We start from the raw sequence: 72,089 nt of genomic DNA, 5'->3' as shown, positions 1-72,089 counted from the left end.
TCCCTACTAAGGCCGATTATCAATATATGGCGCGATGGCGTAAGGAGAGGGTGAGGGCCCGACTGACTCACACACTTTTTGATTATCTTGTTCACTCATACACCATGAGCTTGGCAGACTACTTTGTTAGGGCGTTAGAGCTAAAATCACACTCGGATGGGATCATTGGGGGACTCAGCATTGTTCAGGAGGTTGAGCTTCAACGTCTTGTCCATTAGCTACAGTTGAGTGATGGAGCTCTTGGCACTTCGACATCTGTGTTGGCTGCCCCATCATCTCTAGATTGTGTGAGCCTTATGACACTCTATTTTTCGGATGAGGTCAATGAGCACGGGACATTTGTCGAGATTGAAGACATAGTGGATGGAACTGTTCCATGTGAGGAGTACATTGATGAGATGCTCGCGATGAGCATGAGCCAGATTGATGGGATAGTTCAACCTGAGCTTGCTTCGCCATTCGATCTCTTTGGGTTGTTCGCCATCAAAGTTGTCAAGGAAGTCCAGACTACTCCAGCTTCAGAGTTTTCAGATGATGTTATACTTGTTGATGATTTGTTTGATGACCCAGTTGGCCCAGTTGAGGAAGCGTCAGACTTTTTGGACCCACCTCTTTCATTTGATGTTTTATCCGGATTTGTCTTTCATTTTGACGATGTTCATGACTCTTCATTTATGGATTTGAGCATTTACGAGTATCTGCCCGTCTCTTGTGATATCACTTTATCTACACCATTTTCACCCACATCACAGATATTTGATATAGATGATGAGACTGTACAACACGATTTAGATTAGGACTCTTCTTCTATTTTTGATTCGAGTCCTGATGATCAGAGAGTTTCACCTGCCAGAGGAGATGCCGAGATTGTTGATTTTGGTACAATAGACCGGCCGAGGGAGTTGAGGATTGGATTGGATTTGTCTACAGATGAGAGGGATGGCCTCGCCTGGTTGCTCAGATCGTATTTGGATGTTTTTGCATGGTCCTATGAGGACATACCAGGCCTTGACCCATCCATCGTCCAACATCGTTTACCACTTCTACTCCATGCCAGACCGGTTAAGCAGAAGTTGAGACGATTGCATCATCCCTGGAGTTTGCAGGTGAAAGAAGAGATTCAGAAGCATCTTAGTGTGGGATTTTTATCAGTGTTCGAGTATCCTGAGTGGCTGGCCATTGTCGTCCCTATTCCCAAGAAGGACGACAAGGTGAGAGTTTGTGTTGATTTTCGAGATTTCAATAAGGCCAGTCCAGAAAATGATTTCCCTCTCCCACAATTTGACATGCTGGTTGATAGTACAACAAGTCATTCAATGTTGTCCTTTATGGATGAATTTTTCGGGTATAGTTAGATCCTATTGGCTCTAGAGGACATGGAGAAGACGTCATTCATTATTGAGTGGGGCACTTACTGCTATAGAGTGATGCCGTTTGGTTTGAAGAATGCAGGAGCTACTTATCAGAGAGTAGCAACTACTCTATTCCATGACATGATGCATCGGGATGTCAAGGTTTATGTAGATGATAATGAAGTCCTAAGATAGAGTAGATCACCTAGCAGCCTTAGAGAGATTCTTTGAGAGGATCGGGCAGTTCATATTGAGACTAAATCCCAAGAAGTGCATTTTTGGAGTGGCTTATGGGAAGCTACTAGGATACATGGTCAGTGAGAGAGGTATAGAGGCAGATCCAGATAAGACTAGAGCCATCCTTGACATGCTTGCGCCGAGGACTGAGAGAGAGATCAGAGGTTTCTTGGGTAGACTTCAGTACATTAGCAGATTCGTTGCCTGATTGACTGACATCTGTGAGCTCATTTTTTGACTCTTGAGGAAGAGTCAACCTATTGTTTGGGATGATAAGTGCCAATGTGCATTTGAGAGGATTAGAGAGTACTTGTTGTCACCTCCAATCTTAGTGCCTCCTACACTAGGCCGTTCTTTACTCCTATATTTGTCAGTTTCAAACGTAACTTTGGGTTGTATGTTGGCTCAACTCAATGATTCGGGCAAAGAGAAAGCTATTTATTATTTGAGTAAGAGAATGTTAGATTATGAGACGAGATATGTCATGATTGAGTATTACTGTTTTGCATTGGTTTGGGCTACTCAGAGACTGAGACATTACATGACCAAGTATTCAGTGCACTTGATATCCCGTTTAGATCCCTTGAGATATTTGTTTGATAGGCCTACTTTAGTCGGTCGCCTCATGAGATGGTTGGTACTTCTGAATGGGTTTGACATTCATTATGTCACTTAGAAGTCTATCAGAGGGAGCATTGTTGCAGATCACTTAGCCTCATTACCGGTTTCTGATGGTAGAGATATTGATGATGATTTCCCAGATAAGGATGTTGCTGTTGTGACTAGTCTGTCAGGTTGGCGCATTTACTTCGATGGTGCGACTAACCATTCTGAATATGGGATAAGTGTCTTGTTGATATCCCCTCATGGCGACCACATTCCTAGATATGTTCGTTTGGCATTCTCGGATCGACATCCTGCCACGAACAATATTGTTGAGTATGAGGCTTGCATCTTGGGATTAGAGACAACTCTTGAGCTCGAGATTAGACAGATGAAGGTGTTTGGTGACTCCAATCTGGTATTGAGACAGATTCAGGGTGAGTGGAAGACTAGAGATGTGAAGCTTTGGCCTTACCATGCATACTTAGAGCTACTGGTTGGGAGATTTGATGATTTGAGATACACACATCTGCCTAGAGCGTAGAACCAGTTCGCTGATGCCTTAGCTACTTTAGCTTCCTTGATTGATATTCCTACTGATACCATTGTTCGCCCTTTATTGATCAAGTCAAGATCTGTTCATGCTTATTGTTTGATTGACGATGGAGAGTTAGATGATGAGTTGCCTTGGTACCATGACATATACTAGTTTCTAAGACTTGGTACATATCCTGAGGCCGCCACGACCAAGGATAAGAGAGTATTGAGGGAGTTGACCACTCAATTTGTGATATATGAGGAGACACTTTACAGACGATCAGTTGATGTGATGTTACTACTTTTCCTAGACCATGCCTTTGTCGATCGAGTGATGAGAGAGGTTCATGCTGGAGTTTGTAGACCACATATGGGAGGACATATGTTAGCCTGTAAGATCATGAGGATCGGGTATTTCTGGTTGACTATGGAGACAAATTGTTGCCAGTTTGTTCAGAGATTTCCAGAGTGCCAGATTCATGGGGACCTCATTCACGTACCCCCTTCAGAGTTACATGCATTGACTTCATCATGGCCATTTTCAGTATGGGGTATAGACATTATTGGAAAGATTTCGCCGAAGTCTTCCAATGGTCACGAGTTCCTCCTAGTCGCCATCGATTACTTCACCAAGTGGGTGGAGGCTGCCTCATATGCGAGATTGACATCATCTGAAGTTTCTAGTTTCAACAAATCACACATTATATGTCATTATGAAGTTCTTCATGAGCTGATTTCGAATAGAGAAGAACATTTCAGAGCGGATGATGACACTTTATTACACAGATACAATATCCAACATCATAGATCGTCTGCATACAGGCCGTAGACTAACAGAGTGATAGAGGCTGCGAATAAGAATATTAAGAGAATCTTACAGAGGATGATTGAGACTTCTCGGGATTGGTTAGAGAAGTCTCATTTCGCATTGTGGGCTTATCGGACTTCTTTTCGCACCTCTACAGGACCCACACCCTACTTCTTAGTGTATGGTATGGAGATAGTGCTACCAATTGAGATTGAGATGGGTTCATTGAGAGTAGCATTGGAGCAGCAGATTCCAAAGGCAGATTGGGCTCAGGCTTGATTTGAGGAGCTTAATCTCCTAGATGAGAGGAGATTGAGGGCAATAGACAATGTTCGTGCTTATCAGAGGAAGATGACCCGTGCATTCAAAAAGTGGGTCAAGCCTAGACTGCTACAGAGAGGTGACTTGGTTCTAAAGGTCATCAGGGGGTTGATTAGAGATCCTAGAGGGAAGTTCAGACCCAATTGGAGCGAACCTTACTTCATTAGGGAGTTGATCCCAGAGGGCGCTGCATGGTTGATGGATCTAGATGGAAACCGATTCTCAGAGCCGACCAACGTGGACCAGCTAAAGAGGTACTATGTTTGAGACCATGGTTGTAGGATGGGTGGCCATCATTTCAGTTAGCCATATACCATTTCACCTTTTTGATATATAGACCGTTGCTAACTCATTGAGTCTCGCATGTGCATTATAACCTTTCTTTCTTATCATCTTGCTCACGTTTTTGCATCGGGATGAGAACCCTTTAGTATATGCATGCATTGTTTGGGAGTCTCATGAGTCTTGGACCTACAGGTGTATCTTTCTCTCATTATTTTTCTTACCATCACTCTATGGCATTCCACTATATCTCATTGGTTGTGTTCTTTATCTTTTCTTTATTCTATTTGCTGCTTGTTTTGCTTCGTATTCTCTTCACCCTGAGTGGTGATCCTCCTTAGTTCATTACATGGAAGATGGTCACATCATTTCCACTGTCTATCTCACGAACATCGATCTAGAGATCCTTAGTTTAAGAAGGTCGTCTCATCAGAGAGAGTTTTTGAGAGTGTGTCTATCCATTATTGATATCATATTTGGGGGTTCATTTGTTTATGTTCAAGGTATGTACATTTGTATATATGTAAAAAAAAAAAAAAAAAAACAAAACAAAACTGGAAAAAAAAAGAAGAATGAAAATGAAAAGAAAAGAAAAATAAGCACATGTGTGTATGTGCATAGTATTCTCCATTGTTGGGCATGTATGTTGATATGCAAGGATCACTTTATCGAGTATGATTGTTGGTAAGAGTTCGTATGTGAGCTTTCTGAGATCCTCTTTTTCTTTGTATTCACTTTGTCATATCTATTTGAGAGTGAGATGAGTGATCTTCTCCTAGGGACTCTGAGTCATTGTCATTTCCATCATTACATTCATTATTGATGTGACTTTCACTCCATGTTTGATTTGAGTTGATCACCACTTTTTATTCGTATATTCATTGTCTTGCTATCATCCTTGTCATTGCTTGTGATTCATCCCATTCACTCCACTTCCCTTATTCTTTTCTTACATTGACTTATTCCAGGTTTGATATTTTCTTTGCATCATTCTTGCATATCTCATTATCAGTTTGATTTGCTTTATCACTTCATTATTAATACTATATTCACATTGGGCAGCCTCAGGTCCATGGTTCACGAGATTTTCTATAGATGTTGCATTTTATACATGAGGGCATGAGTTTTTTTATCATTGGGTATTTGGGCATAGTTTCCCTTCATTTCTATTACCTTATCACCCTAGCTTATATTACGTCCTGTGTCTTAAGACCACTCTGAGGCTATGGGATCAGATGTAGTCTTTGACAGCCCTTACTTGGATAGATATTTGAGATTTGGTTGATATTTGGATATCATCATGCTTCTTCTTTTGGGAGACACCTCTTTGACGTTCGGACTCGATTCAGTTGTGGATTTGGATGACTGGGATTACACATTTGATGATGGATGATTTGAGGTTATTCGATTTTCCGATCTACCATACATTTATGCCATACTGGGGCATATTTCCCTTTTGGTTGAGATTTGTAGATCTTCATGGAGTCACATGATCCTCACCACTCACGGGACGCATGATGAGTTGATAGTCTATTGTTATCTTGTTGTGATCCCCCGGTGGAGTCTCTCTTGGGCTATTCAGTTAGGCTCACATTTTTTAGCATTTAGATATCGTCATGCTTCTTCTTTCGAGAGACGTTTCCTTGATGTTTGGGTTTGATTCAGCTGTGGACGTGGATGACAAAGATCACACATTTGATGATGGATAATCTGATGTTGTTCGATTTTTGGCTTATTCCACATCTGATTCCATATTGGGGCCTATTTCCATTTCGATTGAGATTTACAGATCTTCATGGAGTCGCATGATCATCCCCACCCACGAGATACAAGTTGAGATGATGACCTGTTTGTTATCTTATCGTGATCCCCCAGTGGAGCCTCTTTGGAGCCATCTAATCAGACCCACATTTTTCGACATTTGGTTGTCATCATCTTTTTTCTTCTAGGGCATGCCTTTTTGATATGTGGGTCTGATTCAGATACGGATGTAGATGACTAGGATTGCACATTTGATAATGGATGATTTGATATCATCTGGTTTTCAGATCTACCACACATCTGATGCCATACTGGGGAATATTTCCATTTTGGTTGAGATTTTGTAGGTCACCATTGATTTGCATGTTCATTCCCGTTTATGAGATTGATTACTACCAAAAAGTGCTATTTTGTAGACCTAATTATAATGGTTTTAAGCACCTTTGAGTAGTAATCATATTCATTTAACCCAATTAATTCATTAAGGTCCTTAGTAATTGGTTTTAACCATTTTGTGGCAAGTTTACATGTTTTTATCAGCTTATGAATCAATTCAAGCATGCCAAATGATGGAGGAGCTACTTGGACAAGTTAAAGCAAGCTTTTAGCTACACCAAAGCAAGCCAACAAAAGGAGAAAAGCAAAGAGAAGCAAAGAGAAGCAAAAAGAAGCAAAGAGGAAAACAGAGGACAGCAGCTGCAGTCTTCTTTCGCACTTTTGGAGCACTTCCCGAAGTCCATTTTTCACATGCTATATACCATTTCAAAGCTCTGGAAGTCAAGAATCCAACGCTTCAAACCGTGTACGATTTGGAGCTGAAATGAGGAAGATATGGCCTTCGGAAGACAACTGCTCCAGGCTTGTGCGAAAATTTCGCACAACACCTTCCAAATTCGCACACCCCCTTGCGTGGTGCGAATTTTCCCCTGTTTCTGCCGACTCCACACGAGATCTTTTCTTTTGGATATTTTTGTATAAATTTCCATTCTTCTCCTTGTAATCCACCAATCATAAGATTTCTTAGCTAGGAAGGTTGGAAAAACTTCTCTATTTATATCCCCTTGCATCCGTTGTAACAAATATTGATAGATTGATATATAGATATAGAAATATATAAAGTTCTTTTTTTCTCTCTTCTCCGGTTCTTCCCCATTTCTATTTTCTTAGTAGCCAAACATCCTTGGTGGATGAAATCCCCAAGGATGAGAGGCTAAAACCTTTTAAGTTTCTCAAAGTATGGATGTTATGTGATGGCTTGGATGCAATCCCATGGAAATTTCTCGCACCCGGAAGGTAAGGTAGTCGTTTTTCATTAATGGTTCATTAATGCAAAGTTTGGTTTTTATTTCCTTTGGACAACTTCCAACGGCCAATACTTGATAAGCTTTTGGATTTCTATCCATTAGTTATCTCCTACGAGCTATTGGAAGGTGAGGTTTTCAATTCCAAGTTTTGTATTAATCCGTTAGAACCAATTTCAATGGCCATTGAAAGGTGAGTTTATCACTTGGAATGACTTTGAGTTGCCAATATTTGGTAAGCTTTTGGCTTTAGACCATTAGTTATCTCTTACGAGCCATTCAAAGGAAGTCTAAGGTGAATAACCATTGATGAAATTCACTACCATCTGTTTTGCCATTTTAAAGGATTAAAACTTGATTTGCTAAATCCATACCGGTTCGGGAAGCAAGCATCACCATAGTTGCAACCCCAACGCGAGGAGCCTATCCTGAGATTTCCAATTTGCATAAGAGCCAGAGCATAGCTATCCTATCTTTGAGAAACTTGTTTTTACACCTTTTCATTTTAGTCTTTAATGTTAGCTTAGATTAGTTTAAATCTTTCTAAAACATTTACATCTTCTTTTAAAGCTAACATCCATAAGAAAATCACTTATTTTCCTAATTTGAATATCACTTGTGTTTGCGAAAACCCTTCCCAGTGAACGATCCTAGAACCACTATGCTATAGTAGCTTGGCTACTTTAGTAATAGTATTCAAGATATAAATTTTGTTGATACGCCTTTAAAGCTAAGCTACCATGAGTTGAATCAGAGATACACACCGAGTTGATGATTTGCTTTCATTTTGTCTTGATTCTCCAGTGGAGCCTTCCTTGAGTCATTCAATCAGACTCGTGTTTTCCAATATTGTCATGATTCTTGGATGGAGTTATCCCAAGTGCTTAGACCCTCATGTCTATATTTCAGAGGAGTACATGTCAGACCTTTTATACATCCCATAGAACTATTCTCGAGTCATCGGGTAAGCCGGATGCTCTAGTTGCTATATTGGGGCATATTCCACCCCTTTAGCCCTAGAGATGATTGTTTTCTTACAGATCTCTTACGGTCTTCATTACTTTGTCGAGAAATGTTTATTTACATTATTGTGTCACTATTTCAGTGATTTTGGCCGAGATGAGCCTCTAGAGGAGCACGACCTTCTGGGTTTTAACTGCCTCGCTATCCATGACTTTTTAGTAGATTTTTTGTGTTAAGGTCGCAGTAGTTACCCCGACGGACTATTCTCTTGAGACTCTCCATTGGATCATTCATTTGAGATGACGATGGATTCTTCCCGTAGAGAATTTTGAGTTGGAGATGTTCAACTTATTGTGGCACTTCGTCAGACCTTGCGATTTAGTTAGATGGGTTGTGAGGCCATATTTATAGTCAATTTGACCATTTCGACTCACTAGTGGAGCATCTTTTGAGATTGAGGGAGCCTGTTTCAGACATTTCTAGTGGATTGAGAGTTGTGGCGATACGCTACACTAAGGTATATTTCCCTCCTCATCATTTTCTCATAGATTTGGCGTTCAAAGCCACCATATCTTCTCAGTTTGGCGTTTAGAGCCATGTTTTTAGTTTGGCATTCAAAGTCGTATCTCCAGTTTGGCGTTCAAAGTCACTATCCCTTCATAGTTCGACGTTCAGAGTCGTCCTTTTCAGTTCGGCGTTCAGAGCTGGTCTCTTTTCAATTTGGCGCTTAGAGCCATCGTTCACAGTCAGACATTCAGAGCCATTTGTCAGCTCGACGTTTAGAGCCACCATCTCTTTTCAGTTTGACATTCAGAGCCACATCCTCAGTTATGGCATTCAAGGCCACCATTTTTTTTTAGTTAGGCGTTCAGAGCTGTATCTCCAGTTTGGCGTTCAGAGTTGTATCTCTAGTTTGGAGTTCAAAGCCATCATCCTATCACGATCAGGCATTCATTGCCACATTTTCGGTGTTTAGAGTTACGTTCCTAGCATTCAGAGCTATTAGTTTAGTTTGAGTATTCAGAGTTTCGTCTTTAGTTTTCAGTGTTATTTTTTTTTTCTTTTTTTAGTCTAGTGTTCAGAGTCACGTCTCCAGTTCGGAATTCAGAGTCATCATGTCTTTCTTCAATTAGGCATTCAGATCCACCATATCTTTTTTAGTTCGGCGTTTAGAGTAGTATCTTCATTTTGACGTTCAGAGTCATTGTTTGTTTCAGTTTAACATTTAGAGCCGTGTTTTTAGTTTGACATTCAAAGTCATTGTTTAGTTTGGTGTTCAAAGTTGTATCTTTAGTTTGACGTTTAAAGCTGTCACATCTACAGTTAGGTGTTCAGAGTCATCATCTTTCCACAGTTTGACATTCAGAGCCATCGCATCTATAGTCAAGCGTTCGCAGCCACCATTTCTCCATAGTCAGTGTTTAAAACTGCATCCATAGTCAGGAGTTCAAAGCCACCATCTCTTCTCAGTTTGGCGTTCAGATTTGTTGTTCACAGTTTAGCGTTTAGAGCCATCATTCACAGTTTGGCATTCAGAGCCGTCATCATCTTTCCACAGTTTGACATTTAAAGCCATTGTTCACATTCAGGCGTTCAGATCCATCATCTCTCCACAGTTTGGCATTTAGAGCCCGTTGTTTGTAGTCAGGCGTTCAGAGTCATTGTTCACATTCAAGCATTTAGAGCCATCGTTCACATTCAGGAGTTCAGAGCCATCATTTCTCCACAGTTTGGTATTTAGAGCTCGTTGCTCATAGTCAGGCGTTCAGAGCCATTGTTCACATTCAGGCATTCAGAGTCATCATCTCTTCGCAGTTTGGTATTTAGAGTCCGTTGTTCACAGTCAGGCGTTCAGAGCCACCATCTCTCCATAGTTTGGCGCTCAGAGCCATCTTTCACAGTCAAGCTTTCAGAGCCATTTGTCAGCTCTGCGTTCAGAGCCACCATTTCTTTTCAATTTGGAATTCAAATCCATTGTTTGTTCATAGTTCGACATTTAAAGTCATCATATTTTCAGTTTGGCGTTTAGAGCCACCATTCTTCCTCAGTTATGGCGTTCAGAGCCATTATTTTTTTTTTAGTTAGGCGTTCAAATCCGCATTTCCAATTTGGCGTTCAGAGTTGCATCTCCTGTTTGGCGTTTGAAGCCATCATCAAATCACGATCAGGCATTCATTGCAACATTTTTGACGTTCAGAGTTATTTTCCTAGCTTTCAGAGCTGTCAGTTCAGTTTGAACATCAGAGCTTCGTCTTTAGTTTTTAGTGTTATCAGTTTTTTTTCTTTTTTTAGTCTAGCATTTAGAGCCATGTCTCTAGTTCGGCATTTAGAGTCATCATGTTTTTCTTTAGTTAGGCATTCAGATCCACCATAGAGCAGTATCTTCGTTTTGGCGTTCAGAGTCGTTGTTTGTTTCAGTTTAACATTTAGAGATGTGTTTTTAGTTTGACATTTAGAGCCATTGTTCATCTTGGCGTTCAAAGTCGTATATTTAGTTTGGTGTTTAGAGCCTTCGTTCACAGTTTGGAGTTTAGAGTCATCATATCTTAGGTTTGACATTTAAAGCCATTAGTCAACCTGGCATTCAGTGCCGCCATTTTCCTCTAGTTCGGCGTTTAGAGCCACATTCTTAGCATTTGCAGTTGCTAGCATTTAGAGTTGTCCTTCGCTTTTAGTTCGGTGTTTAGAGCCACATTGCTAGCATTTAGGGTTGCCATTCTCTTTTAGTTTAGCATTCAGAGTCATTTTTGCCATTTGAAGCCACTTTCATCAGTTTTAGGCATTCAGAGCCATGTCTTCAGTTTTGCATTTAGAGCCATCATCTTCTTTAGTTTGGCATTCAGAGTTGTGTCTTCATTTTGATATTTAGAGCCATTGTCCAACTTGGCATTCGGTGCCACCATCTTCCTTTAGTTTTGGTGTTTAGAGCTGTCGTGCATACTCATTCAGGCATTTAGAGTCACCATCTTTCCTCTTTTTGGCGTTTAGAGCCACTATTTCTCAACCTTGTTATTTAGAGTCATAGCTCTTGGCATTCATATTCACTAGCATTACACATCTTGCCTTCACTACATTTGTCCTCATTTTCCTCACCTCGTTACCTTGTGCTTATCGCTTGTTTATCATGCTCTTCTAGACTTTCTCTTCCTTTGCCCATGACATAGTCCATTGAGTTCACGATACATATTTAATTCATGTTGTTGGGCACCTTACATTTAGCGTCCTCATGACCAAAAATCCTGTTTTTAATAAACCGGTTACATTTTTCTTTCAGGGAAGCACCTTCATAGATTTTTCTTTGATTTTAAAATAATTTTTCTGTTTCTCTTGATTTTTAAATAAGCAAGAATGAATTTTTCATGATTTCAAAATAATGGAATTTGTGAGACTAATTCATGTAAGATAAATTGGGCTTTGGTGGGGGCCCCACATATGAGTTTTCTCATTTGATTGTCAATTGTCATACTTAATGAATATTGACTGATCTTTGTCTTGCTCTTTGATATGCATGTGATAATTTTATACTTGAGCTAACCTTGTTTCCATTATAGCGCACTATTACTTGCTGCTATGGTATGATCTCACTCCCATTTTGCTTATTCTTATACATGATTCGTTTTATTATTTGATCATTTCATTGGTATCCGTTCATTATCAATTGTCACACTTGCTTCATCTTATTTAGTAGAGACTGTATGTATACGGGCTTAGAGGGGTGCCACGGCTAACTATCGTACCTTCCCAATAAGTAACCTGATCCCTGGACCCAGACTTGGTTTTTTGAAGACTTGTTTTTTTTTTTTTTCCTTCAGGAGTCACATTTAGAGTTTTCATTTCTTATTTTGTTTTTCCTTTAAAAAAAATAAAAATAAAAATAAGTGGCGACTCCAAGTCTTTTTCTAAAAATCATATTTTTTCACAAAAAAAAAAAAAAAAAGTTTCGCCATCAAGTGAAATGTGGGGTCTACAGTTACCTTTGACCTTAAATTATTATTAAATAAAATTTTTTGTCTTTTAAGTTCTAGTTTCTGTACCCACATATGTTAAAGAATGTTTTCTCTAAAGTTTTAATTAATTTTATTAAAGTTTCATTTAATGTGTCTTCCATATTTGCATGGTTGGGTTTATATATATATACAATCGATGGGCATGCTCACGTGGTTGGTAGTGTCAATGGATTTCAGGCACCTTTATAGAAATATAGAATGTTTTATTGACTTTGTGGGTATTGGCTAACTTCGACATTAAATGCGTGATTAGATTTTTGCCTGCTTAGTCAGGTGTTGCTTATGGGAAGGCCTGCATTGGCGTCAGGTGTTGCTTATGGAAAGGCCTGCATTGGCATACGTAATAGGCGGCATGCTTGGGTGAGTCGGATTTTAGTACCTATTTTGGTACCTCTATATACATATATAATGTTGAGTAGTTAGTAAAATAGGTTTAGTGTCTATGCTTCTTGTGTAAGTGTTGCACGTCAACTTTGGAAAAGCCTAATCCCATGATATTAAGCTCTTATTCACTAGTTTAAGGCTTTAAGCTTATGTGGTCTGTATATTTCTGAACACGGACAATAAATTCTTCACATGGAGGATTTGGAAACACCTACGCTTCTTGATGATGCCTTTGACTGACAACAATTTACAAACCGTGTTTTTGGGTGATGAGTTTGAATAGACATATATATGCGAGTTGAACCAATGTTTGAGTCATATGCAATATGGTTGGGGCGAAAATGCATACAGGAGAAGCTGCTTCTCACATTCAAACTTGGTCATGTGTTGTTCATCCATTGATACCTATGCCTCTGTTCCACCACTAGACCTCGTGCCCATCAAGATAACAACATTCTTAATAGGCGCATTACATGTGCATACTCACATGGGCTTTCCCCATCCAAAATCAGTTTGGTAAAATGGAAATCTCACCCAATTACTAAACCTGTAAAACTCGACCTACCCTTTGGTCACCATTTCACTTACTTCTTTGAGAGGTTCGGTAGCCTGTGATAGCCCATCATCACCTTGAAGTTTCCTCACGTACTCTTCATTGATCTTCCTTATGGCTATCCTTAGCTGGAAACCCATATCAGGTAACTCTATCTTAAGGAGATTGTGACTTCACAAGACTCGGTTTAGTCCCTTCTTCCTTCTCCGTTTATTTGTTTATTTTATTATTTTTTTTGTTTTCCTTATGGACAGTTTAACTAGGTGTCGATTACGTACAGTAACCTGATATGAAATGTTTAAGCGTACACAATGAACAGAACAAGACCCCAAACCCCACAGCCCAACAAAGTCAAACATCAAAAGGAATAATAATAATCACACAATACCAGAAAGCAAATCTAAAGCCAAACGACTGTTTCTCCTGATTTCTTCCATCACCAAGTTCAATCGGAAGCCCCAAACCTTCTTTCATCATCAACAACACCTGGATTAATTCAAAGAGGAGAATTGAAGGAGCTCCTCATCACGTTCAAATACAGCCATCTCTTGTTTTTCAAGAGTAACAAATGCTTCAATTCCATCGCCTTCTCTGGTATCAGTCAAACAGATTATATTCTTTGAACCAATGCCTGTAGGACTTAGCCATATGGGTTTTCCCCATCCAAAGTCTGTTTGGTATAATGAAGTCCTACACCAACTAGTGCATATATACTTATTGACATGGTGATTATCGTTGGAATGGGTAAATTTAGCCCTCTCCTTGAACATGAGCGGTATCAGTTCTTGTCCTGTGAAAATTTTCCCATAGGTATCACAGAAATGTGCCAGCCCTGCCTTCAACTGACCCACCAAGGCATGGAACTCAATCTCACTCTCTCGTGCAGTGTGTATGCTATAAAACCAAACCATGTTTCCAAAAGACTTCTCCGGCAATGGTGGGACAATCCTTTTCCGCAAGTTCACAGTTTGGAGTAGAACAGATGGTTTTAGAGAACCTGAGCTCACTTTAGATGCAGCAACCGCACATCTGTAAATAAGAGCAGCCACAACTTCGACCCGTGTGGGATTTTCCACTCCAGACTGAGTCGCCATGGCCTTGAGTGCACCTAGTTTTACGGCGTCAAATACAAACCTCTTCTTGACCAAATTTCCTTTGTAAGGCTTAGCTTCAGGCATACTCAATGAATCACCGGGTGGGAAGAAAGGAGTTAACTCAGCGGAGATTTCCTCACCAGATTTACGTGCCATCGTGGCCCAGTCATTCAAGAAGGCACTTATGCCGTGGAGATCAGAAACCTTGTGTGACACACGCATCCCAATCGCAGTTCTTCCACAGCTGAAAAAGGTGATCTGAATAAGCAATAAACTGCCCATGTCTGAGCTGTTCGATTGGATTTCAACTGGCATAAGCAGGTCTAAATAATCCCGAGCCTCTGGATGTTTTAGAAATCCTTCCAGGTGGCAATCAATTCGGGCTTCGGAAAAATAGGCTCCCTCATCGTTGCACTCAACCGTAACTCCATCTTTGATCCTTCCAGCTAGTGGATAGTAATGGGTTAGGGTTTCAGATAGGGATTTCTTGAGCCCACTTGATATATGGGCGACATCAACTGAGTTATCCCCTTCCTTGTTCTGATAGAAGAAGATGATAGGCACATAAATGCGATTAGCAATAAGTAGATCTAATAAGGAGAGCTTGTAAATTTTTTTGGAATCTGGGGTGGGAGAGGAAGGTTTGATGGTTTGTCGGGATATTATCTCCGGTTTCATGATTTCCATCCCTTGCCAATTGAAACCAACTTCCAAGTTTCCTTTGGTTGTCCTGTGTTATATATCCACGATCATCACTATAATTTATATTACTATAAACAAAATACCTAAAAATAATAATTAAATAATAAGTTTTAAATTAACAACTTAAATATAATTTAATTTAAAATTAACTTAAATCATAAAATAATAAGTATTAACTTTTACTAAACACCCCTTAAAAGTTTATATTCTTAAAATTAAAAATTTAATTATTCTGATTCTATGAATTGATAATTTTGAATTAAAAGACTTAGTTTTTTTGGGTAATATTCCCCAACCCACTCATGATCTACTAGAAGGCAAATAACTTGATTGATTCGAATCCAATTCAATTAATGAGAAGATTGATGACTATATAAGGGGCATGCTGTCGTGGAAGCTTTGCTCTTTATTTTACAAAGATTGTTATGAGCCAATTAAATGATAGAGAATCTCCCCTGGTGACCCGTGACTTGGCTTTGAACTTGGTAAGTGCAGGAAATAATATTGAATTAAAGTTTTACTTTTGTCGAATCCAAATCAAATTGTAATGACATATAGTTTGAATCTTTAATTTTATCCTCAACTTTATTTATACTATGTTTTCACCTTCTTCTAGAACTCTTATCCGAAGTTAAGGGCACATTGTCCTCATGATTGAATATGATATCTCGTTTCATAATTCATCAATGAAAAAGAACTTGTTCACTAGCTAGGAGATCTATGCATGGGTGACCAGGGTCAATAGATTTTTAAAATGCTAGCATTGTTACACATTAAAGTTAGTTAATTGTATTATTAAGTGGCATGGCATGGTATTTCATAGGCCATTCAATGTGCCCCACTGGGAGAAAGGTGGAGGACTTGGTCATCACATAACTAAAAGTGACTATTGGTATATGATTCTAATATTTGATCATCACCAATTGACTCAAAGTAAAATCCACTATGAAGGACTTACGGATATGCTCTTCTAGATGATGATGATTAATGTGGGTGACCCTCACAGACTATTAATTAATTAATGTTTCTACTTTCTAGGTGGGGAATCTGAGTAGAAATATATGACTCTAGGGGATGAGTACAGTCAAATTGGGGAAGCTGGTTCTCACCTTCAGATATTTGGTCATGTGTCTTGTTCATCCAAGCTGCCCATCAAAATAACCACTTGCTTAATAGAACATTATTACTGTTGCAAGCATGACCGCATGGGCTTTCCCTATCAAAAATCAGTAAAAATAAGATAGATTCTAGCCAGTAGAAGCACACATCTTTCATATTTTTTCTTTGCACTCATAAAAGAATAAACTTCTCAGTTCTATCATAAATTCTATTTATTTATATATATATATACACATATCTTTTTACCCATTTCACTTTCCATTACTTACTAATTTTTTCTTCATATAGAGTTTTATTCTCCCACGTAAAGCTACAACTTTAGCAGATAAGTAGGTTTGGAATCAATATGTCCAACTCATATATACTAAATCCAATCTGTGGTCGGGATAGGAATTTCCAATTCACAAGTCCATGGGCAATTTGGATTCGGATTCCCAGAGTCCACATGGGTTATCACACAAAACAATTATTCCAAAACCTGTGAAATATAATTCATACCTTGAAATGAAAGATTAAACTCTAGATATCTTAAAAAACATTTAGTTACCTCTTCAACATAAATAACTATTTATAAACTCAAATATAATTAAAAACTAAGGAAAATGATACACTTAATAAGTCTAATATAATTAAAAACTAAAAAAGGTTAGAAATATTATTTGTTATCTTTTTATGTTTTTTATATTTAAATAAAATAATATATAATATAATGTATGGGTTTGGATTTTGACGAAAGATAACTCTTAATATTTTTGGGTTGGCATTTTTTTAATTCAAGTCCAATGAAGTTGCAGCGATAAGTACTTCTTTGTCTTTGATTAATTTAACTATAAGTTTACAAGATTGTTAGAAAATGATCCCGTCTTGTTTTATTGCGATGACTTTGTGCTCCCTTTATTGACTTTTGAAGGTATGGGGGCAAGAGTGGTTGTGCTCGACTTTTTTGGGGTTGGTTGGTTAGTCAGGCCAACCTACGGGTCCAGGGTAGGTTGCCTCTTCCTTTGGTACTTACTTTTTTTTTTAAAGCATATCCAATGTAGAAAATGACATGTCATATATATAATTATAACTAGGGATGACAATTTCACAGGCTATTCGGGCCACCCAACTTATCCTAACTTTATTGGAACGGGTATGAAAATGTTACATTCGGGGATGAGACGGGTTTGGGGATATTCTCACAAACCCGAATCGGATTCGGGTAGGTATGAATTTTATACTAACCTATAGCCAAAAATCCTTTCCTCGCCCACTTTCTGCTCTATTTCTTCTTTCTTCCACACATCAATTTTAACCCATTTTTTCTTATTTCAATCTCAGTCACTAACCCCTTCCCATTTCTTCATTAATTTCTTCTTCCTCCCACTCATAAAATGAAACCCCATCCTTCTTGTTTCAATCTCAACCATTGAAACCCCTTTGCAATCACTGTGATTCTTCATCGGATTTTAAACTGTGCAAAATTGCAAAAGAAATAGTATTTTTTTCAAAGGCACAATTCGGAAAGAATACGAAAGCCTTGAAAGTGAAGAAAATGAACTAGAGGATTTGACAAGGTTTTATTATAGGGATTTGGTCCGAGAGGGGCCCAAATCCATGATAAATGTAGAATTTGGATTTACATTAAGAAGGTTTGAGATTTGCATTAACGGGGCGGGGGGACAAGATTACAAATCTTTTGTTAAATGGGGATGGGAATGTATCAACTCGCCCATGTCAGGTTTGAGAAAAAAATTATTTGATTGGGTCGGAAATGGGATAGGGGCTCCCCATCCCAAATCTGCCTCATTGCCAACCCTATTGTAGACAATTTAACTTTCCTTAAATCTTATTATTCTTTGCAAAGAATAAAAATCATCTCAAAGTTTATTTTTATATTTTTCCTTTCTTTGAAGTATTTTAGAATTAGTGTGTATTTCTACCTCTTAAAAACCCCACACATTCTATAATTTTTTTAAAGCAAAAAATAGAAAATTTATCTCCCCGATATATATAGGATTCTAAGCTACCCCTTCCATTTTATTTCAGCTTTAAAACTTTAGTCTCAAAGTTCCACATGTATTGTCTTGGAATGTTACCTTAAATTATTATTTAGTAAAAAAATTTATCTATTAAGTTCGAGTTGCTGTGCCCACATATGCTAGGAATGGTATCTCTAAAGTTTTAATTAATTTTATCTATCAATTTCTCATTATCATCAAGCTTATGAGAAGTTTTCTTCCATGGCAAGGTTTCTATTCAATACCATTCAATTTTCCTTCGTAACTGCTTAGCCCATTGGACGTTACTCAGCCCAAATCTTAGATGCAAGCCTCCACAGCTAGAAAAGATAAGTTTGAGCATATCCTCGCTCTAATTGGAGCCCAAATCGCAAAAATAGGAAGAGCCCCAAAATTTAAGCTATGAATTAATAACTTCAGTAATTTGATGTTTGGAGCCACGTAATTTCTTTAGCTCCAGACGATTTTAATATAATGTTAAGTAGTTAATAAAGTAGGTCTAAGCTCTTATTCATTAGTTTAAGGCTTTAAGCTTAGGTGGTCTCTGTATATTTTTGAGCACGGACAATAAATTCTTCGCATGGAGGATTTGGAAACGCTTCTTGATGATGACTTTGACTGACAACAATTTACAGACCGTGTTTCTGGATGGTGAGTTTGAATAGACATATGCTTCTAGAGGAGTTGAACCAATGTTTGAATCACATGCAATATGGTTGGGGCGAAAATGCATGAGAAGCTGCTCCTCACGTTCAAACTTGGTCATGTGTTGTTCATCCATCGATACCCATGCCTCTTTTCCATCACCGGACCTCGTGCTTTTATCAAGATAACAACATTCTTAATAGGCGCATTGCTGGTGCATACCCACATAGGCTTTTCCCATCCAAAATCAGTCTGGTAAAATGGAAATCTCACCCAACTGCCAGACCTGTAAAACTCAACCTGCCCTTTGGTCACCATTTCACTTACTTCTTTCAGAGATTCAATAGCCTGTGATAGCCCATCTTCACCTTGAAGTTTCCTCACGTACTCTTTATTGATCTTCCTTGTGGCTGTCCTCAGCTGAACAACTATATCAGGCAGCTCTATCTTGTTGTTGCCCTCTGCTATTGAAGCAATGGCGTTACGCCAGAGATTGCCAAACGCATGGCCTGGAAGCTTTGGGACCATCCTCTCTCAGATTCACTACATGGGATTTTATCCTTGGTAGCGTTGCCTTCCCAGATTTTCCACTGGTTGAATTCATTGCAGACTTACAGAGAAGAGCTGTGATGGCTTCAATGCGAGTCGGGTTGTTCATGCAGGTGGCCTTAGCAGCTCTGCCTTTTAGAGTGGCTAAGCTGGTTGCATCAAACACAAACCTCTTAGTTACAATCTTCTGCTTACTAAACAAACCAGATGGCATGATCACATGCAGATGATCACTCGGGGGAAAGAGGGTTGCCATATCAAAAAGAGGATCAGCAATGCTTTCAAAAGCCCTGCTAGCGGTTAAAGTCCAACCACATAGAAATGAGGCTAATGTTGCACCATTGGCCATGGTTCAAAGTCGCAGTATCGGTCACTGACTCGGAGGGTCCTGAGGTATATCGGTCTCAATGTATCGGTTTGGTATCGGATGATACGTAAAATAAGCTAATTAGAAAATTTTAAAAATTATAAAAATATTATGTAAATTATCATAAAAATATATACAATTAAATAAGTTCAAAAAATTAATAAAATAAAATTGTCTCATATTTAACACTATTTAAATAGTTATAAAAGTATTCGCTCAAAGTTATTTATGATAATGCTAATAAAAGAAAATTATTTTATTTCAAATACAATAACATTTTTACTAACAAATATACAATACAATAATCAATTCCATGTTGAATGACAAGGAGGTTCAAAATCATCATCATCAGTCCTACGACGAGTATACAAATTGGGATGGTAATTCTCGTAGTGAGGATATGGTTGAAAGAGTTGTTCACTACTCGAATATGTTGGTTGAGATGATTGACTTGATGATCCATAATCAAGAAAATATGGTTTCGAAGGCTGTTTGGGATCAACACCATATTGATAGTATCCAAAACCTCGATAAACGATGCTACTACTACTAGAAGATTGATCATATCCATAGGAATCACTAGCTCGTGTTCCAGTATTTGAATATTCCTCTAGATGCATCATTGGAAATCGATCAAAATCATTTCTACTATAAGTATTGGAAGAGCTATCACGGTCTCTAAAGTTGTGATATGATCTATCATCTACTCTTCTGAAATACGACCTTGATCTTATACATAAATTCTGTAAGTGCTCATCAATACGATGATATTTTGATCTATGATAATCATGCCCACTAGAATAATCATCATCGTTGGGAAATGTAGTTAGCCTTTCCAAATGCTTTTGTTGTTCCCATATCCCTGGTCGATATCCATGATATGTATCTTGCATGGCATAGTAATTTTCATCTCCTTTTGCCCATGACATGCTAGGATCTACTTAACTAACATAACCGCCACCAGTGCTACCATCTCCTCAGTACCCTCACCGGTGCCACCAACTCCTCTACTGCCCCCACTAGTGCCACCACCCCACCTACTGCCCCCATTGTGACCATCATCACTACTAGAACTTGAAGAAATTATTCTAGGAACCTTACCTTTACGATGAGAATCAATATCTCTTTCTTGTGTAGCATTACTTGTACGCCTACTAACTCTACGATTTGTGGCACCATCATCTTCATGAACTGTTTCTTTACCTTCTTCACTAGGGGGAAGACCTTTATCCAACCAATCCAAATTATCAGATGATAAAATAGGCTCATCTCCTTCTCGTATCCACTCATATAATATATCATCATCATTAAAGATAAGATTCAGATCAATTAGATTGTATAAATCTTCATTGTTTCACTTTGCATCAAATTCTTAACTCGAAGTCGCATATTGTACTGCACATAAACTAACTTATGATGTGGACTTTCATCGCCATAGTTGTTCCACCATTCAATTATAATAAAGAAAATTCATACTTATTAATCACTATGATATATTTAACAAAAAATGATGATAGTTTTTTATTTGTAATAGACATATAAATGTATTGAGTACTTGGAAAAAATTGATTTATTGCTTTCTTTGTAAGTGCACTTTCAAATTCTCCTTGGCCGTCAACAAATAATTTCACCTACATCATTAACATTTTTTTTTGTTAATGCACATTACATGTACAACATGTATTATATAAAGGTCACAAACTATTATTATACCTCGTTAATAGCTTTTGTTTGTCTATCCAAATCTGGCTCTAATATCTTGATAACCTCCTTTAATCCAATTTTAATTTCCAAATGATTGGAGAAACACTTTGAATATTGGAACATTGGATTTAAAAAATATGCCGCCGTAAGTTAAATAATGATCAATTTATAATAATTTGTACTTGAAAAAAATAATAAAAAATATGTAAAGAGTTTTTTTTATTACCTACAACATGCAAATGTCTGTGCAATCGACCTTCCTACCTTCTATCAATGACTTCCCAATACTTTTCGCATTGCTTGACTGATGCCTTGATGATCAATTTAACTCTATCCATTGCTTCATAAATGATTGATAGTGTGGGCTTTTTATCTTGATCAACCAATTTCAATACTTTGACGAGAGGTTCCATGATGGTTTGAACTTCCCTTGCTTTCTTCCAAAATCGATTAGTTAAGATAAAGTTGGATACCTTATCTCTTAGACTTTTTCTGCTCATATCTTTATTGAATTCATGCCACTCATTTGTTATGCACGTTCTCTTCAAATCAACCTCATAACGTATAAGACTCTCAAGTGAAATGAATTCAGTGGCAAAAAGGGTTATTCTTGGCCTTAACAGATCTCTATCCTTGGTGAACGCTTTCATCAAATTCACTACTTTCAAGCTATTATAAATAAATCCCGTGATCATATTTGTTTGATCTAATGTTTCCTTAATCTGCTTCATGATTGCAATATCTTCAAGCATTAAATCAATATAGTGGGTTGCACAAGGAGACTAAAACAAATGTTTCCGCTTCTCCATTAACAACATACTGACTACTTTAAAACTTACCTCATTATCAATGACTACTTGAACAATATTTTCCTCTCCAACCTCCTCTACAACTTTATCCATAAGGGAAAAGATGTAGTTTGCTGTCTTAGGTATGTTGGTAGTGTCAACTGAAGAATGGTATCTCATACTTCTATCACAATAAATCATGAAATTTATGATAGGCTTTCTAGTCCTAAAACTCCAACCATCACACATGATTGTGCACCCATATATAAGCCATTTAGCCATCAATGTTGTTATATATACCTCAAGCTCTTGCACCTCCTCTTCCAAATATGTATTTTCAATTTGGTATCCCGTGGAACCTTGATGCCTGGACCTGATTCTGCTATGGTATCAATCATTAATTGATAGCAAGGCCCACTGTCAGCTGCATTAAAGGGTATTGCATTAAAGAGAGAATTTAGAAATAGCTTTAACCACTTTAAAACAATTTTTTTTTATTTATTTATTGAATTTTGCTTTGATGAGAACATGTAGGGATCAATTCCTTTTAGAGGTATGCTGGCTCATTCTCTTATACTGAAGCTACGTGTCAGTCTGCGCTTAATTCTAGCATTAAAAGGTTGTGAGGAACTAGCACCCTTTTGATGCTCTTGTCTACCTTCTTAAAAAAATTGTTGACTTTTTTTCATTGCTTGTTTCATTTGTCTTCTTTCAAAATCAACCATAACAATTTCCTCAATTTCATCATCAGAATCACCCTCATCAATTTCATGGAAATATTCTTTATTTAAGGAACTCAAATGTTGTTTATTTTTTTTTTTCTTTAACTGTGTTTTTTCTTTTGCAATATCAAACATATGTTGTCTAACACTATGTGACACTTCTACCGGAACACGTGGGCATCCTTCCACTTGTTTGGATATATGTGCAATGTGTAGCTTTAATATTGTTATACCGCTATGTATAACTTTCCCACAATATTTACACTTCGTGGTTCTTCTACTACCACCAACAGGTTTTGCATGCTCCCAACCAATATCATGTTTTGAAGCCATTTTGAAATTTTAACCTAACCATGTATAAAAGGAAAACATCTTACTTTTCAAATTAAATATATATAAACACATTTATATAAGAATTGTAACATTTAATTTTCCACTCACTTATATGTTTTATATTGTTACCATATAAAAATAAATTTTACTAAAAAAAAACAATAAACACGATATCACCTAAGTTCACCATATTTTATTTTCCACTTATTTATATGTTTTTTAATTAAAATAAATAATAGTTAAATAAATGAATATTTTTATAAAACAAAATTCTATTAAAAAAGTTTTGTTTGATAATTATTGATTTCCTATTGTAATTTAATTGTAGAATATTATAAAATAAAAAATCTACATGATATAACATAGTAAAATTGATTCAAATATAAATGTAATTTCTCTATACCATGTAAATGCATACCCTTCAACCTGTGTTATTAAATTATAGCTTTTATAGTTATGATTATTTGAAAAAAAATTTATTTGGAAAAAAAAATTGTTTTAAATAATTATTAAAGGAGAAAGAATCTCTTGATTGGTTTATTTTATTTTATTTTTTATTTTTTTTTACTAAGTCAGTCGAGTTAACTCGGAATATCAGCCAAGTCATCCGAGTCCAACCAATTCAAGGTTGAGTCTGGGTATAAATTTATATCTAGTATCAAACTTGTTGCGATTGGCATAGAGGTGGATATGACTCGGTTGAGTCGTACCGGACTCGACCGATTTTTTGAACCCTGATTCTATGTGCTTAATATATAGACAATGCTAGGTAACAAACTGTGCATGAAAGCATGGCCCCATGTGCTCTATATATATGGATATGATGGTCGGGAAAACTACTACCAATTATAACAAGGCCTAGCTCATAGCTCTTTTTTTTAGTATTGCAAATCAAATTCAAAGATGAGTATGAGATAATCTCCATGGAATCCATCAAACCATCCTCCCCAACTCCATATTATTTTAAAAGCTTCAAACTCTCTCTCGTAGATCAACTTGTTCCCCCAACCTATGTGCCTATTGTTCTATTCTATGTTGCCTTTGAGTGTGATGACGATTTGGATTACTCCATCATATGTACACGGTTGAAGAATTCTCTATTAGAAACCTTAACCCTATTCTACCCTTTAGATGGAATGATCAAAGTTGATGTTTCAATTGATCTTAGTTATGAAGTAGTTACCTTCGCGAAAGCTCAAGCTAGCATTCAACTCTCATATATTCTCAACAGCGTTCAAAAATCTGTTAAGTCCGATACGACTCAGTTGAGTTGTATCCACCTCGACGCTGACCGCGATGAGTCCGATACTAGATATGGATTTATACCCAAACTTGCCCTTGAATCGGTTGTACTTGGATGACTCGATTGATATTCCGAGTTAACTTGGCCAACTCGGTTAAAAAAAACCTAATAAAGAGATTCCTTCTCCTTTCCCATCACAACAAAAATCAGAGATTCCTCTACAAAAGAAAACATCCATGAATCTGTGATTCACGAACCCAATCTTTCAACCACAACATCAAATGAGTAGAAGAAAAAAACAAGTTTGAAACAAACCCGTGACCCTTTCAAAAGCCTTTAAAAAGAGAAAAAAAAATCAACAAATGATGATGCATGGTGGAAAATTTACTTACTTAACCCTAAATCTACCATTGCCGAAGTGTAGATCTTTAGTGCACCGCCGGTGCCACAACGGTGACTGGACGACGACAAAGCAATCCTTCCTTTGATTGTGGTTATGTGTTATCATGACTGCTATAAACGTGTGACTGTTTGTGGTAATGAGGGTGTGTTGGGAAATGTCTAACAATCTGTAGAATGTGGAGTGTTGGGGAAGATAGCCATCAAATCGTGGTGTGTTAGGTCCTTGGGGAAGACAAGCTAACAAAAAGGAAATTGAAGATATATTAGTAAAGGTAAAATTTGATTTACCTTATTTAAATCATCACACCCACATTGCCACACACAGTCACACCACGTTGAGATTATATTTTTAATTTATTAAATCAAATTATATAAATTGGTAAATTATATATTGATGACTAATTTGATTCATAATTTGAGATTAGATTACAAAAATTACATAATTTGAATCAATTAAAAATATATTTAAAATTTTGTTTACCTTATTATGTTGAGATTATATTTTTAATTTATTAAATTATGTAAATTTTTTATTTTATAATATTAAATTAATTTACATGTATTTAAATTGGTAAAATTAGGAAATTCATGTATGCAGTATAAAGTAATGTTTAGATGTAATGTTATGAAATTGAAGAATTGGAAAGTAATGTTTATATGAAATTGGAGAATTCATAATGATAATATTATGATGATATTAAATATATTTATATATAATGTTTTTATTTTATATAGAGATTATATTTTTAATTTATTAAATTATGTAATTTTTTTTGTCTTATAATATTAAATTGGTTCACTAAATTATTTTGGATGGTATAGAAATTATATTTCTTAATATAAAATACATTTATATGGTAAACTTTATATGATATAAATATTATATTTTTAATTTATGTTTTTATCTTATAATATTGCAAAATTAAATTACATTAGAAAATTAATAATTATTTAAAACAATTTTTTTTTCAAATAATCATAACTATAAAAGTAAGATTTAATAATTCGGATTGAAGGGTATGCATTTACATGATATAAAGAAATTACATTTATATTTGAATCAATTTTACTTCATTATATCATGTAGATTTTTTATTTTATAATATTCTACAATTAAATTACAATAGAAAATCAATAGTTATCAAAACAAACTTTTTTAAATGATTTTTTATTATAAAAATATTCATTTATTTAACTATTATTTATTTTAATTAAAAAACATATAAATACGTGGAAAAATAAAAGATGGTAAACTTAGGTGAGATTGTGTTTATTATTTTTTTAGTAGAATTTATTTTTATATGGAAACAATATGAAACATATAAGTGAGTGGAAAATTGAATATTATAATTCTTATATAAATGTGTTTATATATATTTAATTTGAAAAGTAAGTTGTTTTCCTTTTATATATGGTTAGGCTAAAATTTCAAAATGGCTTCAAAACATGATATTGGTTGGAAGCATGCAGAACCTGTTAGTGGTAGTAGAAGAACCACAGATTGTAAATATTATGGGAAAGTTATACATGGCGGTATAACAAGATTAAAGCAACACATCACACATATATCTGGACAAGTGGAATGATGTCCACGTGTACCGGTAGAAGTGTCACATAGTGTTAGATAACATATGTTTGATATTGCAAAAGAAAAAAACACAGTTAAAGAAAAAAAAAAAAGAATGACTTTTGAGTTCCTTAAATAAAGAAAATTTCTATGAAATTGATGAGGGTGATTCTGATGATGAAATTGAGGAAGTTACTATGGCTGATCTTAAAAGAAGACAAATGAAACAAGCAATAAAAGAAAATCGTCGAATTTTTGAAAAAAGTGGACAAGACCATCAGAAGGGTGCTAGTTCCTCACAACCTTCTAATGCTAGGATTAAGCGCAAACCGACACATAGCTTCAGTGTAAGAGAGGGAGCTAGCACACCTCCAAAAGGAATTGATCCCTACATGTTCCCATCAAAGTTTTCTACTAAAGACGTAAAAAAAGTGGGTAAAACTATTTCTACATTCTTTCTCTTTAATGCAATACCCTTTAATGTAGCTGACAGTGGTCCTTACTATCAATCAATGATTGATACCATAGTAGAAGCAGGTCCGAGTATCAAGGGTCCCATGGGATACTGAATTAGAAATACATATTTGGAAGAGGAGGTGAAAGAGCTTGTGGTTTATATAACAACATTGAAGGCTAAATGACCTATATATTGGTGCATAATCATGTGTGATGGTTGGAGTTCTAGGACTAGAAAGCCTATCATCAATTTCATGATTTATTGTGATAGAAGTATGATCTACCATTCTTTAGTTGACACTACCAACATATCTAAGACAATAGACTACATCTTTTCCCTTATGGATAAAGTTGTAGAGAAGGTTGGGGAAGAAAATGTTGTTCAAGTAGTCATTGACAATGAGGCAAGTTTTAAAGCAACGGTATGTTGTTGATGGAGAAGCAGAAACATTTGTTTTGGTCTTCTTGTGCAACCCACTATATTGATTTAATGCTTGAAAATATTTCAAGCATGAAGCAGATTAAGGAGACATTAGATCAAGGAAAGATGATCACAAGATTTATTTATAATAGTTGAAAGTAGTGAATTTGATGAAAGTGTTCACCAATGATAGAGATCCGTTAAGGCTAGGAATAACCCGTTTTGCTATTGAATTCATTTCACTTGAGAGTTTTATATGTTATGAGGCTGATTTGAATAGAATGTGCACAACAAATGAGTGGCATGAATTCAATAAAGATAGGAGTAGAAAAAGTCTAAGAGATAAGGTATCCAACCTTATCTTAACTGATCGATTTTGGAAGAAGGTAGGGGAAGTTCAAACTATCATGGATACTCTTGTCAAAATATTGAAATTGGTTTATCAAGATAAAAAGCCCACATTATCAATCATTTATGAAGCAATGGATAGAGCTAAATTGGTTATCAAGGCATCGGTCAAGCAATAGGAAAAGTATTGGGAAGACATTGATAGAAGGTAGGAAGGTCAATTGCACAGACATTTGCATGCTACAGGTAATAAAAAAAATTCTTTATATATTTTTTCAAGTACAAATTATTATAAACCGATCATTATTTAACTTATGACAACATATTTTTTTTAAATCCAATGTTCCAATATTCAAAGTATTTCTCCAACCATCCGAAAATTAAAATTGGATTAAAGGAGGTTATCAAGATATTAGAGTCACATTTGGATAGACAAGCAAAAGCTATTAACGAGGTATAATAATAGTTTGTGACCTTTCTATAATACATTTTGTATATGTAATGTGCATTAACAAAAAAATAAAAATAAAATGTTAATGATGTAGGTGAAATTATTTATTGACGGCCAAGGAGAATTTGGAAGTGCACTTACAAATAAAGCAATAAATCAATCTCTTCCAGGTACTCAATACATTTACGTTTATTACATATAAGAAATTATCATCATTTTTTGTTAAATATATCATAGTGATTAATAAGTATGCATTTTCTTTATTATAGCTAAATGGTGGAACAACTATGGCGACGAAGGTCCACATCTACAAAAGATTGTTGTTAAAATTTTAAGCCAAACTTAGGTTGTGAAAGAAATTGGAGTATATGGTCATTGATTCACACAAAGTTGCGCAACTATTTGGCAATTAAAAAGTTGCATAAGTTAGTTTATGTGCACTACAATATGTGACTTCGAGTTAAGAATTTGATGCAAGAGCGAAACAATAAAGATTTATACAATCCAATTGATCTGAATCATATCTTTAATGATGATGATATATTAGATGAGTGGATACGAGAATGATATGAACCTATTTTATCATCTGACAATTTGGATTGGTTGGATAAAGGTTTTACTCCAAATGAAGAAGGTAGAAAAACAATTCATGAAGATGATGGTGCCACAAATTGTAGAGTTAGTAGGCGTACAAGTAATGCTACATAAGAATGAGATATCGATTCCCATCATAAAGGTAAGGCTCCTAGAATAATTTCTTCAAGTTCTAGTAGTGATGATGGTCATAATTGAGTAGGCAGGGTGGTGGCACTAGTGGGGGCAGTAGAGGAGTTGGTGGCATCAGTGAGGGTATTGGAGGAGATAGTAGCACTGGTGGCGGTTATGTTAGTTAAGTAGATCCTAGCATGTCATGGGCACATGAAGATGAAAATTACTATGCCACACAAGATACAAAGTATAAATATCGATCAGGGATATGGGAACTATGAAAGCATTTGGAAAGACTAACTACATTTCCCAATGATGATGATTATTCTAGTGGGCATAATTATCATAGATCAAATTATCACCATATTGATGAGCACTTACAAAATTTAGGTATAGGATCAAGGTCGTATTTCAGAGGAGTAGATGATAGATCATATCACAACTTCAGAGACCGTGATAGCTCTTCCAATACTTTTAGTAGAAATGATTTTAATTGATTTCCAATGATGCATCCAGAGGAATATTCAAATATTGAAACACGAGCTAGTGATTCCTATGGATATGATCAATCTTCTAGTAGTAGTAGCATTGCTTATCGAGGTTTTGGATACTATCAATATGGTGTTGATCTCGAACAACCTTCGAAACCATATTTTTCTGATTATGGATCATCAAGCTAATCATCTTAGCTAACATATTCAAGTTATGAACAACTCTTTCAACCATATCTTCACTACGGGAATTACCATCCCAATTTGTATACTCGTCGTAGGACTGATGATGATGTGATGCGACTCATGGTAGCTTAGCTTTAAAGGCGTATCAACAAAATTTATACCTTGAATACTATTACTAAAGTAGCCAAGCTACTATAGCATAGTGGTTCTAGGATCGTTCACTGGGAAGGGTTTTCGCAAACACAAGTGATATTTAATTTAGGAAAATAAGTGATTTTCTTATGGATGTTAGCTTTAAAAGAAGATGTAAATGTTTTAGAAAGATTTAAACTAATCTAAGCTAACATTAAAGACTAAAATGAAAGGGTGTAAAAACAAGTTTCTCAAAGATAGGATAGCTATGCTCTGACTCTTATGCAAATTGGAAATCTCAGGATAGGCTCCTCGCGTTGGGGTTGCAACTATGGTGATGCTTGCTTCCCGAACCGGTATGGATTTAGCAAATCAAGTTTTAATCCTTTAAAATGGCAAAACAGATGGTAGTGAATTTCATCAATGGTTATTCACCTTTGACTTCCTTTGAATGGCTCGTAAGAGATAACTAATGGTCTAAAGCCAAAAGCTTACCAAATATTGGCAACTCAAAGTCATTCCAAGTGATAAACTCACCTTTCAATGGCCATTGAAATTGGTTCTAATGGATTAATGCAAAACTTGGAATTGAAAACCTCACCTTCCAATAGCTCGTAGGAGATAACTAATGGATAGAAATCCAAAAGCTTATCAAGTATTGGCCATTGGAAGTTGTCCAAAGGAAATAAAAACCAAACTTTGCCTTAATGAACCATTAATGAAAAACGTCTACCTTACCTTCCGGGCGCGAGAAATTTCCATGGGATTGCATCCAAGCCATCACATAACATCCATACTTTGAGAAACTAAAAGTTTTAGCCAATCATCCTCTAAGGAAAAGCCCTTAGAGGCTATTTGGCTACTAAGAAAATAGAAACGGGAGAGCTGGAGAAGAGAGAAAAACAGAGCAAGGCTCCGTCTGTATATATGCGTCTCTTCTTTCAAGAGGTGATTTCCACCCCTTATATAGTCTTTACAAAAGCCAAAGCTTATGATTGGTTAGTTACAAGGATAATAAAGGAAATTACATCACAAAATACAAAGGAAAATATCTAAAGTGGAGTCGGCAAAGGGCAGAGCAAAATTCGCAACACGCATGGGTTATGCGAACCAAATGCGAACTAAATGCGAAATTCGCATATGCTCTTGTGGAATGCGAAATTTTCGCATATGCTGGAGCAGTTGGCTTCCGAAGGCCATATCTTCCTCATTTCAACTCCAAATCGTGCACGGTTTGAAGAGTTGAATTCTTGACTTCCAGAGCTTTGAAATGGTATATATAATGTAAAAAATGGACTTCGGGAAGTGCTCCAAAAGTGCGAAAGAAGACTGCAGCTGCTGTCCTCTGTTTTCCTCTTCTCCATTGTTTGCTTTTCCACTTTGCTTCTCTTTGCTTGTGCTCGTGTTTCCACTTGAAATTCAAGCCTGTAAATGTTCAAAATCCTTGCTTTAACTTGTCCAAGTAGCTCCTCCATCATTTGGCATGCTTGAATCGATTCATAAGCTGATAAAAACATGTAAACTTGCCACAAAAATGGTTAAAACCAATTACTAAGGACCTTAATGAATTAATTGGGTTAAATGAATATGATTACTACTTAAAGGTGCTTAAAACCATTATAATTAGGTCTACAAAATAGCACTTTTTGGTAGTAATCATGATGATTTTGAACCCCCTAGTCATTCAACATGGAATTGATTATTGTATTGTATGTTTGTTTGTAAAAATGTTATTGTATTTGAAATAAAATAATTTTCTTTTATTAGCATTATCATAAATAACTTTGAGCGGATACTTTTATAACTATATAAATAGTGTTAAATATGAGACAATTTTATTTTATTAATTTTTTGAGCTTATTTAATTGTTTATATTTTTCTAATGATTTACATAATATTTTTATATTTTTTTTGAATTTTCTAATTAACTTATTTTACGTATCGTTCGATACCAAGCCAATACATTGAGACCGATACTCCTCGGGACCCTTCGAGTCAATGACCGATGTTGTGACTTTGAATCATGCATAGAATCCATAAAAGATACAATAGTTTTTATCATAGTAACTTCACATGCATTGATGGCCTATTTTCTAATAGTTTGGAATTTTGTAGTAAAACATGTATAAAGAGTAAAACCATTGATAACAACTTAAACCCAAATAATTAAGGTGATGGGTTGGTGGGAGTTTGATAAAGCCATTTACCAAGAAAACAATAAGGTTGATCAAATATTAACCAACTTTGAAGGATGTAAATGGAGTTTCAAATAGTCGATGGAAATAGTAAAAACAGTTGATCCACTCATTCCTTTAGAGGTTGAAAGTAGTAGACATTGATTTTGATGTGTTAAAGAAAGAAAACAATTCCAATGTTCTATATTCAACCCTTTTCCTGAATATTAATAAGGTAGCTAGCATCATATAACCTCGCAAATGAGACTCGTCTCTAAGTCAACTTCATTCTCTACAGGTTGACTATATCATGGGCCCATGAACTATACATATAAAGTGTGGGTTTAAATATAGAGAACTGTTGATGATAAATAAAATGTGTTGAACATAGAAATGATCGTCCCTCTAATTAGTTTGTGATCTAAAGGAAAAACAAGAAACGTTACTCTAGGAAAAGCAGAAAAGGATGAAAATGTTTTATTGAATGAACAAAAAGTTTTCATACTTCCTTTTATATATATATATAGTCTAATTCTCTTACAAACTTAACATATACTTTAGTATCCATCCTGACATCCCCCTTGGGTAAAAAGATTTGTTACTTTGAGGTTTGTTTTGTAAAGAGTAGACCCTTGAGTTGGAAACTGCCTTTGTAAGAACATCAGCAGTTTGATCGGTTGATGGCACATGTTTAATTTAATTCAATTCTATTTGCAATACTTTTTCTTTAATAAAGTATGGATTCCTAACATGAAGAATTGGGTTGGTTGCAAGCATGACTATACTAGGATTGTCACACCAAACCACTAGAATCCTTTGACTGGGATTTTGATGTTTTATAGTAGGGACTGTATCCAGGTGAATTTAGCAAAAAGATTTTTGCTAGACTTCTATGATTAATTAGCCTTTGTGCTCAATCTAGAACCAAAATGTTTTTTTTTTTTGTTTTTGTTTTTGTTTCTTTAAATGCCAAGCTATTAAGCTTGAGATAAGAGAAACACAATAACTCGATGTTGATATTTTATCATCAAGGTCGCAAGTACAATGTCCAACCAAATCAAGATTTTTAGATCTTTGTGGATGTAAACTAGATCAAAAATCCCATTCAAGGATTTTAAAATTATTTTTACTACTTTCCAATGTGACTTTAAGGAATTTTGCTTAAGTTGACAAACCCCGTTAACACTATAAGCTATTTAAGGTCTAGTTATGATTACTATTGCTAGGAATCCTAGGTTACATTGTTCTTTATCGTGTCTCTATAGAGAATACATACTGTCACGAATCTCCATCAATAATGACCTAATCTATATGGATATATGACCATATTAGGGTCTTACCCATCGATTAAAGTCTCTTATTAATTTCAACAGAGACTCAATATTTTCTCAAGGTTGTGTGTCCATGTAATATATAAGCTTGGTAAATCATGCTAATCTAATAACCTTACGTCATGATTCACTGTAGGTCTTGTATAATGTGTAACGATATACACTAGTGTACTCACTATGGGAAACCCATCATAATAACCAAGATAAGTTATCCCTCAAATTAAGAGGTAGTACAGTACAACTTCTATTGGATTACTCAATTGCTCAATCCATAGATTAACTGTAAACTACTTACCATCTTACAAGGAACTTATAACTTATATCTTTAATGCAACTTCTAATGCACCTAAGTCATATACAATGCAAGTGATATAGGTTTGAATGCTTAAATCAATATAAGTGCAAACGATTGATAGAAAAGTGGAAGTTCATGTCTTACCTTGTTACATTATATCTTGCTTTTAAAGACTCCATATCAACAATTACATATTATGGAGCATCAATGATTGACCTATATCACACCACACATTCTCCATAAGATCACTACTAGAAGCTAAAAACTTCACTACACTAGTCATAGGAGTGATTTGACCTATGGCATATTGCATCTTTGCCTTATAAGCAAATCTATGGTTTGGGAGAGGACTAACCTTTCATTGGTACATTGTACCTGAATGCCAATAGTTTACACTCCTAGATCCTTTAGAGAAAATTCCTTATTCAAACTAGTAATAAGACTAGTAACAATTGTGTTATCATTGCCTGTAATCAATATACCATCCATATAGACAAGCACAAATGTGGAATAACTTAATGTAATTCTAATGAACAACAATTAGTCTGATCAAGTTGAAATAAAACCAAAAGATTGTTAGACAATGTGTAGTTTTGGAAATTAGTCTTGTAGGGTTTGGTTTAGTCCATAAAGAGCCTTATTCAACCTGTAAATTAAATAATGAGACTCAATGTTAACAAATCTTGGAGGCTACTCTATAAAGATCTCTACTTGAAGAATGACATTTAAGAAAACATTGTTTACATCCAATTGTTGAACTGTCCAACTCCTTGTCAAAGTTATTATTAGCGATATTTTAATGAAGGCATGCTTCAATATTGGGATGAAAGTCTCGTTAAAATATAACCCTACGTACCATTTGACTAAACCACTTGACTTCTAGTCATGCCTTGTAGTTTTGTATTGAGCCATGAAGATTTTATTTCACCATAAAGATATTAATTTTAAAGTAAAAAAAAATACGGACCTAAATACAAATAAAAAGGACTTACTACTACAAATAAACGAGATATAATCCTATTAAATTATTTTTGGTATGTGACCATATTAGATTCACCATCATTTTTATAATAAAAAAATTATTTTTCAATACTATAGAATGCCACAAAAGTTCTATTTAACCATCTACATTCATGTTTTTATGTGAAAAGTTCTTATACATGATCCCCTTATTGCAAATAGAAGTATGTTGTGCCAGTAGAAGCTTTAATACAAACAACGTTAGTTCAAGAACATAAAGATAATATAATTCACACAAAGGTACATAAGGTTTTAACATGGTTCGACCAAATGCCTACATCCATGGATGAAAGAGAATCATTTCACCATACCATAGAGAATATTACAAAGGATAGAATTAGATACAATTATTGGGTTCCTAAAACATCCCATGTTTTCCCACTCTTTATATGTACACCTTAAATCATGAGTCCCTTGCTCGATTGAGTGCCTCCTATTCTTCCTCACATTTTTATCCACCTGCATAGTTTTTACAAGCACATTTTTATCTCATAACTTTTTCTTGTCATGACCTAAAATATTTATACAGATATTTTTAATAACTTTTTTTTTTATTTTACAAGGAAATCTAATAATATAATGGTACATTAACTTAGAAAAAACTCTATATAATATTCTTTGTAAAAAATAAATCTTTACTAATTAGGAATTTAGGACATTTCCCAACAAAATAAGTAATTGCAACAATCATATCACAAAAATATGTTCAGTGGGGTGTTCTTGTGGCTAAAAAGTTAAATTTTATGTAATAGACATAAAGTTATAGTTTGCCTCCAAAAATATTCATGTTATTGTAAATTCTGATATATTTTTTTTTTTATAAAACTAAAGGTGTTTTAATGTTGCATTTATCAGAAAAAGCCATCCAAAATTCTATTGGCAAAGGGTAACATTTCCCCTCACTTCTCTTGACTTTTCTCCCATTTATCTATGATCATTTATGGGGCCCTTCCTTAAGTTAGATTTGAGATAGAGGCTATTTGCAAAGATGCCTACACAGGTGTGTTAACAAGATTATGTGATTTTCAGAGAATTCTAATGAAATCATCCTTATGATCTTGCATAATTTGGGTATAAGATAAGAATGCACAACCACATTAATTTTATCAAAATAATAATTAATCAATGCACGTGTGGACTGTGTGCAACATATGATATACAACATTTTAGACGTATTGCTTCCCATGAATCATGTAAGCATTCAAATCTACGGAAACCCAATTAATCAATCGAACAAGTCACACAAGAGACTGCACTGATTTAATCGACTCCACTACTACCTTTTTCCAAGGAATTGCCTAGAAGTTACACTCCTCTTTTCAATTTTCATCAAACCACTTGGTAGTGTTTTAAGGATAACTTCAACACTATTTTGAGGTTAATTGACTCATCACCTTACTTTACCTTGCCTTCCAAAGGATTGTATGCTTGGTTTAGTTATAGTTTTTTATTTCTTAAAATAGTAAAAATTGTTTTTCAAAAATAAAAAGTGTAAAATCTTGTTCAATTGAAGACTATTTTTTAAAACTAAAATGTGTAAAATCTTGTTTGGTCTATAGTTTTTGTTCACATGAAAAATGTTAGGTATATTATTATAAAGAACAATATTATTGCATATATATATATATATATATATATATATATTATGATTTACACATTATTATTATATGCTTGGTTTCAAAAAAATTTGAGGAAAAATGTGGAGAAAAGAAAAATAGGAAGGAAAAATATAAGAAAAGAGAAAATGAAAAAAAAAAAAAATGTTTATATGTTCCTTCTTGCTCATTTAACTTATTTTAATTTTTTATATATAAAATTAAATATTTTATATGGTAAAATCAAATACAAGGCAATCATTTTCTTTATCATTTTTTTCTTTTTTAATATTTTCTTGGAACCTTGTGCAAATAAAAGTTAATAATAACATTTTTCACCTTGTAAAATCCAATCATCTAATATTCATTAATGAGATTAGTTATTTATTTTTGATTTGTAGTAACTTATTATTGTTTTAATTTTGAAAAATAAAAATAAAATAATTGGTAAAAAAATGAAATATCTTAAAATTTAATTTCTTTTCAATTTGAAATTGAAAATAGTTTACAACATAAAGAAAGAGCAATTGATATAATTTTGTTTCTTAATTCTCAATGTCACATCCTAATAAATTATAATTGGACATAGAACCTAAATAATACACAAAATTAATAAAAATATCATAAGTAAATTGAACATAAATTTAAATGATAAATTGTTAACACAATACATTACCCTTTTGACACAATTGGCTTCCAATGGTGTCGTGGTGTAGTTGGTTATCACGTCAGTCTAACACACTGAAGGTCTCCGGTTCAAGTCCGGGCGACGCCAATGAATAATTTTCTTTTTATTTTTTATTATTATTATTATTTTTACCTAAGGATACACCTCCTTTTGATTTTTCATTCATGTTTGAATATAGTTAAAGTGTTGAGCATCTTCACTTTATAACTAAAAACATTTTTGGATGAATTTTTCCTTTTATAAAAAATAATTATTATATTCGTTACTACTTTTTAATAATAAAGATAAGATATTTGAAAAGTACTCAATGTATTAAGTTTCTTTAATGTATTTTTACTTCATAACTAAAAATATTTTAAAATTGGTAATTGGATGAATTTTTCATTCTATAAAAAATATATTATTATGGTCGTTATTCATTATTTTTTTATAATAAAGATAAGACATTTGAAAATTACTTGTTGATGTATTAAGGTTAGTTGGCAGTTTTATTCCACTGATGCAACATACTTTTTTGGCTCTTATAACTATTAGTTCAACTTCATATTACTTCAAGGTTGCCTTCAAAATATCTCAATATCAATTTTATTTGAGATATAAATGCATTTGAAATATATGATCATTATGTGAAATCTTTTAGAATGACTAAATATATGATTATTATGTATGTATTATGGACAAAATGGTAGAAAAACAAAGTCAAAATTAGGTTTTTCATTAGGAATGTTTGAACACCCTATAGGGAGCATTCAAACATTAAACCCGACATTGAAATGCTCCATGTAGAGCATTTGAATGTTAGTCATTTTTTCTTTAAGTTATCTTTTCGACTTCATTTTTCAGGGGTAGTTTGGTAAATTAAAGATATGCTTATTTTCCAAAACTAGCCCAAGGTTTTTTCAAGTTATTTTGTTGAAATTTGTGACCCCAGATAATCATTCATTAAACTCGAGCTTTCATTTCTCAAAGCTTTCGAGATTTATTTTCAAATTACCTATTGGTTGTAAAAAAGGTGTGAGACTTACATAGGATAGAACCTCAATAAGGACTACGAGGGATCTACTAAAGAGCATGAGAGAGTGCTGCATCAAGGACGTGTAAGAAGAGTGTAGGATTTGTTGATCGTCTAATATTCATTGATAGGATTAGTTATTATTATTTTAATTTTTTAAAACAAAAATAAATTAATTTATAAAAATTAAAATATATTAAAATTTGATTTATTTTCTATTGAAACTGAAAATAATTTACAATAAAAAGAAATTGTAGTCGATATAATTTTGTTTCTTAGTTAACAAACTCATTGGATTGTTAATGTTAACCCCTAAGAAGTTACACTTGACCATAGAAGCCTAAATAATACATAAAATTGATAACAATATTGATGGATTAATCTTTTGACACAATGGGCTTCCAATGGTGTTGTGCTATCATTGTTTATCACGCTAGTTTAACACATTGAAGGTGTTTGGTTCAAGTTTGAGCGATGCTAATGAATAATTTTCTTTTTCTTTTTCTCATTTCTTTATTTTTGCCAAAAGATACGCCTTCTTTTGTTTTTTGTTTTTTTTTTTCTAAAACAAAAAATAATAGTTAATCTTATATGAAATATAAAAACTTTAAATAGAGACTTAGTTTATTATCTTAAAAAATGTTTTAAATTTTTTTAAATTTGACCTAGTAAACATTTTATTTTAAATTTATATTTATTTATTTTTTAAAAATTATTTTTTAGTCTCTATTTATCATCTAAAAATTTGAGCTAGTAGAGGAATCTAGATATTGAATTATTGATAATTAATTTGCGAGTCGATTTGCTAATTCCTCATCCTCAAATCTTTCTCCTCCTCAAATCAATCCTTCCCATGGGTTATTATCTCAACGAATAAGTCTGGTCACCTTTTGCTAGATTACATATTGTAAAAGATTGTTGATCTTGAATTATTGATGGGTGAATTATCTTTTAATATTTTGTCAAGAATATTCACTAAAGAAATCTTGTAAGGTCAAATTGTGAATTCTATGGTAATATTTCATAATAATCATCTTTATTTTCTAGAGTAAATCCAAAAGTAAGGTCTTTTGAGTCATTTAAATCACTTCCTATTATTAAAAGAGTTTTTTGCTTATATTTTTCAAGTTTCCTTTTACTCATTAGAGTGGAAATATTGTCATATTGTAGACAATTTTTCACATGAAATTAAAGGCAAAAACCAACTTCAAAGATTCCTAGCATGCCCTAATTATGTGTCTAACTTTCACCCAAATTTAAGAAAATGGTCAAACTATTGTATAATAGACTTAAAAAGAATTTTCTCCTTCAAACTCTAACAAATATTGGGATAATAAGAAAAGTCAAGACTCAAGTTAAACATTAATTATATTGTCTAAATATTTTAGACACAAAAATTTTTATAATAGGAGAAGCAGATGCTTATATTGAAGGATAAGTATTAAAACAAAAATTAAGAGATCAAGAAAAAGTTGTTAAATTTCATTCATAAATATGGACAAGATTATAGTTAAATTACTCAATTATTAAAAAAGAGATTTTGTCAATTATTTTATGCATACAACAATGTCAAGATGATTTTTGTAATGAATAATTTCTTTTAAGAGTTTATTGCAAAAGTGTAAAAGAAATTATTTAAAAGATTGTTAAAAATCTAGTTTTAAAATATATTTTTGCTAGATGACAAATGATTTAATATCTATTTTTTTATTTTCAAATAGAATTTATTAAAGAAATTTCAAATTCTCTTTTATATCTTCTATGAGAGACTCTTGAAAAGAGATGAGCTTTTCAAAAGCATCCTGGTTACTACTCAAAAGGAGCATATTTTAGATAATAATTCTCATGAGTTTCACATCTTTTGAGTAGTAATTATGCCTGAAAACATTCAATTAACATGTTGTTGCCCTTGCAAGAGTCACTAACAAGTTTTATGAAGTTTTAGAGTTATTTCAAGGTATAATTTTGATAAATTGGTGACCAAAGAGATGAATCAAATTGAAAAGAACAAATAATGTTGATGATGATCCAAATGCATAATGAAAGAGGTAATGCAATTGGTTTGGACCAGGATTTGGGCTAATTAGAGGTAGTTAAGGTGGAATCAAAAGAAGGAAATGGAAGAAATGACAAAGGGAAGCTCAAACACCAAATGTTGCAAATTCACATGATCATATGAAAATTTCTCATGATTGTGTGAAATGGATAAGAGGAGGAAAATCAACTACAGGCTAAGGAAGATGTGTAAGTTGATTTCGCATGATCATGATAAAATTTCGGACACTCATGCAAAATGGTCTAGAAAGTGTTTCAACATGCTACAACTACTCACCTTAGAATTTCGCACGATCGTGCGAAATGTGAATATTTTATGCGAAATGTTAAACTTCCAGATTTCTTTGAATTTGGAAGGTTTTAGAAGACCAATGAGAGGTTGCCAAGTGTCCACTTGACCTTGGCCTATAAATAGAAACTTGAATTTCTCATGTAAGGAGCTTTTGGAATACTTTTGATTGTAGAATTTTCGATATTCTCTCTCTTAATAGAATTCTCTATTTTCCTTCATTTTTCCTCATTTTCTCACTAGCCAAACATGCTTTGTGAGACAAAATCTCCAAGCATGAGTGACTAAATCTCATTTTTTCTTAGAGGAAGGAGGATTTAGAGGCAAGATCCATGGTGAATTAGAGAAATGAGCTTGAATTGTAAAGGTAATTTGATCTAATTGATTGATTATTTGAATTTTGGAGATTTTTCTCTTCAAATTATCTTGAATGACTAATACATTGCAAATTAGATAGATTTATTAAATTTTTAAAGCTAGATTTGATGAGATCGAATAGTTGCATTGTAAGAATAATTGGAAGATGATTTAAGATGAATTGAATATATGATTTGAATTGATCTCTTGGATTAAATAACCTAATTTGAAAAGAAATTAGATCTAGAACTAAAGCTAAATAAAAAATCGATTTAGATGAGAATTTAGATTTTCAATCTAACTTGATGAAAAATAGATCTCAACATCTATTCACCATAGAGATTGTTTTCTAGAAAATCCTAACTCCAAGAGTTTTTTTTTCCTTATTGATTTTCTTTTATTTTACATTTTATTGTTCCTCTCAATTTGAAATCATTGTTATTTTGAACTTTTATCATGAATTGTCAAATCAATTTTAATTGATCACAATAATTTCTTTTCCTCCTATTTAAGCCTTAATTATCGAGAATAATCCATTCCAATGGGCGACACTTAAGATTGCTATACTAGCATAGCTTTTGCTAAAAAACCTTTTTGATCGGGTAAGAGTTACCTTAGCATAGTTGAATTAGGTTATAAATTTTGTTTTGATCTAATAAACGAAGAAAAATCAATCGATTGCATCCCATTCCAAACCAAATTCTTCGAATGAAATAATCATCATAGAAGAATCTAACTATGAAAATTAAGAAGAAAAATCCAATATCAATCATTTTTTTTTTTTTTTCCAAATTTTAATTTGACCCCTTCTAATTTGAAATTCTTTTCCAATTCCTAAATCTAAACTCTTCTATCAAGACATTCTCTCCTTTTTCTCCTATGCTCAATCTTTACTTACTCCTTTTAGTCAAACCCAATATGTCAAGAAAGATTTCTCTTGATGGTTCTATCTCTTCCCCGTCCCCCTCAAGACTTTCAAATAAATTTAGAAAACTGTACTAATAATATAAAAAATCCTCCTAGATTTTACTTTTCTCCCATCCTTAGGTAAAACCAATAATTTTATGAACAAATTCTCATTGAATGAAAATCAGTTAAAATCAATCATAAGCTTGATGAAAAGATTTAACAAAACAAAGAATTGGTTTTTCAAAAGTCAAAGTTTTCAAGATTTTATCACCAAAAGACTAGAACCACAATTTTTTGACTCCAAAGTTTACCTAATACTGCTTTTTATTTTAGACTAAAGATAATTCATGGTTCTTTTATTTCCATGCTAATCTTGAAAAAACCTTTTCTTCAAACTGGTTTTATGAATGGTGGCTCTACTTTTTTGAACACACATTCACATGTAGCAATAAATCCTTAAAGGAACTAAAAAAAACCACCACATATTTTTATCTTGGTTGTCCTTCCTTTTCTCTAATTTTATTCCTCTTACTAATGGATAATTACCTCCATAATTTTGAAGTGCAAAATTGAAGACAAGCACTCGATAATTTTGTATGTCTTCTCTTTATCCTAAGCTTTATTTTGTTTAATACATTTCTTCTAGTGTAACTATGGTTAATATTGTTTGCAATATATATAAAAAATAAAGTCAACCAGGGATAGAGTGCTATAACCAAACCACCTGTCTTGGTTTAACTTTGGGATTAAACATTTCATCATAATCTACTACTTGTATTTGTGAAACCCTTTACAACTAGTCGGGCCTCGAAACATTTAATGGAGCCATCCTCTTTGTACTTAATTTGGAGGAGAGGTTGTGTGACTTGTTTGATAAATTAATTGGGTTGCTGTACATTTTTAATCCTTACAGGATCCATGGGAAGCAATAAGTCTAAATTGTGGTATATTATATGCTTCATACATTCCACTTGTGTATTGTTAAATAGTATTTTGATAAAATTTATGTGGTGGTGCATTCTTATCTTATACCCGGATCATGCAAGATCATAAAGATGATTTCACTGGAATTCTATACAAATCACACAATCTTTTGGACACAGCTGTTTTGGCATCTTTCCAGATAGCCTCCTTCACAAATGTCTAACCAAAGAAAGGGCTTGAAAAATTATCATATACAAAGGGGAGAAAAGACAAAAGAAGTGAAGGGAATTGTTACCCTTAAAACACCCTTAGTCACTTACTAAAAATAATTCAATTTATGTATACATAGGACTATGTTTCATTTATTTGTAATACTTAAGTTTTATTTATTTATATTTAGGTCTCTCTCTATATATTTTACTTAAAACTTATTTCTTTATAAATTTATTTAACATTTAAGTACATATATATCAACAACTCACATTGAAAAATGGTATTGATGTATAGACATCAAATTTTTTAATGAATTAGATTATGATTAAATTGGCCTTCAAAATTGTGGCTTCCCAATTCAACTAAATTTGTGCTTGATAAGTGACGAGTCACACACATTGAACATATAACATGTATTCAAAAGGTGATACTTGATGAAATTTGGATGGTTACAAAATTTAGATATAGTTATAAAATCAAATCTTCTAATTGAAAGAAAAAGAGAATTAAAGATAAATATTATTTTTTTTGGGCAAATTTATAAAGAAAACAAATCTTTCAATTAAACTCAATAGAGAATTAAAAATAAATATTCTTACAAATAAATTTCCTTAATGAAAGACACAAGTTGCTAAAATCAAAGAACTAGATTCTTTGAATTAAACAACTAAATCTTGAGATATTCCAAATTTAATTATCTAATTTCACTTATAAAAAATAAGTTTTATACAAGAATTAAATTAAAAATAAGGTAACTATTTAAATTGTGATATTAAATTATTTTACTGAACATGTTAATTTAATTACTTTAAGTCATTAAGTTGATTCACCTAACATCCTCTTCATCTATCTTTGGATTGAAAAATCAGTAAATAAATATTTTTTTTTTCAGATCTTTGTCTAAGAAAACTTTTGAAGAGTGAAAATATTATGGTGGTTCTACTAGTAATCATACATGATTAGTTACACAAAGTTTGCGTCATTGGAGTGCCAGAAAATCGATGTATAAAATTTTGAAAATTGAATTGTGCTTTCCAAACTGAAGAAGAAAATAAAAGTAATCTGATATGAAATATTTGAGCGTACACAATGAACATAACAAAACCCCAAACCCCAACGAAGTTAAACATCAAAAGGAATAATAATAGTCGCACAATACCAGAAAGCAAATCTAAAGCCAAACAACCGTTTCTCCTGATTTCTTCCATCACCGAGTTCAATCGGAAGCCCCAAACCTTCTTTCATCATCAACAACACCGGGATTAATTCAAAGAGGAGAATGGAAGGAGCTCCTCATCACGTTCAAATACAGCCATTTCTTGTTCTTCAAGAGTAACAAATGCTTCAATTCCATCCCCTTCCCTGGTATCAGTCAAACAGATTATATTCTTTGAACCAACGCCTGTAGGACTTAGCCATATGGGTTTTCCCCATCCAAAGTCGGTTTGGTATAATGAAGACCTACACCAACTAGTGCATCTATACATATTGACATGGTGATTATCGTTGGAATGGGCTGATTTAGCCTCTTCCTTGAACATGAGTCGTATCAGTTCTTGTCCTGTGAAATTTTTCCCATAGGTATCACAGAAATGTGCCAGCCCTGCCTTCAACTGACCCACCGAGGCATGGAACTCATGCCTCGGTGTAGTGTGTATCCCATAAGTCCAAAGTATGTTCCCAAAAGACTTCTCTGGCAATGGTGGGACAATCTTTTTCCTCAAGTTCATAATTTGGCGTAGAACAGATGGTTTTAGAGAACCTGAGCTCACTTTAGATGCATCAACCGCACATCTGTAAATAAGTGCAGCCACAACTTCGACCCGCGTGGGATTTTCCACTCCAGACTGAGTCGCCATGGCCTTGAGTGCACCTAATTTTACGGCGTCAAATACAAACCTCCTTTTGACCAAATTTCCTTTGTAAGGCTAAGCTTCAGGCATGCTCAATGAATCACCGGGTGGGAAGAAAAGGAGTTAACTCAGCGGAGATTTCCTCACCAGATTTACGTGCCATCATGACCCAGTCATTTAAGAAGGCACTTATGCTGTGGGCATCAGCAACCTTGCGTACCCAACGCAGCCCAATCGCAATTCCTCCACAGCTGAAAAAGGTGATCTGAATAATTGCCCATGTCCGAGCTGTTCGATTGGATTTCCCCTGGCACAATCAGGTCTACATCATCCCGAGCCTCCGGATGTTTTAGAAATCCTTCCAGGTGGCAGTCAACTCGGGCTTCGGAAAAATAGGCTCCCTCATCGTTGCACTCAACCGTAACTCCATCTTTGATCCTTCCAGCTAGTGGATAGTAATGTGTTAGGGTTTCAGATAGGGATTTCTTGAGCACACTTGATATATGGGCGACATCAACTGAGTTATCCCCTTCCTTGTTCTGGTAGAAGAGGATGACACCCCCATAAAGGCGATCAGGAGTGAGTTGATCTAATACGGAGAACTTGTAATTTTTTTTGGAATCTGGGGTGGGAGAGGAGGGTTTGATGGTTTGTCTGGATATTATCTCCGGTTTCATGATTTCCATCACTTGCCAATTGAAACCACCTTCAAAGTTTGCTTAGGTTTTCCTGTATTATATATACAGGATCATGACTATAATTTACATTTTGGAGACAGCTAATGATGATACATATATGCCAAATTCAATAATACCTCTTGCTTGCCATACCTCCTGAATTCAACGTTGAATAATAAAGGTACTATATCTATTCAGATTTTGTATTCTTCTAGCTATAATAAGATACTTGTGGAGTGCAATGCAAATGTTCTGCACCTATAAGATACATAGTTAAAGAAATAGGTAGTCTTTAAATTAAATCCCAAATTAATATTTTTATTATCTAATTTAGGTTTGACTTTTTATATTTATTTTTTAATGAGAGCAAAAATCTCATACATAGATGATCACAATTGATTTTACAATGTATAACATGGAAAAACCACCTAACAACCAACACTGGAGTAAAAGCCATGGATGGTCTCTCAACTACTAAATAGTCAACTAGTTTTTAAAATGATATAAAGTTTTAAAGTTTTAAAAATATTTTTTTTTTGCTTTTATTTTTAAAATGGTTTTTTTTTTTAATCACATAGCAAACAAGCTCTTAAAATTTGCGAGGGGCTTATATTGCCCTGAAGATGTTAGAAAAGATTTCCTATATTTTATGAAGATCTTATAGATGGATTAGTAAAACTTGGCTCAAGTGACTGTATACTTTTAATCCTGTCAATGAGTAGCGGAGCAATTTGGGCATATCATTTTTTCACAAACTAGGGGACTTTAATTTGCCCTGTCATATGAACAAGTTGCTCTTATAAGTGGCATAAGGATTAGTTGCTATTGGTTGTCTTGATTTTAGGGTCTCATATGCAAACATTAGCATAGGCCCACTGCTAGGCTTATCATTTTCTTGAGTGCAAGTGGATTCTAGAATTCCCTTTTGAGACATGGTCAAGTGTAATACTTCTTGTTCAACCATGTCTTTCTTCATTGCTTAAAAAGGGTTAGGGGGATGTTTGGAATTTTTGAAGCGCCTTGAAAGGAAAAAAAAAACATAATTATATCAAGAAAATAAATAATTTTCACCTTACTTCAAGTCATGAGTCAGAGCTTGTTCTAGCACCACTAGCTTTCGCGGGATTAGATTCGATTCTTTGATTTCTGAATTTATTTTCATGCATGGACTTCATGTAGTGTAGTGCAAAATTATTGTCTAGAAGGCATGCCAAAAGTTTGTACATAGAAACAAAAAACTAGTAAATACATTGAAATTTTATTGATTTGTTAAACGTGCTAACCTTTGACTTGGGTTAAGGCCTTGTCTTGAGTTGGCACATGGCTCTTGTCTTGAGTTAGGCTCTAATGGAAAAGCATTGATTGATGGCATGAATGCTTGATCTCGAATTGAAAATATAAATATTTGATTTCAAATTGAAAACATGATTTCTTGATCTCATCTTGGAAACTTTTCAAACTTTATTTTGAGGATTTTCAAACATATTCTTGAAATTTGAATCTTCAAATTTGTTCTTGAAATCTTTGAATCTTCAAATTTATTCTTAAAATCTTTGAATTTAGGTGGTGGTTTTCTCTAACTATTCTCAATTGTGGAAATGTGGCTTGAAAGTTAAGGGGACTCCTTAATTCGATTGAGAAATTTTTTTCAACATAATTAGATATGTCACACATAGATAATTATCTAAAATTCATCAATTAATAATTATATTCTTAGTTCTAGAATTATTTAATTTTTTTCGGTTATGTGAGGCTTATGTTATATATATATATATATATATATATATATATATATATATATATATATATATATATTGATTTATTTTATTTGAAACTATAAATTATACTATGGTAAAATTTAATATGTTATAAGTGTCGATTCATTGAAACATGATATCATTTGAAATAGTTAATGATACACTTCACATATTACAAAAGTCTCTTATAATGACTATGAATAGCAACTTTCAAACATGTTGATTTGGGATTGATTCTTTATTTACTCAAGAATCTATGATTGGTTTTTTTTTTTTTTCTTCTAAATACTATTTTAAAAAATATTATTAAAATATAATTATTTAAAAAGTCAATATAAAAATACAATACATTTCACCCCTTGTTTTGTCTTTGTATTCAATTTGTTTTTTCAAACAACGAAGTCTCATATTTTGAAAAGATAAACTCACTTTTTGTAGTGAGTTCACCTTTAAAAGTTTAAATTCTATTTAAAATAAAAATGTATGGTAATTTCAAAATTGTTTTTGATGAAATATTTTTTAAAAAAAAATTACACTACCTCTACAAAATGCCTATCTATGAATGGGTAGATTTTATCTCATACATGAACATTCAGAATCAAATTTAAGTATCTTAAATTTCTTTTAACTCTAATATATAAAATATTATATACAATATTTTCACTAGCACATACTACCTAAAATGTTTTAAATAGAAAAAATAATCTATATATACCTCCGTTATACCATGTTGCCTTGTTGATATGGTATTATTATTATTATTATTATTATTTGGAATTTGACTGTCTAATAAAATAACTTACTATTTCATTTTATTATAGTTAATTTTATTTTTAACAAGACAATAACAAAAAGGGATAGTTATGCCATGTCAACATGTTTATATGGTAGAAAGAAGATAATTGATACTTCCTCAATGAAATCTTTAATACAAGGCAACAAATTTATTGTATATTCTCTTTTGGTAAGGAATATGATGTGAAATATGCATTGATATTCTTTTGTGAAAATAGATTTTCATATACTAAATGGGAATTTAAAAATATTTCTATAAATTTTAATTTGTGCATATTCAAATATTAAACACGATCTTAATTTGTGCATATACAAGGAAAGAGTGCGAGAAAATCTTCAATATTTTATTAAAATCTTTTTAAAAAAATGTCATAAAAAATTATCAAATATAGAAAAAAAAAGAAAAAAGGACAGTGTTTTTGAGAACAGTGGCATGGTTGTGGGTTACAAACCTCGTCCAGAAAGATAACGAGCCTGAGAAAATCTGTAGGGAGGGTTTGGCAACCATGAAACCAGAGATAATATCCAGAGAAACTATCAAACCTTCCTCTCCAACCCCACATTCCCAAAGATGGTACAAGCTCTCCGTATTCGATCAAATGAGTTATGGCGTGTATATTCCCATCATCCTATTCTACACCAGCAATGGCGGTGATAACCCAGTTGACTTTTCCCATAGATTAAGTGGGCTCAAGAAATCCCTCTCTGAAACTCTAACTCGATACTATCCACTAGCCGGGAGGATTGGGGATGGTGGGAGTATTGAGTGCAATGATAAGGGGGTTGATTTCTTTGAAGCCCGGATGCACTGTCATCTGCAAGGATTTCTAAATCATCCTGAGTTTGAGGCTCTGAACCTGCTTGCTCAAGGTCAAATCCAGTGTAACAACTTAGATTTGAGCAGTACATTGATCGTTCAGATCACCTTCTTCGATTGCGGGGGAATGGCCATTGGGGTGTCTATGTCACACAAGGTTGCTGATATATCCTCCATGAGCGCCTTCTTAAATGACTGGGCCACGATGGCACGGCAATCAGGTGAAGCAGAAATCTCCGCTCAGTTCATCACTTCATTCTTCCCACCTCATGATTCATTAGACATACCTGAGTATGTGCCAAGGAAAATAAATCGTGTGGTAAGGAGGTTTGTATTCAATGCCTCAAAGTTAGATGCACTCAAGACCTTGGCTACTAGCCATGGAGTAGAAAATCCCACACGGGTCCAAGTTGTAACTGCACTACTATATAAATGTGCCGATGCTGCATCTAGAGCAGTCTCAGATTCACCGAGGGCATCGGACTTGGTACAAATGGTGAACCTGCGCAGACTAGTAATCCCGCCATTGCCAGACAAGTCCTTTGGAAACTTGGTTTGGTGCTTTTCAATATCTGCCACCGAGGAGGGTGAAGTTGAGTTCCATGACTTGGTGGCCCAGTTGAAGGAAGGGATAGCAGGTTTTCGTCTTACCTATGGAATAAGTTTTAGTTGGTATGAATTGTCCCGGCTGGTTTCTGAGTTTAGGAAAGCATCTGCAAGCTCATTCAAGAGGAAGGGGAATATGGTTAGGTTTACATGTACTAGCTGGTGTAGGTCCCCATTATACCAAGTGGATTTTGGGTGGGGAAAACCCGTATGGATTAGCTGCACAAATGTTATGTGGAATACCTTTATTTTGATGGATACTAGAAGTGGAGATGGAATAGAAGCGTTGGTTAGTCTTGAAGAACAAAACATGAACGTATTTGAACATGATGAGGAGCTCCTTCGATTCGCCTCTTTGAATCCAAATGCTTTTGAAGCCCCTTGAGAGGCCCTTTTCTTATAGTGAACTCTTCATTTCGTGATTATAATTTTTCCTTCATTTGAATATCCCCTATTGATTCAAGCAGTTATTTGAATATGTTTTTATTTAACAAAGTAATTATGCCAAAATCATAATCATCAGTTGATATTATAATGTTCAGGTCTGTATAAAAAAATGTCTCTTATCCTAAGTACGACGTTATTAAGTAGTAAACTTTGGTTTTAGTCACAAGATGAAATACCTAGGAAATAGATGACTGTAAATTTAAAGGTCCAAATTGAAGAACAGCAACCTGCATGAAGTACCTAGAAAATCAAGCTTGAACAAATCGTATTGAAAGATGAAGTACCTAGGAAAATGATGACTGTAAATTTAGAGGTTTAAATTGAAGCACACCAAACAAGTCCTTTCGACTCTATTCAAAGAGTTGGGTATACCTAATCGAAACATGTATCTCTTGCAATATGTCATATCTCCATTGTTGATTCCTTGGCATCAAATCCCATTTTACATGTCTGCATGAAGCATATTGATATAAATTATCATTTTGTCCAAGAACATGTCATGTGCCATGATTTGGATATTTGTTATGTTCTGCTGCATGAATAAACTATTCTAACTAAAGGTTTCCCTGCTGATAAATTTGAGAGGCTCTACAATTTCATCGTTCATTATTTGATTTGAGGGAATCCTAAGTCATCATCATTTGGTTCGAGGGGAGGTTAACCTCCATTACAAGAACAAGAAAAGAAAAATAGTTGTTAACTCATCTACTATAATTTGCCTTTTAAGTGCTCCAATAATTGGGACATAATTTCTCCCTTTTATGTTATATATCAAGAGACTATCTAGCAATTACACTGTTGCGGTAGAGCCTTCCTATCGGATTAAGCAATGTATCAGAAGTGCTCGAGACTTGTTCCATAGCATCTCTAGAGAATGATATATTAGTAGCAGGTTTTACCATACATTAGCAGAATAACATGCTATAAAGAAAGTACTAGATACTTTCTTGCCACACCTCCTATATTGCCTTGATTTCCTCCCTATAATATGCTCTATCTTATCATCAAATCTGTTCTATTGTATTAAGTTTTGGACATACATACAGACATTTTGTTAAAGTAAGGGGAAAACACATAAACAACTATATAAAGAAAAATATTGTCTTCTCTTACTCTTTATTCAACTATTAAACAACCTCTTATTTTTAAATACCAACACCTAAAAAAAATTGAAACTCCTAATTAATTAAAAAAAGAAAAAAGAAAAAAGAAATTAAGAGCATGTTTGACTGTGTGATTGAAAAACAATTTTCTATTTTTAAAAACAAAAAACTATCTTTAAAAATTTCTAATACTATTTAACCATTGTTCTCTAAAAACAATTTTTAAAAACAAAGTGAAATAAATTAAAAACAATTTTTAGAGAACAAGTAAGAGTTGTTTTCACTAGTTTTTAAAAAATAAAAAGAAAACATTGACTGTTTGATCATGTTTTTTTAAATTGTTTTTAAGATAAAGAATAAAAACTAGTTTTTAAAAACAAGTTTTAGAAAACATGGCAAAATGGGCTCTAAGTTAACCACTCAAACTAAAAATATTACTATTGATTTTTGAAGAACCAAATCATATCCTAATTTTTGGAAATTAACTTCCCAAAATTAAGTTTATTTTCCTATGTGTCCCTTTATATTTGATTTGTTACTTTAAATAGCATTCTTAGCCTTCTAAAACATTCAAACTTGTGACATTTGTAAAAATATCACTGATTTATTTATTTATTTTTTATGATCTCTCTCTAATACTATGATACCTTGTATTGATGTGACTGTTTCAATCATGGAACACTAGATTTGTTGATAATGCTCACTTATTTGTTGTCTACATAGATCTGTATTTGTTTTTCTAGTGGTAAACCTTTAACATATTTTTGATTCAAATTACAAAACAAATGCACAATGTTGCCTAATCAATTTTGACTTCATTAGTTGAAAATGTTACAATAGGTTACTTTTTTGAAGTGCAAATGAATGTGATATCTCTCAATAAAAAAACACAAAGTTGGCGATGCTCTTTCAATCATCAAAGTCTCTAGTATTCTAAGCACTATCGGTACAAAGCCAACAAGCTTAAAATTATTTGGAAGTGAATAATATAAGCTATAATAAGGTGCATCTCCAATGCATCAAGCTAGGAATTCTTTTTGTGATCTTTATGTGAGTCATCATTAGTGCTTCGATATAATGACTAACAAGTCTAACTCCAGAAAGAATAGCCAACCTTGCATAAGTCAAGTAGCATAGGCTTCCAACTAAAATCTTATATTGTATTGATTCCTTCTTTATATCTTAACAATTTAACTTCATATTCTATTGGTGCACATATATTCATGTTAAACTTCTTGACAATTAATTTCTTTTGCATAACCTTCTTGAGAAATAAAAATGTCCTTTTAGGTTTTATTCACTTCTATGCCAAGGTGGTATGACATGTAACCAATGTTAGTCATCTCACATTCTTAAGGCATTACTTCTTTGAACTATTGAAACATGAATGAATTATAAATTCTAGTGAAGAATAAATTAATCAACATACAAAAAACAGTTATGTCTTGCATTTTTCATTCCTTTATGTAGAGAGCATGCTCATAAGGACATTAATAAAATTATTCTTTTAAAAATATTTATCAATTAATCTTCTCCTTTGTGATACCAGTGCTTGGATTGAACCCGGATAAGTTTATGGGAGGGAAGAGTTTGGCCAGTCCAAATCGTGGACAGAGCACATCAGTATCCCGGCAAGCCACAATAGCCCAACCGTTGGCAAACATAACCACTGACAAAGCATGTGCGACCTTGTGGGAAATGCAAACACCAATTGCTATCCCACCGCACTTGAAGATATTGACTTGGATTGCCAGGACGATGTCGACTATATCGTCCAGTGCATAAGGAAAGAATTGTCTTAGTTGCATGGGTCCGGGTTGCATGTGAACTCCGAAAGTTGGCACTTCACTTGGGCTTCAAAGTAGGGAACACCTTGGTCAGTGCAGTCGATGAAGAGATTGTCCTTGACTCGTCCGACTAGTGGGTAGTGTTAGATAGTGTACAATTATTTAGGTTATTTACTTTTCCTTTTCCTTTTCTTTTCTTATTGTATTATGGGTCCCACTAACATGTATATATATACCCAAGTTTAATGTGTATTATTTACAGTTTTTCAATAACAAAAATTAGGGATTCTCCATTTTCTCTCTTTTCACAAGGAGAATTGGATTAAGGTCTTGGATAAGGTTTTCTTTAGCCAAATGGATCTTTCAATTGTATCAACTATAACATTGCCATCCATGGGATAGAAAAGGACGATGGGTGTAAAGATTGGAGTGAGTACTTGATCAAGAAATGAGAGTAGGAGATGGCGAAGGTGGGTAGGGGTTGGAGAAGATGGTTTTATGGTATCTGTGGAGATCACTTCTGAAAGTGCTCAGGCACAGATTTAGCAAGAATCAGGAGTTTATTCTATTCACTGCATAAATGTACAGTACATCAATAGCTATATATATATATTACAACATCTAACTAATCTAACCATCTAACTAATCTAACAACTTTCTAACTCAGCACAACAGCATCTGTTAGAGAAGACTCAGCATAACCGCATCTGTTATGGAGGAGAAGCATCAGCTACTGACGTGGGTGTTTGTCTATCATCCCCCCGCAAGCTGACAGGTCTTGGGACAACAGAGAGACGAGTACGAGCAGCTGAGAACTGACAGCTTGGAACATGCTTAGTAAAGACATCTGCCAACTGGTCGGTAGAAGGAACATATTGAATCAAAAGCTCTTTGTGGAGGACCTTATCACGAACAAAGTGAAGGTCAATCTCTATGTGCTTCGAGCGGGCATGGAAGACAGAGTTAGCGGCAAGAGCAGTAGCACTGATATTATCACACCAGATCAGAGGAGTGTCCTGTTGAGGAATACATAATTCTTTGAGCAGAAACTGAACCCAAGAGACCTCAGCGGCGAGAAGAGCAAGTGCCCGATACTCCGATTCTGCACTACTACGAGAGACAACACGTTGCTTGGTGGAGGACCATGAGATGAGATTGGTGCCAAAAAAAAGACAAAAGCCACTGGTGCTTCTTCTATCATCGGGACATGATGCCCAATCTGCATCGGTATATCCTTGAAGAGACAAAGATGGTGAGGCATGGATAGAAATACCATGAGTAGCAGTACCTTTGAGATAGCGGAGTATACGCTTAGCAGCTTGCAAATGAGAAGTGGTAGGACGAGCCATGTATTGACAAGCTCGATTCACTGCAAACGAGATTTCTGGTCGTGTGAGAGTGATGTATTGAAGAGCACCCACAAGACTACGGTAGTGAGTAGCATCAAGAGCAGATAAAGGTTCTCCATCTGCTGCTGATAGCAATTTTCCCAAGGCACCAGGTGTGCTAGCAGATTTGGCCTCATGAAGATTAGCACGCTCAAGTAGCTGATGTATATAGCGTTGTTGATTGAGATGAAGAGCATGAGAAAGCCGAGTGACTTCAATGCCAAGAAAGTAGCTAATATCCCCAAGGTCCCGAAGAGCAAAATGGGAGCTAAGTTGAGAAATGATTTGATGGACCCGTGATGGATTGCTGCCAGTAATGAGAATATCATCCACATAGATTAATAGGATGATAATATCAGATGCAGAGTGGAAATAAAACAAAGATGCATCAGCCCTTGAGCATTGGAATCCAATCTGTAAGAGAAAGGAGCTGAGCTTGTGGAACCAGGCTCGAGGCGCTTGTTTAAGGCCATAGAGAGCCTTCTGTAGACGACAAACATGAGTGGGGCAAGAGTTATCTTCAAAGCCTGGAGGTTGCATCATAAACACCTGTTCTTGAAGATCCCCATTTAAAAAAGCATTGTGGACATCTAGTTGTTTAATAGGCCAGTTGGAAGAGACCGCAATAGAGAGAACAAGCCTGATAGTGCAAGGCTTCACGACTGGACTGAATGTCTCAAAAAAATCAATGCCATAAGTTTGATGAAAACCTTGGGCAACCAGCCGGGCTTTGTACCTGTCAATGCTGCCATTAGGTTTATGTTTGAGTTTGAAGACCCATTTACACCCAATAATTTTGGCATTAGACGGAGGTGGCACCAGAGACCAAGTTTGATTCTTCAATAGAGCCTGATATTCTTGTTCCATAGCAATTTTCCAGTTGGGGTCTTGAAGAGCTTGCTTAACAGTACGTGGCTCAATTGTGAGTGAGGTAAGATAGGTCTTCTTTTTGCATATACCAGATTTGGATCTGGTAATCATAGGATGGCCAGGAATTGGAGCTGTTGAATCTTGGAGTGAAGTAGTAGGAGTTTCAGCTGCTTCATCCACAAATGGCACCTGAATAAGTGGGGGTAAAGACAAAGAGCTGGCTGGAGGTGATGTGGGGGCAGGTTCGGATGGGGTAGCCAGAGAAGAGCTGGTTGTGGGTGGAAAGAGAATAGGAGATGGAGGAAGAGGAAATGCTGGAGTAACAGGAATATGATATGACTGTTGGGAGGGAGGACTCAATGCCTGAAATGGAAATGTAGTTTCTGCAAATACTACATGCCTAGAGATATACACTCTGTTAGTTGTAGGATTGAGGCAAAGATAACCCTTGTGAGATGGTGCATAACCAAGAAAGATACATGGTGTGGACCGTGGCTGAAATTTGTTGGAGTTGAGATGTTTGAGGTGTGGATAACAAAGGCAACCAAAGACTTTGAAATGGAAATAATCAGGTGGGTGTTTATAAAGAAGAGAAAATGGGGAGCTGTAATTGAGTAAAGGAGAAGGCATGCAATTGATAAGGGTAACTGCTGTGGTGAAAGCATAGGGCCAAAATTTGGATGGAAGGGTAGCTGTGTAAAGAAGAGTGAGCCCAGTTTCTACAACATGGCGCATTTTGCGTTCTACTCGGCCATTTTGTTCAGGTGTATAAGGGCAGGAAAATCTATGGAGTATACCATGAAGAGATAAAAATTTGGTAAGGGCAATGAACTCTCCACCATGATCTGTTTGAAGGCATTTAATGGTCGTTTGAAATTGGTTTTCAACAAGAGTTTTAAATTGGACAAAAGTGGAGTGAACCTGATCCTTGGTGGGGAGCAAATAGAACCATACAAACCTAGAGTAATCATCCATGAGCAACAGAAAATACCGGGCACCTGTGGAGGAAGGAACAGGTGCTGGTCCCCACAAGTCTGCATGGATGAGTTCAAGAGGAGAGGAGGCCCGGGAAGTGGACAAAGAAAAAGGAACTTTGTGACTTTTGGCACAACAACAAGCATTGCAAACATCAACTGTTTTATTTGAGTTATGTGAAATATTACATGTATGAAAAATTTTCTGAAGTATTACACCAAAAGGGTGGCCAAATCGTTGATGCCACAGCATAGTAGTGGGCTGAGTTTTTGTGAGAAATACTTGATGTTTAGGACTGGCAGTAGGTGAACTGATGGATGAGGTAGGAAACTTGTAAAGTCCACGTTCAAGTTGGCCTTGGAGGAGAGTCACTTTGGTGTCCTTGTCCTTGACAAAAAACGAAGAAGGATGAAATTCCAGAATGGTATTATTGTCAGTACAAAATTTTGACACACTGATGAGATTTGAAGTGAGTTGTGGAACATGGAGCACATTATGTAAGACAAAGGGTTTGGCAGGAGTGTGGAGAAAGGAATGACCAACTTGGGTTATGGGTAGAGACTTACCATTTCCAACCATCACAGAGTCAGTACCATTGTAGGGAGTACCATTGTGGATATTAGCAGCCGTGTGGGAGAGATGGTGGGTGGCGCCTGAATCCAAAAACCAAGAGTCCATTGATGCTGAGGAATGTGCTGCCATCATAGCTTGAGCAGGAGGAGTGAGACCAATTTGAGAGGTTGATGAGGCTGGTGCACGTGGCCCTTGATAATTCACATCAAATCTGTGATAACAAGAGAGGACCATGTGCCCAAACTTGCCACATAACTGACACTGTGGTCGGTTATTTGTCCGGGATCGATTATTGTTGAATCGGTTAGGGCGATATCCTTGAGGATATTGCTGCCGTGAATCTGGAAGAGTGTCAGGTCGTATGGTTGGCATGAACGACTGAGGTGGTTTCCCTTGAGAGGGTTTGTTGGACTGTGACCTTCGTGGTCTGTTATGAGTTGCAAAATTGGCAATGAGGAGGTCTTCTTCAGTAGCCGTGGTTTGAAGATGCAGCCTCTGTTCATGAGTCAAAAGGATACTATGTACTGTATGAAGCTGAATGTCATCATCTCTAGCAGTGAGAGAAGCCACAATGGGGTTGTATTCAGCTCCTAGTCCACTCAGTAATTGAAGGATTTGATCCTTTTCTGGCACTGGTTCTCCAATAGCTGCCAGACTATCAGAGATGTGTTTGAGTTTTTGGATGTATTCCATCATGGTGAGAGAGCCTTTTTTGGTTGTTTGAAAAGCAAGTCTCAACTGCATTGTTCTTGCTTTGGTGGAAGCAGAAAAGCTTCGTTGGAGGGCTGTCCATGCTTCATGGGATGTTTGTAGCCCAACAATTTGACCCATAACCTCTGGGGTGAGAGAGGAGTAGATCCAACTCAGGATCATACGGTCATATCTCCTCCAAACCAGAAAATCTGGGTTCACTTCACCGGTGGATATTGTTTTTGGAGGACATGGTCTTAGACCTTCAATATGGTCCTCAAATCCATTGGCATATATCACATTTTCCATTTGTGTATGCCAAAGGATATGATTATCTCTATCTAGTTTGATAGGAAGAGGATGATTCAGCATGCTCATGTTCAGGGTAGGGGTTACCTGAGAAGAGACAATCTCCGGCATGGTCTGTGTTGATGAAGCCATCGGAGTAGGTACAGAATGTTCTTGAAGTGAGTAAGCAAAGATCAGAAGAAAGTTGCAGCAGAAAGTGTTGCTGGAGATTTCTTAATTGTCTTGCTGGGAGAGAAATCAGAGAAAAAAAAATTCAGGAGCCTATGGCTCTGATACCATGAAAGTGCTCAGGCACGAATTTAGCAAGAATCAGGAGTTTATTCTATTCACTGCATAAATGTACAGTACATCAATAGCTATATATATATATTACAACATCTAACTAATCTAACCATCTAACTAATCTAACAACTTTCTAACTCAGCACAACAGCATCTGTTAGAGAAGACTCAGCATAACCGCATCTGTTATGGAGGAGAAGCATCAGCTACTGACGTGGGTGTTTGTCTATCAACTTCAACCTTGATCTCTCCCATTGCCAATAATAAACACCAAACTGATGGGTACGCCCAACCCTAATTTGTAAATAGTCCTTGTGAATATAGTGATACATGGTTGATTATTACCACTCTTAAATACAGATACATGAGTGCATATTGGACCCTTCACAACCACGTATGGTCCGATTGCAGATCTAAGCGCAGATGATACGTTGTGTTAGTTAATTAATTAAATGATGGATTAATTAATGTTCATCTTCAAGGCGGAGATGTCTAGAATTCCAAAAAGATTACTTAATGTGCTTTTAACTTATATTCCATTATTTACTAATTTCATTAATTTTATCATACATATATATTTTTTTAAAGACATGTATATGTTTAACATGTTTGGACTTATAACTAATATTATCTAAATTTCATATCATGGTATTAATATTGTATACATGTAGATGGTCTTCCTTCATCTCCATTGGAATGTAATTTATACAGAGTCAAATTAATTCAATGAAATTAAAATTTTACCTCCACATTACAATTTTAAAGTATATGTTTCTTATTGGCCACATTATATTATTATCTAATTTCATAAATTTTATCACACATTTTTATTTTTATTTTTATTTTTTACAATTTCTTACACGTTTTCTAATATTTTCAGAAAATTTGTTCGATTTTCACCCATAGAAAATATTTTCGAAATTTCCATATGATATTTATGATATTTTCCGATATTCCACAAATTTGTGATTTCTTCATCCTTGGTTATATAGTAGTTATGAATTCAACTATGTCCTAACAATTGAATATAAATGACTGCTATTAACCATTTATTATGAGTGCCATCGCCAAGTCTCTTTACAATAATAAATTCAAATCCATTTCTATGAAACTAAGGATGTTTTAATATTGCATTTTATCAGAAAAATCCACATGTGCTGGAAAGAAGCCTAAACAGCTGTGTCCAAAAGATCATGTGATTTTCAAAGAATTCCAATGAAATCATCTTTATGATCTTGCATAATCCGGGTAAGATAAGAATGCAGAACCACATAAATATAATACAACAATTTCAATGTATTGCTTCCCTTATGGGTAATGTAAGGATTCAAAATCTATGGCAACCCAACTAATTAATCAAACAAATCACACAACCTACCCTCACAGTGTTTAAAAATAAAAAAGAGAAAAAATAAACATGAGTGTTTGGTAAGCCAACTTAATAACTTAATTTAAATTATTAAATAAATTAAGAAAGTTTAATAAAATAACTTAATAATATGATTTAAAGTAAAAAACAACTTTTAATAATAAATAAAAATAATGAACTTATTCTTAAATCCACATTTTCATTTTGCTTTTTTTATCTTCATTTACTCTAGTTATCTCCACAATCTTTTTTGTTATTCCACAACCTCCATTGTAACTCAATTTCTTTTATTATAATTATAATTTATAAAGATAAATATGTGTGGACCTCGCTTTTCATGCTCATGCGTTTCCCACTCGATGGCGGGCTCGATTTTCATTTTGAAAAAATGATTTATTTTTTATTAAGAAAATGACTTGGAGTCGCCACTTATTTTTGTTTTATTTTTAAAGGGTAAACAAAATAAGAAAGAAAAACCCTAAGTGTGACTCCTTGTTTTGGAAAAGGTGGTCTGTGAAAAACCGGATCGGGTTCGGGGGTCAGGTTACTTATCAGGAAGGTACGGTAAAAACCGTAGCACCCCTCTAAGTCCCTAAAGTCGGGTCTCTACTAATAAAATGAAGCAATCATGACAATGGACGAGTAAATCAATGAATACCCAAAATAAATCATGCACACGTGAGAATCAAAATATGCTTAGACAATTGCTAGAGTGAAAGTAGGTGCGTACCTGGGAGCCACCATGCGCTATCAAGAGAGAGGTTAGTGCACAATTAAGGAATAATTTCGAGCATGTCATAGAGCAGAATAAGATCAATCATGCATGGCAATTAAATTAATCAATCAATCAATTATAAAGTCGCTTATGTGGGGCCCCCACCAAAGCCCATTTATTTTTGCATGAATTAATTCCATAAACTCCATTACTCGGAATTACGGGATTGAATCTATGTTTATTTTAAAACATTTTAAAAAACAGAAGAGTTGTGAAAATTGCTTGCCAAAAAGAAAGATGACAGCAAAATTTTATTGAAAATGGGACTCTTGGGTGATCTTAAAAATTCTAAGGATGAAAGATAGGATGCTTTGAAATGGTTTAAAAAAAAAGAAGTTATAAAATGAGGATCCGGACATGTCTGACGAGGGAAGTTGAATCGCCTTCTTCTCCCATCCGGCGTCAGGCGCCGGATGTGAGATATTCGGAGAAGGCGGAACGTCGACGGACAGGATTCCGGATGTGAGGCATCCAGAGAAGATGGAATGTTGGCCGGACAGGATTCCGGATGTGAGACATTCGGAGAAGGTGGGATGTCGACGGACAGAAATTCCGGATGTGAGACATCCGGAGAAAGGTGGGACGTCGGCCGGACAGAATTCCGGATGTGAGACATCCGGAGAATGTGGGATGTCGGCGGATAGAATTCCGGATGTGAGACATCCGGAGAAGGTGGGATGTCGGCGGATAGAATTCCGGATGTGAGGCATCCGGAGAAGGGGTGAGACGTCGGCCGGACAGAATTCCGGATGTGGGACATTCGGAGAATGTGGGATATCGGCGGATAGAATTCTGGATGTGAGACATCCGGAGAAGGTGGGATGTCGGCAGACAGAATTCCGGATGTGAGACATCCGGAGAGGGTGGAACGTCGGCCAGAATTTCGGATGCGAGACATCCGGAGAGGGTGGAATGTCGACCAGACAGAATTCCTCCCCGGGTGGAATGATAAATAAATAAATAAATAAAGGAAATGTAGGCACGACCCCACAAATCAAAAGCATGTGATGAATCTTCTCTCAAAATTTTCCAGAACAGAGAGAATGAGTAAGTATACTCCAGGCATCGAGGATAACCCGCAAACAATCAAGAAACAGAGGAGAGTAGTTTAAAATAGTCGGTGTAAACAAGTTGAAAGCCAAGTTAGGGATCAAGCACAACGTGGAGGCAAACGAACTCAGATTCCATAAGAACATAATAAAATCTCCAATGCTCGCATCTAAACACCAAAATAGAATCTTATCGATATCCAAAAACAAAATAGAGAAGATAATGAACAGGGTCCATACCTGAAAAGCTTCCTCGCAGATGGAAGCTCACCTGACTTCGAGCCCTGTTTTTATGACCCCTCCTGAAAGACGCCTAGATCAGGACCTCTTTTCCAAAGGCTACTCCTCGAACTCTCTTCCCTTCATCTCGTTCTTCCTCTCGTTTTGTTCTTAGCTTTCTTTCTTTTCCTTCCCTCCCCCCCCAACTGCTCTCATCTCCTTTTCTTTTCCTTTCTTTCCTGGTGTCTTCTTTTGCAAGCCACTCCTCTGCCCTCCTATTCACCGGTCAGCAAGCATGGCTTGCCCAACCACTCTGGCCGGGATTCATGGTAAGAGCCGGGGGGTCCCCCTCACACCTCAAAAGAAATAACCGAACTCCATTCCAACAACCCAAAAGCTCTTCTGAATATCCTTCAATAGGTGTCTCCACCCCATTGCATTTCCAACCCACTACCTGATTCACTGACCACCCAACCAGGAAGCAGCATCTGGCTCTTTAAGAGCTCTCCACTTGGCGAGAAGTGTGACCTACAACAAATGAAAAAAACAAGCCCCATATGGGGGTCTATAAATATGCCCCTCTTCAATAGAGCTCACGAGTGTAAGGAATATGAATACTGAATGAAAATAAAGTGTGAATAGTGAGTGGAATGAAGTGAACTCTACCGAAGAACCAAGGAGACCCCCATAGGGACACGAGTGAAACGCAAAGTCACTCAGGCCAACAAACGAACATAAAGGCTCTAATCCTAAAAGAAAAAAAAAATGATGTCTCAAAGCGCCTCTGAAGCTACACTAAGGATTCAAGCTCCCTCTAAGACGTCTCCAAAAGTGATTTGAAGATCGATGTCAAAGATGAGTAACGGTCGAACCACCCTAGAGTATAGAAACGACTACGCTCAAAGGAGACTGCCCTAGGCGAGCTATATGAGAATGTCGAATGTAGCGTGCCCAATAACATGACCAAAGTATGTGTCACGAACTCAAAGAACTATGTCATGTGCAGTGGAAGGGGGAAGTCTAGAAAAGCAATGATGGATAAGCGATAAGCACCAAGCAATCAGGTGAAAAGAATGGCTCTAAATGCCCAAAATGAAGGGAAACAAGATGACTCAAAATGCCTGGATGAGTATGCACAACGATGGCACTAAACGCCAAAACTAAAGAAAGATGGTGACTCGAAATTGAGCAAGACTCAACTCAATCTAACAAAACAATGATCGATCGATATAGGTGCGGTTCTGGCTCAAACTAAACACAAAAAGTGATAGGAACATGGTCGATTGATATAGGTGCGACCCCGAAAAGTTGAAATGATATGATGAATGACCGATCGATATAGGTGCGGTCCCAGAAACTAAACTGACAAGAAACGATGAATGACCGATCGATATAGGTGCGGTCCCAGAAACACAAACTGATATGACAAGGAGATGACCGATCGATATAGGTGTGGCCTCGAACTCTAACTGACAAGACAATGATGAGGAAATGGCCGATCGATATAGGTGCGGCCCCGACTCAAACTCAAACTGATAGGATGATGACCGATCGATATAGGTGCGGTCCCATAAACTGAACTGACATGATGAGGAAATGGCCGATCGATATAGGTGCGGCCCTGACCACAACAAGAAAAAAGAGATATGATGACATTTATAATGAGTCACTATAAACATAGGGTGTCTCTACAACGTAGCGTCACCTTATCCACTGACACCATAGAGGGCACCAATTGGTGACGTATTTGGAAGCGACACCAAAGCATATAAATGGTGACACATTCAAAAGCAACACCAAATATTTTTAGTTATATTTAATTTGATATAGAGTTGCATGAGATATATAAGGTGTCATATTAAATGCATCACCTTTTAGTTATGGTGTCACGTTAAATGCATCACCTTTGAGTTATGGTGTCACATCATTGTAAATGATTATGAAAGATATGGTTGTTTTTTATTAATTAGCCTATTGATTTTTGTAATGCTTATTAACAAATAAGATCAACTTGTGTATATTTTGTCTATAAATATAATAATCATATCACATTTAACTTATATTTTCGTAGTGCTTATGGATTAATCTGTAATATATTATATCATCCAGTGATATTTGTATATCAAATGTTTACAAAATGATAGTACATCAAACCCACCAAAACTAAAAAAGAAAAGTGAATACATATTAAAATATGATTTAGAAATGTTAAGCATTCCAACATTCATGTATACCTGCATTTCATATGCATAAACCCGACTAATCATAAAATGACACAAGAGTTGCATCCAAAAACCCAAAATTCTCAATACCAAATAAAGTAACATTGATGTCCTATAATGTATGGCATAAGAGTCACATCTAAAAACCCAAAATGTTGTTATTTCTTTCTCCTTTCTTTTTATTCTTCATAATGTCTTCCCAAGAGTGTATACCTGCATTTCATAGTTTAATGAGATTTAAAGTTTTATTGAAAATAAAAATTAATTGATGTTATAAAAAATAAACAAATCTAAGTACTAATGTTTTCTTTTTTCTTTTTCCCATTTTGATATAAAAATAGTTTGTAAAGAATAAGTAATGTTATACAATACCAATGGAAAATTCATATAACAACTAAGGGACTCACCATGCATGATCATGATTTATCAATATGATTCATGATTAGTTATAACACAAAAGAAGTTAATTCTCCTCTAATTTCATCAAATTCTACCTAAGAATATGTTTTTTTTTTTTTTTAATCATAAAACTGAAATCAAATGAGAATAACATTAATATCATAATAATTGGAAGTATGAAACTAAGTACAATTCATTAAATGAGTAAAACCTTTAATACAATAATTGTAGAATCAACAATTATCTCTTTAATGAATCTCATAACAAAGCAGTCACATTTGAACTCAAATAAAAACAATTCAAAAATAAAAAATAAAGCAAAACTAGAAAATCAAAAAATAAATCTAAAATTTTAGAAAATAGTAATCTTCCACTTAAAGTCTGCACTTTTTAAATTTATTTTTTTATAATTCATTGTGCTTTTAAAAATCATTTTTAACATTTAATTCTTTTTATATATTTTTTTTTATTTCTTGGAAGGATTTTTTTAATTTCAATATTTTTTTAATGTTCATTTTGTGAAATAACAATGTCCATTAAATTTCATCTCAATTATATAAAATAAAATTTTAGTAACATAATATAAAAATGTTTTCAACTACTAATATGAGAGGACATGATATTATAACAAGCTTGAAGATTGTGTATATAAGACAAAAAACCTAATTCATTATTAAAAAATGTTAAGAGAAAAATTAGTATGAGAAAGAATTAAAGAACCTTTCATAAAAATTATTAATTTTTCAGTCATAACTCCAATTAATATTTATTTTTTCTAATTAAAATAATTAATAAAAAATCCGGATATGAAAAATATGTTCAAATAAAAATAATAAAAGATTAAAAACATCAAAGGAAAAGATATTCAATATTTTAAATTTTACTTTTGATATTCTTTAGATCAATAAATTATCAAATATCTTTTTCAGAAAAAAGAAAAATGAAGAAAATGAAGAGTTTTATGGAAGGGATTGGAAAATTTTTTGTAATAAAAGGATTTTATAGAAATTTCCTAACCTTGAAAGGAAAATTTCATCATTAATCTCAAATTGCTCCAAAATTTGGTCAATGCATATAAAAATAATGAGAAAAGAAGACAAAAATAAAACAAATTTTTAGAATCCTTTTGAGGGAGATGACAATATTGAGAATAATTTTCTCAAAAATTATTTTCCAAATATTACCAACCAATATCTTCATCACAACATATTATAATATTCTTAGAAAATAAACAAATTAAAGGAAATTTCATAGAAAATCAAAAGAAAATTATAAAATATCTTTTTCAAAAAAAAAAAGTTTTATGGAAGGAAAATTTATGTAATAAAAGGATTTTATAGAAATTTTTTAACCTTGAAAGGGAAATTTCATCATCAATCTCAAATTACTCTAAATTTTGGTGAACACATATAAAAACAATAAGAAAATAAGGTAAAAATAAAAAACAAAAAACATATTTTAAGAATTAAAAAAAAATATGAATAGGACAATATGAGATATTAACCATAATACCATGTAAAAGAATTTTAAAAAAAAAAAATCAAAATATGAGATTTGATCATTTTCATAATCATAAAAATTTTCATTCCTATTTAAATTTTAAAAAACAATTCATTTACATTAATAAATAGAAAATAAAATTAATTTCTCATTGTTAATTCCAACATTCTAAACCAACTCCAACATGATATGGAAACTATTTCATTTTTCCTTTTATGGGAGATGACAATATTGAGAATAATTTTCTAAAAAATTATTTTTCAAATATCATTGATACATATCCTCATCACAATATACTATAATATTGCTAGAAAACAAACAGAAAATCTCATCAAAAGAAATTTCTTGTAAGATCAAAAGAAAATTTCATACTGTGAAATGTTTATCCTTCATTTTGAGTATAAAAGATATTAAAAAATCATTCATTTATCTTATTTTCATTCGTTTTGGGGTTTATGGATTTAACAATGAAACAAAAGATATGGTGGAATGTTAAACCTAATTTTTACTTTCCTGCAACTCAATAAAAAAACACTATTTACACAATCTACATTACAAATATACCAAATCAATGAATGTAAATCAGTTGTGCTAATAAAGATTTTGGCATTAATAAAAAAAAAAGCAAAAAAAAAAGATAGATCTAAGAGATTTTGGGTTACCTGAGACTCCACAAAGTAGAGAAGAGCAGTTGTGTGTGAACTATGGGTGTGAGAAGAGAGGTAGAAGAAAGTTATGGTTATGGGTTATGGAATGAGATTTTTTTTGGATTGTGGGAATGTGGAAACAATGAGTTTTTTTTTATATACTATCATTATCCTCAAAGTGGGCCCATTTAGTTATAATATTTTAAAATTTTTATTTTATATGGTGTCACTTTTTTAAAATTGACACTAAATTTAAAATTAATATCATCTATCCTAATTAAAAATTTTTATATGATGTGTCACCTTTATGAATTTTAAGTCATATGGTGTCATTATTTAAAAGTGACACCATAAATAGTGACACCATAAATTATTTTTGTTGTAGTGGACTCAAACTCAAACTGATAGGATGATGACCGATCAATATAGGTGCGATCCCGACTCAAACTCAACTAACATGACGAGGAAATGGCCGATTGATATAGGTGCGGCCCTAGAAACTAAACTGACAAGAAACGATGAATGACCGATCGATATAGGTGCGGTCCCAGAAACACAAACTGATATGACAAGGAGATGGACGATCGATATAGGTGCAGCCCCGAACTCTAACTGACAAGACAATGACGAGGAAATGGCTGATTGATATAGGTGCGGCCCCGACTCAAATTGACATGACAATGACCGATTGATATAGGTGCGGTCCCAGAAACACAAACCGACATGACAAGGAGATGGCCGATCGATATAGGTGCGGCCCCGACTCAAACTCAAATTGATAAGATGATGACCGATCGATATAGGTGCGGTCCTAGAAACTGAACTGACAAGAAACGATGAATGATCGATCGATATGGGTGCGGCCTCAACTTAAACTCAAACTGATAAGATGATGACCGATCGATATAGGTGCGGTCCCGACACAAACTGACACGACGAATGACCGATCGATATAGGTGCGGCCCCGAAACGCAAACTGACATGGAAAATGACCGATTGATATAGGTGCGGTCCCGACTCAAACTGAATATGAAAAGTGATAGGAACATGGCTGATCGATATAGGTGCGGCCCCGAAAACTCGAATTGACATGACAAGGAGATGACTGACCTGACCAAGTGACCCAAAACCAAAGGATGACTCAAATAATGATGCAAGCAAACTCAACTAGAGGGGATATGCCCCAGTATGACAACTCATGAGGATCGACAACTAGGTCAAAAGATAGTGAAGCATGTGAAAGGTCCGATGATCCTAAAGAAGGCTAGAAAAGGAGGGTATGCCCCAGTATGGAACTCATAGGGGTCAACAACTAGATCAAAAAGGTGAATGAAACCTGTGAAAGGTCCAATGTTCTCAGCGAATGGGAGGAATGCCCCGATATGCGACTCATAGGAGTCAACAACTAGATCAAAAGATAATGAGGTCTGTGAAAGGTTCGATGATCCCAAGGAAGGAGGGTATGCCCCAGCATGCAACTCGCAGGGGTTAATAACTGGATCAGAAGGTGAATGAATCCTACTAAAAAGTCTGGTGCTCTGAGAGGAGGGGAGATGCCCCAATATGTAATGGTGAACAAACCAGGATACACAATGCCTCAAAACCAGTATGCTCTGAAATATGCTCATCCATCATGCAATGAAAATGTCCAACCTCAAATAGGTAATGCCAAATAAGACCATGCATCGTGATACCATGCTGACTAAATAGAAATAGCTGACGAATAAAAACAATGATGACCTATACTCAAAATGCGAAAAACAAGCAAATCAACACTCAACATGCCAACTGTCAAATTGAAAACATCGTCACTAATAAATCAACAATCTGTCAGACCCTGCTATCATGGAAGATGTTGAACCTAAAATCCAAAAGAATGTATGAAAACAAAACCAAGGTGATCGATGACTGATCTACATCTCCTCCTAATCGAGAAAAGGGTGAGGTCATGTGTCACGGTGGGATGTGTAAGATAAAAGAAGGTGATGATCAGGCTCTGGTAAGATAGAAAGTATGAAAGTATCAAGGGTGAGATGTCTGAGTACGAGATGAAAGGTATATATCTGAGATCGTCCAAGTATGCCGAGAAGACTAAACCCGAGGTATCAATAGCTCTATAATCCATCGAAAAGCAGTAATCACAAACAGGAAGTCAAATCTCGATGTCAAAACATCCAACTAGGCGGCTATGCCCCAATATGCAATGAGGACAACATGAAATAATCCAATGATCTCCATATCACTCGTCAGATGCTCCAATGTCAAGAACCAATCTGATCTCCCTCCAAAAGATGGACATGCCCTAGTGTAAAGAATCCAAATAGGGTGACTATGCTCTAGTATAAACTACCTGAAGTGACTATGCTCCAATGAAAATCAAAGTCCATCACCGATGAGAGGGCTATGCCTCAAAATAAATCGTCATCTCAAAAAATCAACCATCAATGAGTGAAGTATGTCTCAATGCAGAGTATCGAATAGAGTGACTGTATCTCCAATAAAAGCGCTCTCTGAAATGGCTATGCTCCAGTGTAGGGTCATCCAACAACTGCTAATCTATCATAATCCAAGTGAAGAAGCGAACTGACTATGCCTCAGTGCAAAGCATCATCCCGAAAGAAAACGTCATCAATGAGCGGGGTATGCCCTAGTGTAGATAATGTCGCCTCTGAAGATCCATCACTGATAAGAGGGGTATGCCCCAGTGTAAATCATCATCTCAACTCCCCATCCATCATGCTCCGAGGAATAATCTCCAACTAATCTCGAGTATTGCCCATGCGTGAGCCGTCAAGCATAACGTGTGAAGTCATGGCCTTTGTGTTCTTCAAACACGGGACGTAACTTAGGCTAAGGTAATAGGGTGAAAGAAATTAAAGGAAACTAGGCTCAAAGATCCCAATGATATAATCCCCCATACCCCTCATGCATGAGATGCAATGTGTAGAAAACGTCATAAGTCCTGGACCTAGGGGTCCCCACACGAAAAGTGATGATAAAGGAATGGACATATCGAATAAGCAAGAATAAAGTGTGGATGTTGAACCCAAGTCAAACATCAAGCAGGATGAGAAAAGAAAGAAATCAGATGAGGTAGAGTGGAATGGAGGAACAAAACAAAGATACAAGAAAACAAAGAGGTAGAAAAATGAGTGATGGTCAACCTGCATCAAAGCATAGAAAGTAGTCACATCCGAAATAGATGGAATGATGGATAGAGCAAGGATCCAGAGATACTAAAGAAAATATCGCTCGTCTCTCTCACAAAAATCGAATAGATGACTCATACTCTCACCCAAAATATACATCAAGATGAATCCTAGAAAGGAGCTCTCATACGAACTCTCTCTATCATATGAACTCAATGAAGCAACCTGGCACATCCATACACATGCCCAATGAAGAATGATACAATGAATAATGCGCTATCATCATTTTTTATTTTTTATTTTTTGTGCGTACTCTGATCAATAGTGAATGATATCCCATGAAATACATAGCTAAATGAATAAACTCTCCCCATGTATTGATGTAACATGAATCCTCACTAACGAGACAACCTCTCAAAAATAAGATCTTTGGACCACTGCCCATAAGGTGAATGGGGGAAAGAACGTGACAATCCTCCATGCAATGATGTGTGAGAAACCACCACTCAAGGTGAAATACGGATAATGTCGAGTAAGCAATGATGAAAGAAAAGACTGAGAATGAATATCACAAGTGGTGATATGTGATATAAGAAAAAAAGTGATGAAATGATGTCCAAGTGGAAAAATATCATAGTGAAGAATGAGGCTCGAACAAGTATGTCAGGTCTGGAACTCACGACGTATCCAAACATAGCATGCAAGCACTACAGGGTCCCCAACCCAGTGTAATAGGTAAATGAGGTGATGAACGAAAAGGCTATGTGCTCGTGTGAGGCTCAAAGGGCTAGCAACGGGTAACTCTATATGTGAGGGTGATAAAGTAAATAGGCTCAATGAAATGATGGCCACCCATCATTCGACCAAAGCCTCGAACATCGTGCTTTCAAGATCCCACATGGTCAATACTGAAGACTGGCATCCATCCAACAAAGTCATGGCGACCCCTCTGAAATCGTGCGAAAGCTCCCACTGATGTTCTATGACAACCATCAACGTACTCTGAAAATCAACTCACTCCATCATCAAAAGTCACTCACCCTCACCTCATAATATCACCATCTCTAATCATCCTGACTCTTTAAAGTCACATGCAATGGCTCAACAACATCGTTAAGTAGTCAAACCACTCTCTCATCATGATCCATATATCATCGTGTAGAGATCACCTCAAGTCAAACCATCTCAGATACTACATGGTCAGATAAAGGAAATGATGGGAAGAATAGGCAATGGTACTGTAGTATGATAAGGCAAATAGGGATGGTAAGGTCGTGTAATGGTACTAAGGGGTGGTGTCAATGTCAAGCTCAAAATGAGCAGGTTATAAAGTCCACAAAGTCAAGGTACGAATATGGATATGGTACTGCTCCGAACAGAAGGTGAAATGGGTCACAGTCTCAAACTCCCTAGGTCGATCTCTTGATCCTAGGTCAATAGGCTCAATATCCTCCATGATGGGTCAGGCCAAAGTGATCGTGATGTGCAAATGAATAAATGTCCTAAGTCAAAAGTACAACACATCATTTGATATATGGTCCTGTGATGGCAATCTAAAACTGGAAATATGACAGAAACTCTAAGGTCATAAAGGTGTCCACTATGAGATGACTACAAATGTGACTAAAGAATTTCTATCAACGATCCAAAAAATGAATGAGGTGTGAAAAATAACACTGTCATGAGATCGATACTCCATCTATAACACAATATCTCTGATTCACTTTCAACACAAACTCAATAAAGAAAAATGATCAGGTGGTAAAGGCAAACATCTAAAAAATGGTGTGAATGTGAAAACTTGCCTTTCACCTTTCTGTAATGAAAGTATCGGGTTAGAAATAGAATCAGGCGAGTCAACCAAAGAATGAAGTATCAAGCCCATGATGGGTGAAGAATATAAAAAAGTGAGCATAATCAATGAGCATGTCCCAAAACATCAAGTAGAAAGTGACAACAAACTGAAAGAATGTGTCAGCCTAAGAAAAGAAGACTATCTAAAGTCCTAGGAAGAAAGTGTGCTAAACTCAATGAGTGACAAGAAGAAACCAAAACCATACAATAAAGAGTGGTCCAACTGATACTCAAATTCGCACTGACCTCTAAGCACTCTCAACTGGAGACCAAATGAGGAAGTATTGGATCCGAACTGTAACTAAAGAGGCTTTGAAGGCCCTCAGATGCACCCACGTGTAGGGAAGGAAGTCCTAATCGAAGGATCTACGACTCAACCTACGAGGTCAAGGTGGCTCTAAAAAGAAAAATGGTGGACTTTAAAGGATCCCTAGTAGAAGCGATCGTACCCTCCGGCGGTATGCAACCCTCTACACGCCTCCAAAGAGACGGGGCGCTTCCATGCAAGGTGGTCATCACCTCCACATATGCACTACCTCGCATCCTAGGGGGCTCCTATGGTGAAAACTCTCAAACTCTCAACGCTCAATAGTCAACTAAAGTGCACAGTGAGCGATGTGGGTGCATCCGAAAACCCTAAGAATTTAGAACAGAAAAGGAAACACACTGGTCGCACAAATATCCATGAAACCTGGCTCCGGGCTATACAGGTCTTCAATGATCGGACTCCAATCAGCATCGATATGTTGGTCTCCTCCAGAATGCTCCCGTACATCGATATAGCCCGTCGCTAGACCCCACTCCTAATCTCTGGCTCGGTCGAAGAGCAAACAAGGCAACAAGTCTCGAATCAAATACGAGACCTCAGAAAACCTAGTCGACCGAGACTAGGGACTCGGAAATAAGGGGATAAGTGTGTGTCCCACATAGACAAGCAACTCATGCAGTCACACGAAACGAGAGAAGTCATGCAACAGACAGTCATGCAAAACAGGTATATATCATCCAAATCTACACACAAGCCAATCGAGAAGAATATCTGGCAAATGATAGCATGATCCATGATAATCAAGATAATATATAACCGAGAGAATCAATTATGTCAAATCAAATGATATACAATGGCAAGTCTATACATGTGAAGTGATCAGAACAAAACATGGCAAAATCAGAGTCACTACGCTAAGCAAGGTAAGATGAGCAATCAACATAATCAACATATCAATGTCTCAAACAAATATAGCAATGAAGCACGGGAAAAATCGCCACAATCGGAATCCTCAATCAAGATCAACAATTAACATAATCAACATGTCAATGTCCCAAGTAAAAACAAACACCTAAGCATGCATCTAATGATATCGGGAACTCTCAATGTGCAATCAAGAAATAGGTACCCACTGATCGACTCATCAAACGCCACATTTGCTTCATCTTAAGTTCAAGCTTAACCCTCTAAAAGTCCCCAGTGGAGTCGTCATTTTGTGGACCCCGCATTTCATGCTCATGCGTTTCCCACTCGATGGCGAGCTCGATTTTCATTTCAAAAAAATGATTTATTTTTTATTAAGAAAATAAC

General features: G+C 35.1%; 5 protein-coding genes and 1 non-coding gene across 6 annotated transcripts; 2 read left to right on the top strand and 4 right to left on the bottom strand.

Moving 5' to 3' along the window:
* Positions 1-13,600: 13,600 nt before the first annotated feature.
* On the bottom strand, positions 13,601-14,890 carry LOC100257978 (acyltransferase Pun1). The gene has a single exon (XM_002267044.3). The coding sequence runs from the start codon at positions 14,888-14,890 to the stop codon at positions 13,601-13,603; it is 1,290 nt and encodes a 429-aa protein (XP_002267080.1).
* A 3,896-nt stretch (positions 14,891-18,786) lies between these two features.
* LOC104880695 (stemmadenine O-acetyltransferase) lies at positions 18,787-19,567 on the bottom strand. Its single transcript, XM_010658251.1, has 2 exons — positions 19,285-19,567; positions 18,787-19,178 (listed from the first exon to the last, which is right to left on the bottom strand). The coding sequence occupies exons 1-2, from the start codon at positions 19,565-19,567 to the stop codon at positions 18,787-18,789; spliced, it is 675 nt and encodes a 224-aa protein (XP_010656553.1).
* Positions 19,568-36,653: 17,086 nt separating this feature from the next.
* TRNAV-AAC (transfer RNA valine (anticodon AAC)) lies at positions 36,654-36,727 on the top strand. The gene has a single exon. It is a non-coding gene; the product is annotated as a tRNA-Val (tRNA).
* Positions 36,728-43,661: 6,934 nt separating this feature from the next.
* On the bottom strand, positions 43,662-44,258 carry LOC109123458 (acyltransferase Pun1-like). Its single transcript, XM_019223330.1, has one exon. It carries the CDS (start codon positions 44,256-44,258, stop codon positions 43,662-43,664), a length of 597 nt encoding a protein of 198 aa, XP_019078875.1.
* Positions 44,259-44,455: 197 nt separating this feature from the next.
* On the bottom strand, positions 44,456-44,938 carry LOC109123456 ((13S,14R)-1,13-dihydroxy-N-methylcanadine 13-O-acetyltransferase AT1-like). The gene has a single exon (XM_019223326.1). It carries the CDS (start codon positions 44,936-44,938, stop codon positions 44,456-44,458), a length of 483 nt encoding a protein of 160 aa, XP_019078871.1.
* A 3,049-nt stretch (positions 44,939-47,987) lies between these two features.
* Positions 47,988-49,289, top strand: LOC109123455 (stemmadenine O-acetyltransferase). Its single transcript, XM_019223325.1, has one exon. The coding sequence runs from the start codon at positions 47,988-47,990 to the stop codon at positions 49,287-49,289; it is 1,302 nt and encodes a 433-aa protein (XP_019078870.1).
* Positions 49,290-72,089: the final 22,800 nt, after the last annotated feature.

Source organism: Vitis vinifera, chromosome 1 (assembly GCF_030704535.1).
Source record: "Vitis vinifera cultivar Pinot Noir 40024 chromosome 1, ASM3070453v1".
Classification (NCBI taxonomy): domain Eukaryota; kingdom Viridiplantae; phylum Streptophyta; class Magnoliopsida; order Vitales; family Vitaceae; genus Vitis; species Vitis vinifera.
The sequence above is the reverse complement of the archived record's forward strand: the minus strand, read 5'-3'. Positions and strand labels throughout refer to the sequence as shown.

What these genes read in the sequence shown, in the direction of transcription:
- LOC100257978 (XM_002267044.3), bottom strand. Translation starts at nt 14,890, where the DNA reads ATGGAAATCATGAAACCGGAGATAATATCCCGACAAACCATCAAACCT.
- LOC104880695 (XM_010658251.1), bottom strand. Translation starts at nt 19,567, where the DNA reads ATGGCCAATGGTGCAACATTAGCCTCATTTCTATGTGGTTGGACTTTA. An exon ending in AGCCATCACAGCTCTTCTCT is followed by an intron (nt 19,179 to 19,284) that starts GTAAGTCTGCAA and finishes CAAAGCTTCCAG; the next exon opens with GCCATGCGTTTGGCAATCTC.
- LOC109123458 (XM_019223330.1), bottom strand. Translation starts at nt 44,258, where the DNA reads ATGGCGACTCAGTCTGGAGTGGAAAATCCCACGCGGGTCGAAGTTGTG.
- LOC109123456 (XM_019223326.1), bottom strand. Translation starts at nt 44,938, where the DNA reads ATGGAAATCATGAAACCGGAGATAATATCCAGACAAACCATCAAACCC.
- LOC109123455 (XM_019223325.1), top strand. Translation starts at nt 47,988, where the DNA reads ATGAAACCAGAGATAATATCCAGAGAAACTATCAAACCTTCCTCTCCA.